The sequence below is a fragment of the Schistocerca serialis genome, chromosome 6, assembly GCF_023864345.2.
Source record: "Schistocerca serialis cubense isolate TAMUIC-IGC-003099 chromosome 6, iqSchSeri2.2, whole genome shotgun sequence".
In the NCBI taxonomy this organism is placed as follows: domain Eukaryota; kingdom Metazoa; phylum Arthropoda; class Insecta; order Orthoptera; family Acrididae; genus Schistocerca; species Schistocerca serialis.
Window position 1 is genome coordinate 637,949,342 of NC_064643.1, and position 72,089 is coordinate 638,021,430.

The following is a 72,089-nucleotide window of genomic DNA, read 5'->3' on the forward strand; positions in this document are numbered from 1 at the left end:
GGACAATGTACTGCGCCGAAACAGGATACTGCCTTCATACAGTATTATACACTGGGAAAAGGAACGAGGGCAATGAGGTGCAAGATTTGGCTGCATCAGTCGTAAGGAATAACATATCTGTGCTCAATAATCCTTTTAGTCACAATTTTTATTTTGACAATTTTTTCGCTAGTTTCTATCTAATGAAAACCTTGAAAGACCGGAACGTAGCAACAACAGGAACATTTCGATTCGACTAGATAAATAACTGTGCTATCAAAACAGATAGTGAACTCAAAAGAAAACCTCGTGAAGCTATGATTACAGATCTGACGTCAAAAGTGAAATATTCTGTGTTGCAAGGAAAGATAGTAAATATGTACGAGTTTTATCAAAACATTAAGGAACATGTGCGCAGAGCAAAGTACTGGTCCAGACTGGAGAAAAAACAAGGAAAAATACTCCAGCCTCCGTAGAATAAAGTCATGGGTGGAGTAGACAAACTTGATTGGTACATAAATAAATAGAGAATAAAAACCCGTGGAAAGATAAGGTATTTTCCAATACTCAGAAACATAACTGATACTATAGTAGTGATGCTTGTGTATTATACTGTCATGCTTCTGGTAATATACCTATTTGGACTTTAGGAGGCAAATACCTAGAGGCAACCTGCAAACAGAGTCTATTTCTAATCCTAACAGTCTCGGAAGAGCATCACTGCAGAAAAAGGCCCAGAGACGTGTGCCAGAGACAGTGACAAAGAGTCCTTTGGGACAGTATTTAGACAGAACGTGCGATGGAAGACAAAGATGTGCAATATGCAAGAGGAATGTAAGAAAACAATGTAGCAAAGGTAACATTGGCTTACATATGGAATGTATGGACCAGTGGCATCAGTAAATTTTTTTACAGACACAAATGTAAAACATGTATTCAAACGAAATGCAGTGTAGTTATTTCCAAATATTTAGAAACAAACGGAACTGCTACAGTATTAACACAAACAAAATATATTCCGATTAAGTTATTCATTTTATTTTCATGTCAGGTCCCAAATCTCTTATGAAGATGAACAGAATATCACAGGAAATTTAAGAAAAGCCGGCCGAAGTGGCCGTGCGGTTAAAGGCGCTGCAGTCTGGAACCGCAAGACCGCTACGGTCGCAGGTTCGAATCCTGCCTCGGGCATGGATGTCTGTGATGTCCTTAGGTTAGTTAGGTTTAACTAGTTCTAAGTTCTAGGGGACTAATGACCTCAGCAGTTGAGTCCCATAGTGCTCAGAGCCATTTGAACCATTTTTTTAAGAAAAAAAAGGCAGTTAATGAGTTAACTGTTAGTAAGAGGTCAGCGTCGTCTCAGTTTACGCTCTTCAGTTCTCTCTCTTCTGTACAGCCTTACTTTCAGCCTGTCTGGGAACTACTTTTCCCTTCTTGGTGACGGCTTGCACCTACTATTAATATGTTTCTGAGGTAGTCGGTGGCGTTATTTCTCAACAATTAGCCGATGCTACTTATAAGGCAGAGTCAAATGAAATACTGATGAAAACTAAGTAAGTAAAGTGTCTATAATTTCAAAAGTAATCACCATAACTGTTAGTACATTTGTCACACTGTGAGACAACACGGTGAATGTGTTCATGTGAAAATGCTTACGGTCGCTTACGGAATCATGATTGTACAGAGGTGTGCATTCCTTCATTCGAAGGAAATCGACGTTGCGAATATCCTCCTTCGGGGCCCCTTCTTCGGGGAGAGACTGGGACAGTATGGAGATGTGTAAGGGCTTCCCCTCGAACCTTCTGCAACACTATCGAAACAACTTTGGCAACATGTTGGCAGGCATTATCATCCAGCAGAATGACGCCGTCCGTCAACAGTCCCTGGCGTTTGGACTTCATGGCGCGCTACAGTGCACATTGACACTTGGCAAAAATTGAAGCGTGCCATAAAGTTCAAACGCCCAGAAAAGCTCTATTACAGCATGACGCCCGCCTACATGTTGCTTCGACAATGGTACAGAAGTTTCGCTCCATACAGCCCGACCGCCCCTAATTCGATTTCCATAGTTTTGGAGTCGTGAAGAAAGAAACTCGTGGTGCCGATTTGCGTCGGACGAAGAAGTGCACGCCTGAGTAGACTCATCGTTTCGTAGGCTAACGCAAACTTTTTTCTATGAAGGCATTAATCGTCTTGTCTCAGTGGGATAAAGGTATCAATAATTATGGCGATTACTTTTGAAATGATGAACAGTTTACTTACTTTTTTCCATCTGTCTCCTCTTCATTTGAATGCCGTTAATAGATTCAACAGAGCAGGGCTATGGCGGAAAATGTAACACAAGTAAATAACTACAAAATACCTACGTCATTTCGGGGCACACCTTCGCTCTATAATGTTTTTATTTATTTATCTGGCAAACCTTATTGCAAACCTCTGGAACTAATAGCAGTAATATCTTCTCATAAACAACCGCACATCCGTGTACAAAAGATTTCATATTTTTTATCTAAAAATCACGTGGATACGCTACAGCCTCCTATTGCAAATAACTATCACGGATAAAACAAAAGTTTCAGGCAAGATTAGAATGCTCTGCTTGTAGGTCTCCGTTGACCGAAAAAGCTCAATGTAACTGTGGCCGAAACGTTTGTTTCATCTGTGTCGGTTATTTACAGTATTTCGCGGCGCCAAACCCAAATATTTTCATGTAATTTTCAGACATCTATACACCCTTTTGCTTGTTTCAATATGTAAAGTTTCTAGTGTGTTTTTGGGATTCAGTGAAAGTGATGTGAACTCTGTTCTCATTCTATGTGCCATCCTTCATATTTTCCACCGGATATTTTTCAAACTAAAATCCTCGATAGTCGATATGCTACGCCCCAGAGATTCTGAGTACAAGCAATGTGATCTTTGGTTGCGAGCAGCCTTGTCGTTGCCAGTAGCATTAAGTGAGACGTAAATGAGTGAGTCGGGTGTTTGTTACGCTGCTGAGCGGTCTGGAAATAACTAGCAGAATAACAGACACGCAAATGGAGAGGATGCTGCATTTCGGAAATGTGGTTTAAAAAGATTACTTTGAAAAGTGTGAAGATTTTCAGGTAATGTTGTCCGTGCACCGCTTGCTCGCGCATAGTTTATCAAACGTTAAAGACGAATACTCTTTATTGTTTCGGGTCGGTTAGTTTCAGTGTCCAGAGGCGATTAAACAAAGTCATCTGGTGACATGGCTTGCACTCAGAGTTATGGTTTCACCACTCCCTTACCATTTCAGTAACGTCTTATACGGCAGATTAATATTTTTTAATAAGAAGTGATTTTTGTAAACATCTGTAATTTCTAAGGAACCAGAGTTTCGCATTATAGTTTTTGAATGATAGCCTCCTTTGCAATCATTTAATAAGTCGAGTTTTGACCACCGTCTCCTGACGAAAGTTTTATTTTCTGATTGTGTGTCGCCGCATTGCTGTACAGCATGATGTACCTAGCATATCTGCTTTTTCTTGCATAATACTGAGTACTGGGCAAAGTTTCTTTTCTTTAACTGGTTTGTTGCTGCCTTGTTTTTTTTCTCTTTATTTTATTTTATTTTATTTTTTTTACCACTTTCGAGCAGTACCGAGTTGGCGTTGCCACATGCTGTGTCATCAAAATTGTTAGGGGCACTTTAATATTAGAGTCTCATCATTTAGAGTTAAGCTTTGCGTTTCAAAATTATTATCAGAGTCAGTTTAGGTAAAGTTTAGTTCAAATTTCATTTCTTTATAAGACATTCTTATTCTTACAGTGCAATGTTACATTCGCGTGTGCATCATTTGACATTTGGAATTTTACTTAGTCAGTTTGCTTGTATTAATTTACAAGGCATTTTAATAGACGCATTTTGCACAGTTAGTCTTTCAAAATTCGTTTAGTAATTTTATTTAGAACTTTTATTCTGTTAGTTTTGTGTGCTGAACTGTGACGTCACTCATTGTAGCACTGTTCACTGCGTTGCGTAATATAGAATTTTACAGCACAGCTCATTTAGGTTACAATTTTAGGTTTCTGATTATTTTGGTAAAAGTTTATTCAGATATATTTATATAGTATCAGATTGATTTGGCGACGGTTATGATGTAGTGATTATGTAAACATCCTACTTGCATTGTTCAAGTTAACATTCAGCACAGACACACACAGAAGTTTTAAGAAAAGGAAACCAGTACCAACCTGCTAGAACAACATAAATAACAGTTACAAATAGCTGCGTTGTAATGTACTTCTTTTTTCATCAACTAAATCCGATATCCTGTACAATATCTAATGATTTCTACTTTGTCTTGTCTTTTTGCCTAGTTGATTTTCCTTGCCTTCACTATTTCATTTCTCGAAGCTACACTTTTGTCTTCTGTTGTACTCCTTTCCTCTGTTTCAGTCACTAGTTGCCTGAATAGCAGCGGAAACGTTGCAACTATCTCAGGCCAGCACGAATGACTCTTTTAGTTGCCTAATCACCATGGGCGAATCCTGGATCTTTTACTATGGCCGGCGCGCAACCACACAAAAGTCTGTGTACTCCTGATATTTCTAGCGGGTAACGAGCATCCTGGGCCGACCTTAAGCAACCCTGTACTTTGCCTATAGGTTTTTATATCACATTGATATTCTGTTTTCCAAAGATGTTTCCAAAACGGTGTGTGACGTTCTTAATAAACTGAAACAAGACCTTGGATTTCGCAGACGGCAGTTTGCTACTGCGACTTCATCTCAATGTCCGTAACGCGCTTCGTAAGCCCGAGAACAGGTACTTATTCTTTAAGAAAGCGGTGGTAGTATATTCCATTTTCTCTCGCAATAAAAAATGAAAAACGTTCGTAATTGTAGGATAGTGCTGGATATTCCACTGTCAAAACTAGATTGAAGGTTCTAAATCATTCGGCCTATGCGCTTTTTGTCTATGACGGGGAGGTGGAATAGCTGTAGCACACAGTATATATTTATGTCGGGATTCTTACGGGCAAGCAGAGGCAAGCAGATACGTCTTTATTCATTTCTTTCTACCTCCCTCCCCCTCTCCCCCCGCCCCCCCCCCTCACGTTTCAGTATAATGTTCTCAAATAAATTATGCTACGCGAACCCTTCTCCTTTTAGCACGCTTGCCAACTTTCTGTGGCTAGAAGGAAATAGTCTCTTGTAAGTTTCGGTGCCAGGCTTTTCCGATTCAGGTAACGTCTTACGTGAAACTTTTTTCTATCTATTCATTCGTCTTTCTGGAGCCTTCATCTTTGTTTATCGTACGTTAAACACATGCCTTCAAGTTCTTCTTCGGAAACATTCAAGAACTGTAGACAGCAGCAAACCCCATGGCACACATGTTACGGACTATTCTGAATTATTTTCCAAAGTGGCTCCTTTGTCGTCGGTGCGGTGGGTAAGTGTTTGTTACGATACAGGAAGCAATTTGAAAGAAAAAAGAGGATCTAAGATACAGCTGTCACTGAAGACCCTATGGTGACAGAAAAATACATTAACGACTAATGTTTCCGGTTTCCAGTATCAAGTGGATAGTAGCACATACCATGTCAGCTACAATTACGTTAATCGTCGTCACAGTATGGTATTATTAACTGAATATTTATTTGTGTTGATGCACAAGTGTTAATGTCTCATGGCTATTGGTGTCCTTCTTTACTCTGAGGTGGGTAATTTGTATTATGTAACTGATAAAACTATGAAGACAGATGGGAATATGTGCCGCGGATTCCATGTTGCAATCCACTTGATAACTGGATGGACTGCCGAAAACGTCTGTGCGGTTAGATAAATATGAATAATTTGCAACTCTGATTTCCTTGGAAATATTTATTTATTCCTTAATTTTTAATTAGCGAGATTAAGACCTTCAGAGGTTCTGTTAAAGCTAACCAGGTACCCTGAGAAAGTAGGAAGTAATATAACAGTTTAAGTTTCCGTCAGTGACGAGGTCATTAGAGATGAAGTACAATCTTGGCTTGGAAAAGGGTAGGGAAGGAGATTGGCCGTTTCATTTTCAAAGGATCCATCCCTTAAGCGGTTAAGGGCAGCCGCAGGAAACCTAAATCTGAATGACAGGGTAAAGAACAGAACCCAGGTTCTTGTGGATGTGAATCGACTGTCCTAGCCTCGTCCAGTAACCTCATCACAATATAGCTCATTATAGTGTGTGGATAGGGAAAGAGTTACAGGTAATTATAACACATATAATATTAGTACTAATGATCTTGGAAAACTTCAGGTTGTTAAACTGATTTAAGAACGTTTGAAGAGTCCACATTATTTACACATTAATCGAATTATTAGATATGGTTATTAAGTCAGAGCAAGTTATGTCATTTTTTATTTGTTCGCTGCCCATTACTTATTTGTTAGAGGGGATTTGAAGAATTAATGCAATATATTTTTTGTGAAAGCAGGTTTGTTTTATTCTGCACTCCAATACACCATATTAATTCCCCACTCTTTTGGCCACAAAACCCTATTTTTCAACATAATGTCTGTTCAGTGTGACGGCGCTATGTCGCCCGCATAGCACCACTCTGTTGGTCGACGTCTAAGCCAACACCTTGCTGTACCAGTAACCTCGCGTCGTCGACCTACTGTCCGTGCGTAGTGCATCGTCCACTGGGCCAAAGATTTGGAAGTCGGAAGGTGCGGGATCCGGGCTGTAGGGAGGATGAGGAAGCAGAGTCGAGTGAGGTTTAGTGAGCTCCTTTCGTGTGTGCGGACTTGTGTGAGGCCTTGCGTTGCCGTGGAGAAGGAACAGTTCGTCTGCATATTTGTGGCGGCGAACCAGCTGAAGTCGTCTCTTCAGTTTCCTGAGGGTAGCGCAATACACTTCAGAGTTTATCGTTGCACCAGGAGGGAGGACATCAAACAGAATAACTCCTTGAGGGTCCCATAAGACCGTCGCCAAGATTTTACCGGTTGATGATGCGGGTGTGGCTTTGAATTTTTTTGTTTCTGAGGAGTGATGTGGCGCCACTTCATGGATTGCCTTTTTGCTTCTGATGCGAATCGGTGAACCCATGTTTCATCGCTTGTGACGATGTTCGACAAAAACTTCTCAGGATCAGCCTGGTAACGCGCAAAAATTTCCCCGTAGGTGGTCCTTCGTTGCTCTTTACAGCCTTCTGTTCGGCTGCATGGAATCTAGCAGCCCACACCTTTGAGTACACCAATTGGTGGACGAATGTGCCACCACCATCAATAGAGACGTCCAGCTAAAGAGTGAGGTGTTTGATTGTGATCCTTCGATCACCTTGAATGAGAGTGTCCACACGTTCCAACATTGCAAGAGTCACAGCTGTGTGCGGCCGGCCTGCACCCCGGAGATCAGACAGGTTTGCGCAACCTCGTTGCGATGATGACAGACGCGTCGCTCAACAGCTCACCGTCCTTTTGTTCACTGCCAGGTCTCCATAGACATCCTGAAAGCGCTTATAAATATCTGCGATGCTCTGGTTTTCCGTTGAAACTACGCTACTGGCCGTTAAAATTGCTGCACCATGAAGATGACGTGCTACAGACGTGAAATTTAACCGACAGGAAGAAGATGCTGTGATATACAAATGATTAGCTTTTCAGAGCATTCACACAAGGTTGGCGCCGGTGGCGACACTTACAACGTGCTGACATGAGGAAAGTTTCCAACCGAATTCTCATACACAAACAGCAGTTGAACGGCGTTGCCTGGTGAAACGTTGTTGTGATGCCTCGTGCAAGGAGGAGATATGCGTACCATCACGTTTCCGACTTTGATAAAGGTCGGATTGTAGCCTATCGCGATTGCGGTTTATCGTATCGCGACATTGCTGCTCGCGTTGGTCGAGATCCAATGACTGTTAGCAGAATATGGAATCGGTGGGTTCAGGAGGGTAATACGGAACGCCGTTCTGGATCCCAACGGACTCGTATCACCAGCAGTCGAGATGACAGGCATCTTACCTGCATGGCTGTAACGGATCGTGCAGCCACGTCTCGATCCCCGAGTCAACAGATGGGGACGTTTGCAAGACAACAACCATCTGCACGAACAGTTCGACGACGTTTGCAGCAGCATTGACTATCAGCTCGGAGACCATGGCTGCGGTTACGCTTGACGCTGCATAAGAGACAGGAGCGACTGCAATGGTGTAGTCAACGACGATCCTGGGTGCACGAATGGCAAAACGCCATTTTTGCGGATGAATGTTTACAGCATCATGATGGTCGCGTCCGCGGTGAACGCACATTAGAAGCGTGTATTCGTCATAGCCATACTGGCCTATCACCCGGCGTGTGCTAAGGTGTGCCATTGGTTACACGTATCGGTCACTTCTTGTTCGCACTGACGGCGCTTTGAACAGTGGACGTTACATTTCTGATGTGTTACGAATAGTGGCTCTACCCTTCATTCCATCCCTGCGAAACCCTACATTTCAGCAGGATAATTCACGACCGCATGTTGCAGGTCCTGTACGGGCCTCTCTCGATACAGAAAATGTTCGACTGCTGCCCAGGCCAGCACATTCTCCAAATCTCTCACCAATTGAAAACGTCTGGTCGAAGGTGGCCGAGCAACTGGCTCGTCACAATACGCCAGTCACTACTCTTGATGAACTGTGGTATCGTGTTGAAGCTGCATGGGCAGCTGTAACTGAACACGCCATCCAAGCTCTGTTTGACACAATGCCCAGGCCTATCAAGGCTGTTATTACGGCCAGAGGTGGTTGTTCTGGGTACTGATTTCTCAGGATCTATGCACCCAAATTGCGTAAAAATGTAATCACATGTCAGTTCTAGTATAATATATTTGTCCAATGAATACCCGTTTATCATCTGCATTTCTTCCTGGTGTAGTAGTGTATATGACAGCTCTGTGCTTAGAACGCACCTCCGTAAGAGACGTCATTTTGAAGGCTACGTATAGCACATCAAGGTTTCGGAACTTATTGAAACTATAGCGGCTGAAGTGGAAATATTCCACTATGTTCCACAACAAATTCCGCATTTTTCTTCCGAAGCTGGCTGAGGAGAAAATTGTGTTGCAATATTTACTGAACGACCCTCGTACTCGTAGCGAGTGCTTCTTCCTTCTCTGCAGCTTCAGCTGTTTCAGAACCTGTTGCACCATCGCTCGGTGCAGTACACTCGGGAAATCAACGCTTCGATAACGTCAGTAACTGACCTCGATCGAGAGGGCGGATGAAATATCTCATTTCTGACGGGAAATGTGTCCCCATTCCGGAATTAAAGTGGCCGACTAGCAAGGGTCGAGTGTCAGGTGAGACGGCGAGCGCAGATTTATACTCTCATTTCCAAGTCGCAGCGCGGGACTTGTTCTCGGCGGCACTCGAATTCCCGCAGGTGTACGGACCGCGAGGCGCCCGCTGTACGTACACGGCCGGCCGGCGCAGAACACGGCAGGCGACACGCCGCCGGCGCCGCGACGACAGGGGAGTAAATCTCACGGCGCAACGGCCGCGAGAGCGGGGCCCGAAAAAGCGTGCAGCGCTGCTCTTTCTGCCCGCACCTGTTTGTTACCAACAAGACGCAATTTCGAGTCTGAGGGGCTTCCTGTCATCGGCAGGACAATTTCATTCACTGACCGTGAAGGTTGTGTGTCGAAATCACTCACAGTTTTGTTTTCTATAACATGCGAACTGGTCTTTATAAAGATTCACACACAGGAGGGCGAATCAAAAAGTCTATGCCCATGAGATACATACAGGTAATTACAAATATACGCTGCTCGAAAGAATCACATCACCAAAAAATATTTAATTTAGAGTAAAGAAGTCACTTGACTGGAATACTCTGGAATTCTAAAGATGGCAGGGGTAAAATACAGGGAGCGAAAGGCTATTTACAATTTGTACAGAAACCAGATGGCAGTTACAAGAGTTGAGGGGCATGAAAGGGAAGCAGCGGTTGGCAAGGGAGTGAGACAGGGTTGTAGCCTATCCCCTATGTTATTCAATCTGTATATTGAGCAAGCAGTAAAGGAAACAAAAGAAAAGTTCGGAGTAGGTATTAAAATCCATGGAGAAGAAATAAAAACTGTGACGTTCGCCGATGACATTGTAATTCTGTCAGAGACAGCAAAGGACTTGGAAGAGCAGTTGAACGGAATGGACAGTGTCTTGAAAGGAGGATATAAGATGAACATCAACAAAAGCAAAACGAGGATAATGGAATGTATTCGAATTAAGTCGGGTGATGCTGAGGGAATTAGATTAGGAAATGAGACACTTAAGGTAGTAAATGAGTTTTGCTATATGGGGAGAAAAATAAATGATGATGTTCGGAGTAGAGAGGATATAAAATGTAGACTGACAATGGCAAGGAAAGCGTTTCTGAAGAAGAGAAATTTGTTAACATCGAGTATAGATTTAAGTGTCAGGAAGTCGTTTCTGAAAGGATTTGTATGGAGTGTAGCCATGTATGGAAGTGAAACATGGACGATAAATAGTTTGGACAAGAAGAGAATAGTAGCTTTTGAAATGTGGTGCTACAGATGAATGCTGAAGATTAGATGGGTAGATCACATAACTAATGAGGAAGTATTGAATAGAATTGGGGAGAAGAGGAGTTTGTGGCATAACTTGACGAGATGAAGGGACCGGTTGGTAGGACATGTTCTGAGGCATGAAGGGATCACAAATTTAGCATTGGAGGGCACCGTGGAGGGTGAAAATCGTAGAGGGAGACCAAGAGATGAATACACTAAGTAGATTCAGAAAGATGTAGGTTGCAGTAAGTACTGGGAGATGAAGAAGCTTGCACAGGATAGAGTAGCATGGAGAGCTGCATCAAACCAGTCTCAGGACTGAAGACAACAACAACAACAAAGAAATCACGGGACACATTTGCCTAGGCACCATATTTAAGTGATTGAATTTGAAGATCACAAATTTGTTGCTAGTGCACTCCAGCAGATGTAATTTCGATGGATTGCTCACGCGGTGCCTGCGATATGTAAGCTGTAAGAGAATCTCAGACCAGAGAGCAGTGTTGTCAGCAGTAGGAACTGTGTAGCAGTTGTAATAGTAGTAGTAGCGAGCAGTCGTGTGTATGGAGTTGGCTGGGCCGATCGTGGGGAGCGATGGCGGTGCCTTGAGTGTCGTAGTATAAGGTAAAAGCAGCCTCGCGCATATGTAGTATCGTTATATCAAGTCCCATGTAAATGCTTTTAGAAAGAAATCTCTTAATAATAATCTTTCTTATAAAAATTAACTTTTGACAATCATTCAACTCAATTTAAAGATTTTAATAATTTCTCCAATCCATGGTCATCCTGATTATTGTAAGGGAAAATCAGTTGTTTCTTTTTATACATGACAAATCTATCGGCCAGCATTGAACTGAGCTGTGCCAGAAAAATTTCTTATAGGAGCAGATATATACGCGTTATTCGGCGACCTTATTGAGGTAAGAATTTTCAATTTATTCAGAGTGATCTTTCAGGGCCGTGACGCAGCGCTGCTGACGTCCAAAATTTAACAGTTTAAATTGACAGTCAGTTATTGAAAGGTTAAAAGTGAGCCACAATTTTATTGAGGGATTAGTCGCATTTTATTATTGGTAGGTTTCGAAATTTATCTGTTGGTAGGTTACAACGTAGCCGCGACATAAGCCATTGCAAATGTGACATGCTGCTACGCTGATAACCAGCGTAACCGCCAGATTGTTGAATGCGAGCAAGCAAACGTGCGTGCACTGTGTCGTACAGGTGCCGTATGTCAGTTTCTAAGATGGAGTCCCATGCCTGTAGCACTTTCTAGGTAAATACGGGTGCGGTTAACGCTGTTGGCAGATGAAGCTGGAGTTTACGAGGATGTCAACTATGTGCTCAGTTGAAGACGTATCTGGTGATCGAGCAGCACAAGACAACATGTCGACACTCTGTTGAGTATGTTGGGTTACAACAGCAGTTTCTGGGCGAGCGTTATCCTGTTGGAAAACACCCTCTTAAATATTGTTCAAAAATGGTTCAAATGGCTCTGAGCACTATAGGACTTAACATCTGAGGTCATCAGTCCCCTAGAACTTAGAACTACTTAAACCTAGCTAACCTAAGGACATCACACACATCCATGCCCGAGGCAGGATTCAAACCTGCGACCGTAGCAGTCGCGCAGTGCCGGACTGAAGCGCCTAGAACCGCTCGGCCACAGCGGCCGGCTTGAATATTGTTCATGAATGACAGCACGCCAGGTCGAATCACAAGACTGACGTACAAATTTGCAGTCAGGTTGCGTGGGATATCCACTAGATTGTTCCTGCTGCCACACGAAGTGGCACCTCAGACCGTAACTCCAGCTGTAGCTCCAGTGTGTCTAGCACGCAGACAGGTCGGTCGCAGGTCCCCACCCAGCCTACTTCTACTCAACACACGCCATCACTGGAGCCGAAGCAGAACCATTTTTCATCAGAAAACACAGCAGATTTCCACCCTGCCCTCCATCTCACTTGCACCACTGAAATCGCAAATGGCGATGGTTCGGTGTCAGTGGAATGCACGCTAAAGGGAGTCTGACTCGGACCAGTAACCGATTTGTAACAGTTCGTTGTGTCGCTGTGGTTCCAAATGTTGCTGCTGCAGATGCAGTACGATGCCCTAGAGCCACACGCCAAACACGATGGTCTTCCCTCTCGGTAGTGCCAGGTGGCCGTCTGGAGCCTGGTTTTCTTAAGACTGTACGTTCTCGTACCACCACTGCCATCTGTCATGTGCAGTTGCTAAATTCCTGACAAGGCTTTCTACAATATCACAGAAGGAACATTCAGCTTCTCTTAGCCATATTACGAGATCTCGTTCAAACTCAATGAGGCGTTGATAATGGTGTCTTTGTCGCCTTTAAGGCATTCTTGACTAATTTTAGCTCACCACATCCAATCTCAAATGTAACTAACGCTCACGACCGTTAGAGCATGTATTTGAAGTGAACCTTATCTGCATCCTCATAATGGCGCTACTAGCCCCCCTTTCATGCGACTGTAGAAAATTTCAAGAGACATCATGTTTCAGATGTAGAAACAGGTCTACCAACATTAATTTATATCGCACAACTCCTTCTTGGTGTACCGATTTTATATACCGTCAGTGAATATTAAGTGTTGAACGTGCCTTACTCTGTTTTTCTTCATGGTCCCCACACTGGTTCAAACATTTGTTCCATCCGGGCACTAAATTTGAGATGGATCTACAGTACAATTCGTCCGACTGACTGTGGAACCATATCATTGTCCTGCTACCAACGTCTTCAGCGGACCGAAAGCGTAGAAATCACCAGAGGCGAGGTCCAGATTGTATGGAGGGTGGTACAGCAGACTCTCCCACTGAAATGACCGGACGTTGTCGGCAGTTACGATTGCCAAAAGTAGCTTCGCATTGTGGTGGTAACCACATCGTCCACGCCGAGAATCCCTTCTTCCTGATGACACCAGGCATATGTGACAGTGTATAACAATAACTGTTGGTAATGATAGTTGGACCTAGTGGCAAGAAATCCAACAGGAGTGGTCCACAGTGACCCCAGAACAGCGTTGACATCATTTTCCCAACAGACGCCACAGACCGGAATCTTTTATGTCTCAGATGAATCCGGATGATTCCGTACCATGTTTTGCTGCTTCGATTCCGCTGCCAGCTGCAGTATCCACGTTTCATTGGCAGTAACAACGCAGTCCAGGATACTGTCACCCTCCTCATCATACTACTACATATGCCTCAGTGAAGAAATCAATTACTTTCCATTCAACATGTCATCCAGCTGCATAGCTACGCACCAACATGAAAGCTTCCAGTACCCTAAGGAACCGTCAATGATGCGATAAACACTCCCACTCCCACACTTTTTGTAGCAAAACACATTGCAATTTGCTTTTTCGTAATTGTTATTTTATAGTTTGTGTCAGAATGTCAACAATATTGTTACAAGGATAGACACTCACCATAAAGGCGACACGTTGAGTTCGAGACAGGCATGACGAAAAGTCTTTTCATTGTGGCTATCTGCAATTCAGGGTGTCATGTTCACAGTGAGGAGCAATCAATTTTTTTAAAAATGTTGATGTCATGTTACGGTTTCTTTTCTTTCCTTTATTTGTAATAATCTATAACCCGTTTTATAAATGTTGTTTTCTTCAGTCTGAAGACTATTATGATTCAGCTCTTCGTGCTAGTCTATCCTTTGCAGTCCTCTTCATTTTTCGATAACCACTGTAACCTAGATGCCCCTGTAGCTTGGCTTAGTCTCCCTCTACAAATTTTATGCCCAATGTTTTCCCCCCTCCAATAGCAAATCAATTACTGGTTGCTTCTTCATGATGTGTCCTATCAACAGATCCTTCCTTTAAGATAAATTCTGGCAAAGAGCTTTTTCCTTCTCCCTCTCATTCAGTTCAGTATCTTTTCATTAGTTGTCCGGTCTGCCACTTATTCTCCTGCAACACCACGTTTTAAAAGCTTCCTCTCTTTTCTTGTCTGTAAAGTTTATCGTCCATGTTTCATTTTTATATATGGCCGTAGTGCAGACAAATACTGTACGATAAGAAACTTTTTAACACGAGTTTCGTTCTAAGAGCTAAATAGATTATATACATGAACAAAATAATGACAGGCCATCTACAATGGGATTATTAATACCACGTTTGGATCTTGAAAGGTGGCAGCCACTCTCTCACTTGGACTACGTTGTTAGTCACATTAATATTCATATTTTAGGTCATGATCTCCGTATTCCCCAGTACTATATTTGGTATGTGTGCCTTGTAACTTTTTTACATGAGGAAATTGTGGACAGAATGTTCACACAGCTGCATGTGTAGTCTGTAGAGAACATATATCTGAGGGGCCATAGTGGAGGCAACAGAGAACAGGGTGGAGGATGGATTGTGGGCCATAAATGTTGTGTCCAGAGACCTGGTTGTGTGAGTGATTCAGAGAAGCAGTGTTTTGTATCCCGCCTGTTAGGCGGCACGTGGGGCTGCTCCTGTAAACTGAAGAGTAGGCCGAATGTAGGAAGCGAATAGGAGCAGCAAAAGGTGAAGTACTACGGTACTGCGTATAAGTCAAAAATCTTTTACTGGTGTATGAACGTGTACAAATAATATTACTTAACTTTGGCTGAGATGAGCACATAGGTGCGAAGCCGCACAGGCATCAACGGTAACAGCTACTAGTAGTTGGACAAACTATCATTGAAGTAAATGAAGGAACAAAGTCTGTAATGGCTAAGGTGCTTGATCGTCGGCTCGGAATCAAATGGGTAGAATCTGGAGCGGCGCTCGTAGAGCTGCACAGCGCCGGCTACAGGGCGCTGCCGTAGTTGTCGGTGTCGTAGTGCCAACCTACGAACTTGCACCTACGCCGTGGCATCGTAGCTATCGATACCACACAGTGTACTGCGAATAATACCTGCTCAGGGACTTCATGCTGTGGCACTCCACTCTTCCCACTTAGGGCTGCAGCGGGAGGGCGCTGGCTCACAAAACATTTTTCCTGGGCCAGACGACAGACTGTCGCGAAGGCGGCCAGTTGGCAGCAGGTGGGTGGAGGAAACCATTTAAGGAAGACTGCCGTAAACTGAGCTTTTGTCCGAACGGCGGGACGGTAATAAAACTACAAGCATTCTCACTTTAGAGTGGCTGGTGCCCGCGTTTAGTGGAGACAAGACTGTCACTCTCCTGACACCAGGAAGTTACCAGGTTCTTTTAGCGGGTGGGCACGACTGCCTGAGAAGCTTAATGGGCATTATTCAGAAGGAGGAAATGGTCAGCCAGGATATATTAAATCGCTTTATAAATGAGGGACTATAGTCCCATCTAGGTAGACGTTTTTTGCCGGAACGTGGAGCACACCGAGACAACGACGCTGCCAACCAGAAAGGAGAGACTGGAGATCGCCAGACCAAGGGATTGACGCCTCTGGGCACTTGCCACAACACTGACAACTGCAATTGTAAGACTGTTTTCAACAAGAGCAACCGTTTGTCATCTTCTACTCCATCTCTGGTCTGTCAGTACTCTGGATGCCTACATGTTGCTGCCATAGACTGGAGACAGGTCCTGGCCCAACACTGCTGCCATCAGTGATAAGTACAGGGTTGACCCCTCACTTAGCACCAGCTCACCCACTACACCTGCCACATCCAACCTGTTACTCACCTCTTGAGTATAGTGCTGTATCTATACCTCCATCTAATGCTAAAATTCATTTTTGACTCCCTAAAAGTCCTTGAGAAGGAAGCAGTAGGAGACTTAAACAATGCTTGTGTTTTTAATTCTTATTTTTTGTGCCTTGCTGTCTTTATTTTATTAGGTTAAAGGTAATCTTTTAAGGGACATCATCATTTTAGATGTGTTAGATCACACACAACAAATACACTGATACTCATACCACGCTTTGAAACTGACTAATGTGTTTATTCTGTCTTTGTCATCTGCGCGAAGTTTCACTATATTACTCTTGTAATTTATATATATATTTTTTGTGTTAACACCATTTACTCTGTTGTACTAAAAGAATTACTTTTGCTGAATGCTTGGATAGAATGTCATGTTACTGTCTCTATGTAAGATTGAATTACAGTGAATGCTTGGGTAGGGGTAACAAAATCTCTGAGAAACAGAATGCTCAATGCTCAATTATATTTTATTATGGTTAGGGAAACCAATTATATCTGACCTCAGATTCGGTGAGGATGGGTAAGTTAAATGTCTGCATGACCTTTTAACTGTTCAGTCATTGTATGTATAGTCAGAGGCGTATGTCAAAGACCTTAAGGTCCACAGGTACTATTCCAACACCCAGCAATGCATGCAGCAGTGAGTGTATGACCCCTGGTTCAATGAGAAAATGACAGGGTAAGGTTCATTTTTTATTTTTTGATTTGCAAAGCTGCCATGGTCCAGCATGTTATTCTGAAAGACCCATTCAGAATGTCGTAATTTCTTCTACTCCATGTCACACTAACCTCATTATTGAATTGTGGTACTCCCCATGCAAAACTTATAACTGGGAGGTAGTGAGAGGTGGCACACCACTCTCTCGCTTCAACTACACTGTCGGTTAGATAAATATTCATATTTCAGATCATGATCTCCGTGTTCCCCGGTACTACATTTGGTATGTGTGGTTTACAACTTTTGCACGAGGAAAGTGTGGACAGAATGTTCATATAACTGCATATGTAGCCTGTAGAGAACTCGTGCCATAGGGGCGATAATGGAAGTGACAGAGAACAGGGAGAATGATTGATTGCAGGATATAAATGTTGTGTCTAGTGACCTGGCTGTGAGAGTGATTCATGAAAGGAGCGCGCTGAGAATTATACCTGCAGAAGGACTTTGGGCCGTGTCACGCTACTATTCACACTTAAGTTGCAGCAGGAGAGCACCGGCTCACAAAACATTCTCCCTGGGTCAGGCAACAGACCATTGCGAAGCGATTTAGGGAAATCACGGAAAACTTAAATCAGGTTGGCCGGACGCGGGATTGAACCGTCGTCCTCCCGAATGCGGGTCCAGTGTGCAAGCCACTGTGCCACCTCGCTCGGTACTAAATTACTTAATTTGATGATTAATTTGAGTTCTGAAAGTGACCGCAGACGTAGGCAATAAAAGTGGCGTGAGTAAATTCACTAATTTCGTATATAAACATTAATGGTGTAGCTCAAGACTTGTTTGTTGAGAAGACAATACTTTTCTTTATGTAAAAACTACAACATTTAGCATCACTTTGACACATATTTGCGATTAAAACAAGCAGTCCCTTGCAATCTTTCTTCTTATTCTTCTCGTCTTTCCAAAACTGAATCCTTTCATAAAGTATCTATCGGCATTCTAGGGTCTGCGCCGTTTTTTTTTTTTTTTTTTTTTTTGGTTTCTGAGCTGTTAGTTTTTGGGTTGTTAACTTCTTTGAGTCGATCTTCAGTCTGCATGTATTTGTTTTAGTTGGCAGTAGCCCACCAAGACATCTCTGGGTATCAGATAGCTATCGTACTTTCGTTTTACGGGTTCCATTTATGATGTTGAGGAGTTTCTTGGTTGATCGAGGATTATCTTATTGCGGCTAGATGTCCATTAAATTTTGGATGTTTTTTTGGTACAATGCAACTAAATCATTCCAGTAGGGAATGCAAATCTTCTGAATCGTAGCAATCACATCATATAATATTTTAGCTTCTGTTCAGTTTGTGACATTGCTTTCACGTATCGCTATTTCACGTTGATTCATTTTTGCCACCATTTCGTGTTTAATTTTATTTAGAATGTACTGGTTACATTTGCTATAAGGAAAGCGTGCCTCCATTTCACTGGGAATGTGTTCTCCTTGCGCAGGCTCTGGGTCCTCTTTGTTGGCAGGAGGCACTCAGTAAATTTAATTAGGGAGGGCGTATGCCGCTTGGGGGGATGCACAGATTTCACTGACGTAAGGCTGTGGCCTGATTCGTGATTTAGTCGGCGCATCAGGTGCGTCTCATAGCCCCGAGCAGAAGGTGCTGTGCTGCCTCGGCCATCCCCCAGAGAATAGGTGAACACAAAATTTTTGTCTTTACTGTTTGGACACCAAAGGAGAATATATTTTCAGGAGCTGGTGCCCCGCAGCTCTTATGTATTTGAGAAAAGTCGTATTACCGGCTAAGCTGCTTCCAAGTCCAGGTGGGTGTCGAATTCGTGAAAATTCAATCCAAGTCCACAGTAGCGCACTCTGGTGGTGTCAATATGTACTAGGCCTCGTGGTGCAAACATTGTATGCCACCATCTTGAATAACGGTATTTGCGTCATCACCTGACGTCACGACAGCTCCCTCTGGTGCCAGCACTATGTACTAAGGCAGTTGGAGTCTGGAGCTCTTGGTGAACACAATGTATGCTGCCATCTTGGATTACATTACAGATGAGAGCGCCCTCTGGTGGTGGCGAGGGTACTAAGTCTGTTGGAGTCCTGAGCCTGTGGTGAACACACCTGCATGGAATTGTTTAAATAAAGACTTATGTCCATGTCCTTTTCCCACAAATCCTTGAGAGAAGGTGGCGGTCGGGTGACTGAGGTTAGTACAAGTGTCTTTTCTTTGGCGCCATATTCTTGGGTTTTTAGCAAAACCCCCAAGTACCCTATGTTTACTGCCAGAATTCAAACTTGGCGCCAGTTCGTAGGAGGAAGTGACGGTTGGGTGACTTAGGTTAGTGGAGGTAGCCCAAGTGACCTTTCTCCCCGCCATTTTTTTCTTAGGTTAGTAGAGGTTGCTTTGTCCTGATGGAATTTTGAACTTCCCGGCACTTTCCCACCGGAGAGGTTAAATAATTGATCAATTTTATTAAGTAGTGAATCAAATTGATAAGAGTGCATGTCAATCAAAAGAAAATGGGGGTGACATGGAAAAGCACTTAACAGAGCAACAGGTTAACTCAAACCTGAAAGTGTACGTGTGGCAGCAAGGGGGGAGGTGGTTGAGGGATGGCTCTGATTCAAATGGCTCTGAGCACTAAGGGACTTAACTTCTGTGGTCATCAGTCCCCTAGAACTTAGAACTACTTAAACCTAACTAACCTAAGGACATCACACACATCCATGACTGAGGCAGGATTCAAACCTGCGACCGTAGTGGTCACGCGGTTCCAGACTGAAGCGCCTAGAACCGCACGACCACACCAGCCAGCAGTTGACGGATGGGGATGGGGTGTGGGGGAACAATAGGTTAAGTGCAACGACATGGAAACACACTTAGTAGAACAATAGGTTAAGTACCTGTCAGTGAAAGGAGAACAATAGGCTGACATGGAAAAGGACTTAACAGGTTTGCCCCTGAGTGCATGCATACATCCCTCTTATGTAGGCAACCTGCACTAACTAAATGCCCCAGAACCGCACTGTCTCAATTCTGTCGTCATCTGAGCATGGTTAATTTCGAGACTCGCTGAAGGTCGTGCGTTCGCGCAACCATCATTAAATTGCCAAGTGGGTTATCGCAACTCGCAACAAGTAAATGAACGAAGTGATTGCTCGTCGAAGTAGCTGCATTCCTCATTCATCTGAGTCTCTGGCACTCAGCGAAATCTTCTGCCAATACTACGCATAAATCGCAGCTGCATGTGGCCTGGCGACAGACTACGCTGGTTATGGAAGTGCGTTTTGTTTCAGAAGCCCAGCTGAAAAGGAAAAGTGACTTTTCGCACTGGTCCTAAGTAAAGAATCCTATCCTGAGAAAAACGAAAAACGGTCGACTGACTAAAGTGGAAGTACTTTTAGAAACCCATCTACAAGGGCTTTTTTCAAGAGGTTCTAAAGGATTTTCTCTACAATGTTAGGTTTTTAGGCTCTAGCGGCTTTTGCCGCTAGTTTCCCCTTCAGGAATATCCCTGCTCGTGGAGGCGTGCTCTACTAAGAAAGGCTTCATTTTAGGGGAAGACGCCATCACGGTAATGATTTGTAGCTAATTATGGCAGTGCTTACCGAGCCGAAAAAAATAGTGGGAAATACCACTACAACTGAAGAACAAGTTATAGTGATCTCATTCTCGACTCGATAGCATTCATAAAATTAATTTCAAAATTTTAGAAGTTAATAAATAATAATGATTTGCTATTAATTTTTAGGTTTGATCACATCTTCTACTTATTTCTTTGTTTAATACAATCTAAGCATGCTATCCCCATGGCCCGAGAGAGTGGCATCACACACGTTCTGTATAAAGTCTAACGTATTCTAACACTAATTGTGGGCGCTTGTTCAGTAAAATTAATTTAATGAATGTCTAGCGCTGTATTGTGTACTGAGTGTGTGCTAGCATGGATTTTGAACACGACAGAATGATTGGTCTCCATCCAATGAGTTTGTCAGACACTGATGTTTCGGCTTGTAGAGGTGATGCACGCAAGGATGGGGTTGTACGCGATGACAAGGGGGACCACAGCACAAGATGACTGCTTGGTTGAAACAGACTGTACAGCTTTATCCACATTATCGATTCTGGCTGCAACGGACTGGACATCGGTTTCCACTGTCCAGAAATCACGCTCGCGTCAGACCGCTATAGACTCGTGTATACCATCCCTGCCGTTCTGAATTGGAAAAATGTACCATTTTTGTTTGAGTTTCACTTCGGTGTGTTCTGTAGTCATGGATGCATGTGTGTTAGACGCCAACATTGTAATCTAAATGCGTAAACTTACATTGTACGAGGTGCATTCAAGTTCTAAGGCCTCCGATTTTTTTTCTCCGTACTGGAAAGAGATAGAAACATGCGCAATGTTTTAAAATGAGGCCGCGTTCATTGTCAATACGTCCCAGAGATGGCAGCACCGTACGGCAGATGGAATTTTACCGCCAGCGGCGAGAATGAGAACTGGTTTAAATACTTAAAATGGCGACGTTTTCCTTACTTGAACAGTGTGCAGTCATTCGTTTTCTGAATTTGCGTGGTGTGAAACCAATTGAAATTCATCGACAGTTGAACGAGACATGTGGTGATGGAGTTACGGATGTGTCGAAAGTGCGTTCGTGGGTGCGACAGTTTAATGAAGGCAGAACATCGTGTGACAACAAACCGAAACAACCTCGGGCTCGCACAAGCCGCTCTGACAACATGATCGGGAAAGTGGAGAGAATTGTTTTGGGGGATTGCCGAATGACTGTTGAACAAATCATCTCCAGAGTTGGCATTTCTGTGGGTTCTGTGGACACAATCCTGCATGACGACCTGAGAATACGAAAAGTGTCATCCAGGTGGGTGACACGAATTCTGACGGACGACCACATGGCTGCCGGTGCGGCATGTTGCCAAGCAATGTTGACGCGCGACGACAGCATGAATGGGACTTTCTTTTCGTCGGTTGTGACAATGGATGAGACGTGGATGCCATTTCTCAATCCAGAAACAAAGCGCCAGTCAGCTCAATAGAAGCACACAGATTCACCGCCACCAAAAAAATTTCGGGTAGCCGCCAGTGCTGAAAAAATGATGGTCTCCATGTTCTGGGACAGCGAGGGCGTAATCCTTACCCATTGCGTTCCAAAGGGCACTACGGTAACAGGTGCATCCTACGAAAATGTTTTGAGGAACAAATTCCTTCCTGCACTGCAACAAAAACGTTCGGGAAGGGCTGCGCGTGTGCTGTTTCACCAAGACAACGCACCCGCACATCGAGCTAACGTTACGCAACAGTTTCTTCGTGATAACAACTTTGAAGTGATTCCTCTTGCTCCCTACTCACCTGACCTGGCTCCTAGTGACTTTTGGCTTTTTCCAACAATGAAAGACACTCTCCGTGGCCGCACGTTCACCAGCCGTGCAGCTAATGCCTCAGCGATTTTCCAGTGGTCAAAACAGACTCCTAAAGAAGCCTTCGCCGCTGCCATGGAATCATGGCGTCAGCGTTGTGAAAAATGTGTACTTCTGCAGGGCGATTACGTCGAGAAGTAACGCCAGTTTCATCGATTTCGGGTGAGTAGTTAATTAGAAAAAAAAAATTGGAGGCCTTAGAACTTGAATGCACCTCGTAGAGCTGCATAGTGAACAAACAGCAGTCAAAGGGTTAAACATTTCATTCATCTGTCAGTGGACACGATGTCTCACATCGTTTGAAAAGAGGCAGAATCACGAGTTGTCGGAGCACACCACACGCCTCCAGTCAGATACCGCCAGTTTTTGTGTTGTTCGGTCCCTTCAGGGTACATAGTTTTATCTGTCGCTGCAAGCCGGCCGTCGTGACCGAGGGGTCCTAGGCGCTTCAGTCCGGAACCGTGTTGCTGCTACGGTCGCAGGTTCTAATCCTGCCTCGGGAATGGATGTGTGTGATTCCTCAGGTTAGTTAGGTTTAAGTGGTTATAGTCTAGGGGACTGATGACCTCAGATGTTAAGTCCCATACTGCTCAGAGCCATTTGAACCATTTTTGAACAAACGGCAAATACGACGTTTTGGGGATGCACCTCGTAATATTGGGGCATACATATTGAGGGCGATCTGTCGAGAAACTGCTGCGCCGCCGAGGTTCTAGAACCAGTTTTACCGTCCCTAACTCAAACAACACCTCGTGGCATTTCTCAGCAGGACAACATCCAGGCAGATGTCGCGAGGAATGTGCAGGACCTCTTCGAAGAATTGGTACTACACCCTCCCTATGTTATGCGTTTACCCCACATATAGCCCATCAAAAATGCCTAGTATGTAGTTGCCCGGCAACTGGTTTGTCACCGTCTTGGAGCAACCACAAGTAATGTTTTGTGGACATTTACCTTGGAGGGAGACGGTCCACTGAGGTGTCCATTTTTCAGTTCTTGAGGACTTCACACCTTGTATCAGAAATCATTAACAGATACCAATTGCCAGTCATTTCAATGTACATTGTCAAGCACGATTCTGGCAAACTAAGAGGAGTTTTAGAAGGTACCTTGAGGACAAAGGAAGGACAGGGACGCGTTTCGAAAAACATCATCCAACGACGCTATAGATCGAATTTAAGAAGCCAAAGCCGTCTGCAGGTATACTTCTTCGGCAGCAATCGTGAGCTATTACAATGACATAACGCAAGCTGATCTCTTCAACACGGCCTGTCACCATTCATTCAGGACGTTAGAGTACGTCCAACATGTTCTTGCCTGTGACAGAAAAACTGCTTCAGCATAGAAACTGACATTATTTTGATATCAAAGGGGTGTCCTAGCAATAGGTTCTAACCATCATAACTGCAACTATCCTCCATGTCATTAGATGATGGTTTTGATCATGCGCTTCTGTTCTCAATATGTTCCTTAAAACATCATCTACATTTCGTCGAAGTCTTTCAGTATCGCTTTGTTACGTATCCTTCCTTCTGTTACAAATTTCACGAATATTAGTGTGTATCCGAATCGTCAGTTCTCGAAGTTAGTGAATGATTGTGGAAAGGGCTAACGATAACCTGCGCAAGTAGCGATTCGACAAGCCTTTCACAACATAAAGGCGAAAAAGTTCGATACTTTACTTTCCAAGTTGTGCTGCACGATTCTGAATGGATAAGTATTTGCTAATGCTCAGTTCTAAAATGTAAACTTTCACGGCCGGAAATATCATGTCCATTATAATTATCCGGGCTGTTACGCCGTGGTCGGTTGATGAATTCTGTGGTGATTCCTGGCTCGCCAGTGTGTGTGTTGGACCTTCCATCAAGCTACGGACCTCCTTGAAGATGTCTCCCGCAGTCGGAGACGAAACGTTGGGAATCACCACAGAATTCATCAACCGACCACGGCATAACAGCCCGGATAATTATAATGGACATAATGCTCAGTTAGCTTGCATAGTGCAGCGAAGGATGTTGCTGGTAACTTCGAGTTAGTGAGGTACACATCGGAACAGGATTACGACTCGTAATAACAGCAGAGGCCGATTTTAAAACCTGGTAATAAGGGTATTAAGAACCGCAATTCGTTTCACTTCTCACTGACGAGCTTCGAACGCGAGTTTGTAGCGAATGGAAGTGCAAGGGCGTTCGTATAAATGGAAGTGAATTGGGCAGCATGTATCATCCTTACTCGTTAGAAATGTCTGGATGCATTTAAAGTCCTCATTATCACTATAGTTGGCCAGGAGTGGCGGAAGCTGTTAGGTGCTAGGCTTTATTTAACTGCTGTTGCAGCGATCACCAGTACCTCGTCACTGCGCTATAGAGGCCACTGAGTCAGATGAAACGACACTGCTTTACGCTGAAAAAAAAAGAAGGAAAAAATCGTCTCATTCCGGAAACAATACGTGTAAGAACACTTTCCACACAATTAACGAGTGAAATGGCTGTTGCCGGCCGAAGTGGCCGTGCGGTTAAAGGCGCTGCAGTCTGGAACCGCAATACCGCTACGGTCGCAGGTTCGAATCCTGCCTCGGGCATGGATGTTTGTGATGTCCTTAGGTTAGTTAGGTTTAACTAGTTCTAAGTTCTAGGGGACTAATGACCTCAGCAGTTGAGTCCCATAGTGCTCAGAGCCATTTGAACCATTTTTGAAATGGCTGTTGGCTCATTTTGTTTACTTCACAACTGAAAGGAAGTTAAGGTTTGTGTGACGCGGCGTACAGTTCTGAAACTGGAAATGCCGTACACTTCATAAATAAAAATAAATAACTAAATAATGAAAAATAAAAAAAACGAAGTTTGCTCCAGGTATGAGTGCATTTAATTTTTATATAGATGAAATATTTACAAGCACAGCCCATTCGATATTGGGATTCCCTATGGCCCACTCCCAACCTGCTGAGAGGAACCGCGATTCTTAATGGGCAAACAGCTCGCTCTACTCCTGGCAACAGAGCATTAATCATAATAATAATAAAAGCAAAGCCTCTTTCCAGTTTTGCATTAAATGCATTTTACTGTTAATTCGAGGGTAACGTAAAAAGTTCTCAGCTCAATATGTAAATGTTAGTGACATAAACAAATTGTTTTATGTTTGTGCATCCTAATAAAGCAATTCAAGCGGAAACTTGATCTGTGCGATTAGTTTGTTTAACTATTTTTAAAAGTGGCAAGTTGTGTGTATTTAGTTGTAACTGATAAATTAAAATGCTTTTTTGACGTAAAATTCTTTGGATTGCACGAGTTTCTGCCTACAGAATTTCAAAGTTAGATATGGTTCCAACGGAAGCTATTTCTTCTTCTTCAGCTGTTAAGGAATGGACGGAAGAATTCCAGTGGGGTCTTACTGGATTTCTTTTAAAATCCACGAAGAGGTTACGAGTTCTGTGAAAGTGTGCGAGGAAGACTTATTTTTGCTACAACATCCACCAAACTGAAGAAAAGGTGTTATCGTTCTCTGCAAAGGGTAAATTGCAGCCTTTCACAGAGGGAAAATATTTGTTAATGGGTACGAACTACTCGCTGATAATATACACAATTTGTTCCTCTAAACTAATAAAAGAGTAATGATGCAAATCGTGGTACATCAAGTTTCGAAACTTGTAGGTTAAGCAGGTTACTCTAATATCATAAGGTACCTCATTACTCGGCAGTTTTGCCTGATGTACGAAACTTAAGAAGGAATACAACTTCCACATCATGTGTGACTGTGTAACGGGACACCCTCTTCTAGCATTACTTTTCCTCAACATTAGTTGTCCATATCAGTATTATTTTTCGAATTTTGGACAGCTCAATATTATCTCAGTTGCTTTTCTGAAAACTTTCATATAATTTTATGCACAGTATGTTATATTTCAAGCTAAAATTTACAAAAGAAAATGACTTTTTAGTTTCGATGCTATACTCGAGAAGTACTAGTTCTGAATGTACAGTTAAAATGATTTTTTTTAGAAACATTTAAAATTACGAATTATTTGGACACCTAAAATTACTTTTATCAGTTACGAAATCCTGTACTGTTTACTATGTTTATTTCAGGATTCATTTATGAAATAACAATCGAAATTAATAATGTAACGAAAACTAGTAGGAACTCATTCGTTAAGGCAAATTGTAAGTCCTTTGGAATATTGTTATTTCCGCAGAGTGTGAGGGTCGTAAGCTCGCCTCTTATGTGATCGAACGTATTTATGTGTAATAGATGCGAACAATGTAATTTCGGCTTTGTTAATGTGAAAATTCAAAATATTGTATGATAAACTGAAATGTGAGAAAACATATTTACGTAAAAACTTCTGCAACAACAATCTTCCAATTTATGCAGTTCAAACCAACCGTGAGGTACTGATGTTAGATTTTCAGCTTCAAGAATCAGACCCCTAGACAAGAAGAACGGGAGCCATCTCAACATCACAAGCTAAGTAAACTTGAAAGTTTATTGTAATCTTCGCTCCTCTCAAATCTTCACGAAAGACTTTGCTTATTAATTACTTGGACTGGGCATTCTTTAATGTGGACAATAGACGGAAGAGGGAAGGAGGTGGGACATTACAACTGGCTAGTAACCTATCTTGATGAACCTTGGACCACACATAGAAAGAGCTGCTACAGTGTAGTAAAGAAGAAATATGCGGTGAGACAAACAATAATGACATTTTTATCCAAATACATTAATTACACTGAATCCACCGCGATTTATGATGGTCCCTTAGACATTACAAAAGGCGGGACATGGTTCTTAATAGGGTGTGTGATCGCCACGGACGGCAGTGGATGGTCTGCAACGTGTGTTCCCACCTCTCGCTACGTGAGCATACGTAATGCATCCAGGAGCGGTGTTGGACGTGAACGTTTTGGTGATCCGATTTATGACGTGGGGAGGTATAGTGTTACATGGGCGTACTGATGTTCAGATCTTCCAACACGATACACACGTCGGTCAGCGTTATCGAGACACTGTACTCCTTCCACACGTGCGTCTTTTCCGGGGTACATTCGGTCATGACTTCATTTTTATGGATGATAATGGGCGGATGAATCAAAGAGCGCAGGTGGAGGCGCTCTGGAAACGAGAGGATATTCAGCGGGTGGACTGCCCCGCCCGTTCCCCGGACTTCAGGCCCGTCGAGCACGTGTGGGGTGCGTTGGGGGGACGTATTGCATCGCGTCCAATGGCACCAGCGACTCTCTAGCAGCTGTCAGTTGCGCTTGTGGCGGAACGGAACGCCCTGCCACAAGAACTTATTACGAACCTTGTGCCCAGCCTGTGACACGTTACAGAGCTTGCGTTTCCGTCCATAGCGATCACACATTTTGTTAGTAACCAAGCCCCGCCTTGTGTAATGTCCAAGGGACCATAATAATTCGCGGCGACTTGAAAGTAATTATGACTTTGATTAAAAGTGTCATTTCTGTTCGTCTCATTGCGTATTTCTGTCAGTTACACCCTGGGCTATACTGTAGAAATTCTTTCCATATATATGGTCCAAGTTTTATCGAGCGATGCTAGTCATCGCTGACACATAGGGAAGTTACTTCCTTCCTTAAGCTTTGCACGGTGAACATTCATCAGAGGGTTTACAGGGTTTTGCTGTGGCGTCCGAACAAGACACAGCCAGGACAAAAGCACCACAGGCGCACAGATGCGAGCTGGTGCCAGTGCCATAGAGACTCGCCACTTGCGCGGGTTCCACCAGCGCCACGGGCGTTGCTGAGGATGAAGATATCGACTTCGCCTCGGCCAATTGTTGGCCGAGTGCAATCTACCAATGACCGGGCGACAACGGACAGAAGCTTATTCGGAAGACAGAAGAGCAGCTGTCGCCCACTTGGTTATAGATTATCGCCCAGGGCTGACTTAGACAGGGAAAGTCGTTTAGTGAACTCTTAGAAGTGAACAGACAGCTGCTGTAAATTGCATTTGCTATATACTGTGAAGTTTGCATTTAGCCATTGAGGGCCTTTTTTGCGTTGCAGACTTTACTATTCAACTAGTCACAAAGGTAAGTAAACCTTTTAACTCATTTGTGTGAAGCAAAACCACTCCGTCTTCAGTCCACAAGTGGTCCATCGGGACCATCCGACCGCCGTGTCATTCTCAGATGAGGATGCGGATAGGAGGGGCGTGTGGTCAGCACACCGCTCTCCCGGTCGTTACGATGGTTTTCTGTGACCGGAGCCGCTACTATTCTGTAGAGTAGCTCCTCAGTTGGCATCACGAGGCTGAGTGCACCCCGAAAAACGTCAACAGCGCATGGCGGCCCGTATGGTCACCCATCCAAGTGCCGGCCACACCCGACAGCGCTTAATTTCGGTGATCTGACGGGAACCGGTGTATCCACTGCGGCAAGGCTGTTGCCCATTTGTGTGACATTGTTACTAATTCGTTGGAGCGTTGTAGAACCTTCGCTCTCCTATTCTGTTAACTGACTCTGGGGCATAGCTGTGTAATAGTGGCAGGGAGAAATTGTCTTAGCGCTGTTTTGTACCAGAAGCCGTTTCTCGAATTCACAAACTCGGCCTACCGTAATAACCGTGGCGACTCGGCCACCCCAGCAGCAGTGACGCGGCCTTTACAAAACTGTCGACAAGGGTTTCCAACGGTTCGGTCATAACTCGATTGGTGGACTGAACAACAGTGCTAAACTAGTAAGTGACAGGACAGCGGCCCGATTGTTCACCAGAAGCTTGGGAGTTGGGTTGCCACCTAACGTAGAGTGTCTGACGGATAATGCTAACAGGAATCCCTAGAACGTTACAAGAGCAGTGGTGACCACAACTTATTACGTGATTTCTTGGCTACGTCCTGTGGAGTCCTCAAGCGAGGTGACGCAGGCGACAAGTCACTGGCATCTAGATGTGTCCCTTAGTAGTACATCTAGAGCAACTCTAGTGCAGTTTGACCTATGGCCGTCAGGTTGCCTATATGCAGGGAAAAGGGGCTGGCCTACAAGCAGGCGCAAACAACGATGTCACAAGCCACACCCCTTATACCTAGCATGAGGCAAGCCACTCCTCCCTTATCCATCACATGACATGCCACTTCACATCCCATTCCATCACCTCTGCTACTCTCCCCTCCCCTCCCCTCCCCTCCCCTCCCCTCCCCTCTCCACCCCTCTCCTCCCCTCCCCTCCCATCCCCCAATAAAAATCCAAGAGGCAGAACTAATCCAAATTTTAAAAATTCAAGAAAATGGAACTAGTTCAGTAATGGTTTTTAACCCTTCTCTTCCCCTCTCCTCATCCTTCGCCTCCATCACTCACCTCCTCCAACCACATTCCAGTTCTTTGCACTCCAGTAAAATTAAACAACCAATCACGTTGTAGCTCTCTAGTCACACATCTTGGCTGTGCTCTAAAAGTATGCAAACGATCCTAATTTTTGAACCATACTCAAAACTATCTGAGCAACCTCAATCATTTGTTAAAATTTACTCCTACAGCATTTCATCTAAAATTCACCAGAAAAACACCCTCACGTCCACCAAGCGCATAAACACATACACACACACACACACACACACACACACACACACACACACACACGCACGCATGGACGCGCACATGCACACGCACGCATAAAAAATTCGCGACCTCCATCTGAATTGCATAAAATTGTGCCAGGCTAAAGAAATATTGTCAGCTATTTTTTTATTCTTCGCTATAAAAAATTGTTATGGATTGTCTCATTAGTCACTTCTGTAAATAGTTCTACAATGTTTCAAGTGATGTTCCATAACCAGTTTATGGGAGAAGATATTGTATTACTATAAAATATAATCAGTGTTATTAACAGACGAATATCGGCTATTATTCACATTGGAAAGAGGGGTAGCGGAAGTTAAGCACAACTGAACTCTCAAGGAGAGCAGCAATACTTACCTATCAGAGCTAAGGTTGCCAGGCCTCTTTAAAACTATTTCCTATCATCAACTACTAAATAACACCAACATCCAAAAATAATGTGTAATGTAAGAAAACTACATACGCCGTACTCAAACACCATTTAAGGTAGATAGGTAGAAGGTGTTTTTATTACGCTGTATCATTCAAACTGCAATTCACAAGGAGAATGTCTATTTTGTCTAGATACATAATGATCAAAGATGGTGATAGAGATCAAACATCACCACATGTTGCAAGAAGGCGGAGTCAACATTTAGAAAATAAAATGATTTATAAAAAATAAAATGATTTATCAGATCACACGCAGGCTGCACGCAAGTATAATTGCAGGTCTCGAAAGTTCGAATTTGGTAACAAAAAAAATTGTATTATTTGTAAGATTTCGAGCACAAAACGTACTTTACAATCGGAATAGTACTTCAAATTAAGTATTTATATATCTAAATTGTCTGTATAAGTTATTAAATTACAATAGCTCACTTGTTGTCACTACGGAAATAAATTATAAGTTAGTGGATGGCCATAGTTTCTAGTTCGAGCTTTGTATCACACATTAAACTTATCTAAATACATAAAAATTGTTGCAAAAACAACACATATTATCACTTCGACTGATCTAATTTCCAATCTGAAGTTCGAGAACTAGCACGGCAACAAGTCTTATTCCCACATCCATACCTCATCCGATATTAAAGACAATAAAACATTTGGGATATCGAGTTCAGTTTGCAACTGGAACATTATCATCTTCTACTGTTACACAATGGAAGCTCATGGGGAAAACTCTGTTCCTTTCATTCATCCTGTTATATAATATTGTCGCCTCATTAATTTAAGAGTTGGAGAGGCAGCGAGCGAGCGAGAGAGAGAGAGAGAGAGAGAGAGAGAGAGACAGAGAGAGAGAGGACTCTCTTTTTATTTATTTATTTATTTTTTTTTTTTGAGTCATCGGTCTTATGACTGGATTGACTGGATTGATGTAGTCCACTACGAATTTCTCTCCTACACTAACCTCTTCACCTCAGATTAGTACCTACAACATACATTCTCAATTATCTGTTGGATTTTTTCCAATCTATGTCTTCTTCTTATCACAACACATATCATTTCAAGCAGCTACCCCTACTGAACATGACATTTCGATATTAGAAATAAGATTACGTCCCAGAAAATTAACGTTCTATCATTCCTGTAACTTGAATTCTGTGTTAAATAATATTTCTGATTGAATTATTTCCTCTTTATTTCGTCAGCATAGTGCAAAACCCTGCATTTCTGTACAAGTGAAGTTCGTTTACTCTAATTTTTTAGCTGTAAATTAGTTGGAAGTAGTCATTTCGGTCAGCGATGATCACGTGCCATAAGGGTGTTATCGTTTTCTCATTTCAACATACCCAAGTCGCATCTGCAGCCGGTGTTCTAAACGAAATTATTGTTATTATGCACGACTATCTCTTTGCATTAATGATTAGCGATAACACAGTTTCTCATCACCAAACTTGCTGCTTTACAGTGACGACTGCTTGGACTGAAGCAAATTCTTGCACGAGAATGAAAAGACTACCAAAGCTAATACTTTCTTGTGAATTTTATGATTACATCTTTTCTTTTCTTATTGGCAATGTAATGTGCCCTTCCTTCGAGAGCATTTTACTTTCATGAACAAATTTAAAATAACAAAACCCATACAGGGGAATAAAGGTGACACATTGCACTCTACAGTTTGTTCTCTCCCCAGTTCCCTTTAGTAGCACAGAAGTAAGTCCTTGATGTCTTAACACAAGTCCTATCATCTTGTCCCTCCTTCTTGTCAGTATTTTCCATTTGTTCCTTTCTTCATCGATTCTTTGAGGAGCTTCCACATCCCTTGTGTTACCAAACCAGCTAATTTTCAAGATTTTTCTGTAGCACCACATCTCAAACGCTTCGATTCTGCTCTCTTATGGCTGTGCCACTGTCCATGATTCGTTGTCATACAAACGTTCATTCTCAGAAATTCGTTCCCCAAATTAAGGGCTATGTTTGATACTAGTAGAATCCTTTTGGCCAGGAATTCCTTCTTTGCAAATGCTAGTCTGCTTTTTGCATAGAGGTATGTATCAGAGAGATGATGTCAACTTCTGGTGGATATCAGACACTGGGGGATGTCAGCTAATGGATCGCAAAACTGCATTGTATCACCCTGTAAATTTTCAGTCAATCTCCAGTGACCATCATTCTTCGTTAACCATCATTCTTCACTGACGATCGCCATTAAATTTCATTTCACATGTGTGCACACAACATCAAAAATTATGTACAGCCGGCCGCGGTGGTCTCGCGGTTCTAGGCGCTCAGTCCGGAGCCGGGTGACTGCTACGGTCGCAGGTTCGAATCCTGCCTCGGGCATGGATGTGTGTGATGTCCTTAGGTTAGTTAGGTTTAAGTAGTTTTAAGTTCTAGGGGACTGATGACCACAGATGTTAAGTCCCATAGTGCTCAAAGCCATTTGAACCAATTATGTACATTGCCATTTTCCACTGACCATAATTCTCAACCCAACAATATGAAGGGTAACTGGTGATCAGATATTTCCAGTAGTAGTGGGACAACTGACAGATTCTAACAGTCACTCGATCATTCGACTGTTTTTTCGATTAGCTGGTTCTTGCAGCCGAACGAAACAACTAGTCTCTGTGGCATATCAGGTACATGTATTTTTTTCACTCACCATCCACGTTAGAGTAGTGTCACACGTACTGCACTTGTTGACAACAACAGTCAGTACCAAACTTTGGAAGCAGAATGGACCTTCAAATGAAATATTTCCACGTATAAACTGTCTATACATCTTATAAAAATGCGTGTAGCTCACTTATTGGCACTACTGAAATAAATTACAGGTTAGACGACCATAGTTCGATCTCAGTACCACATATTTATATCTTCTAAACACATAAAAATTGGTCGCAAAACACATATAAACGCTACTGCTGATCTACCTTCCAGTGCACCTTTCGACAAGAATTAACAAACTTAACAATATTATTCCCAGATCATAAACTCGTCTGACATCAAAGTCAGTCAGACATTATAGTGACCCCATGGTAGGATATTTACTTCATATTGATGTACAAATCGTTGTCATCTTCTTCTGTTACACAGTGGACACTTAAAGTGAAAACTGTATTCCGTTCATGCCATCTGTAATATATCATAATTTTGCTGCTTCATTAAAATAAGTATTGCAAAGAGAGAGAGAAAATTTACGGAGGTGTATAAATCAAAGAGACTTGGCAGTTACTGGAGGAAAACTTATTTATTTTATTCTTCTGTAATATACTTATACTGTTGTTGCCTGGACGTTTACTGTCATGTATAAATCAGATATATGATGTCACCTAGAGAATAGCTTTCATTTCAGTCCCTCTATAATGCGTTATACTGCTGTTCGCTGAAAGTTTTGTGTGGTATACAAAGCAGAGGGATGATGTCAGCTACTGGGGAAAACTTCATTTCTTTCATTCCCTTCGTGATATTGAAACATCCCCTTAGAAAAATTTATGAATTACTATGCTGATGAACCCCTTACGTTATTTAATTTTCAAACCGCTGAGCAGAACTGAACGTACTCAGACATTTCGCTCTTTACTTATTCTGATCGACACTAAACTAACACACAATATTTTTAGCGCAACGCAATCTGACTTTCGATCATCCCTACAAAAGAATGGCCCTGACTAACAATAACCTATACCTTTCATGAATCACTTACCTCACAAAAATCTTCGTTACTCGAACTACTGCAATACAGCGAGCGCCACTACTGCCAGCTAAATAAAAGATTCTAACTACTGAAGGCACTAACTACTGATAGGCATAGTTAGCAAATGAAAGATTTTGATAGAGAACAAACAATGTATTTACCTTAATAGTGTTCAAAAGTCATTATATATATATATATATATATATATATATATATATATATATATATATGTGTGTGTGTGTGTGTGTGTGTGTGTGTGTGTGTGTGTGTGTGTGTGTGTTCATGATATCCAGTACTACAAACTTACTCTTTCTGGCGGACACACGTCCAGATCGTCCGCTCCTAAAATTCTGCCATCTCTCTCCCCACGTCCACCAGTGCTGGCGGCTCACCTCCAACTGCGCAACGCTACGCGCTGTTCACATCCAACTGCCCAACACTACAATAGCGAATATTTCAACAATGCCAACCAGCAACAGCTTGCACACAGCACAGTCAGTGATTTTCATACAGAGCGCTACGTGACGTTGTTGTTGTTGTGGTCTTCAGTCCTGAGACTGGTTTGATGCAGCTCTCCATGCTACCCTAACCTGTGCAAGCTTCTTCATGTCCCAGTACTTAACTGCAATCTACATCCTTCTGAATCTCCTTAGTGTATCCATCTCTTGGCCTCCCTCTACGATTTTCACCGTCCACGCTGCCATCCAATAGTAAACTGGCGATCCCTTGGTGCCTCAGAACATGTCGTACCAACCGGTCTCTTCTTCTTGTCAAGTTGTGCTACAAACTCCTCTTCTCCCCAATTCTATTCAATACCTCCTCATTAGTTATGTGATCTACCCATCTAATCTTCAGCATTCAGCCTGTAGCAACACATTTCGAAAGCTCCTGTTCTCTTCTTGTCCAAACTATTTATCGTCCATGTTTCACTTCCACACATGGCTACACTGCATACAAATACTCTCAGAAACGACTTCCTGACACTTAAATCTATACTTGATGTTAACAAATTTCTCTTCTTCAGAAACGCTTTCGTTGCCGTTGCCAGTCTACATTTTATATCCTCTCTACTTATTTTGCTCCCTAAATAGCAAAACTCCTTTACTACTTTTAGTGTCTCATTTCCTAATCTAAGTCCCTCATCGTCACCCGACTTAATTCGACTACATTCCATTATCGTCGTTTTGCTTTTGTTGATATTCATCTTATATCCTCCTTTCAAGACACTGTCCATTGCGTTCAACTGCTCTTCCAAGTCTTTTGCTGTCTCTGACAGAATTACAATGTCATCGGAGAACCTCAAAGTTTTTATTTCTTCTCCATAGATTTAAATTCCTACTCCGAATTTTTCTTTTCTTTCCTTTACTGCTTGCTCAATATATAGGTTGAATAACATGGGGGAGAGGCTACAACCCTGTCTCACTCCCTTGCCAACCACTGCTTCCCTTTCATGCCCCTCGACTCTTATAACTGCCATCTGGTTTCTATACAATTTGTAAATAGCCTTTCGCTCCCTATATTTTACCCCTGCCACCTCCAGAATTTGAAAGAGGGTATTATAATCAGCATTGTCAAAAGCTTTCTCTAAGTCTACAAATGCCAGAAACGTAGGTTTGCCTGTCCTTAATCTTTCTTCTAAGATAAGTCGTAAGGTCAATATTGCCTTATGTGTTCCAATATTTCTACGGAATCCAAACTGATCTTCCACGAGGTCGGCTTCTACCAGTTTTTCCATTCGTCTGTAAAGAATTCGTGTTAGTATTTTGCAGCAGTGGCTTATTAAACTGATAGTTCGGTAATTTTCACATCTGTCAACACCTGCTTTCTTTGGGATTGGAATTATTACATTCGTCTTGAAGTCTGAGAGTATTTCGCCTGTCTCATACATCTTGCTCACCAGATGGTACAGTTTCGTCAGGACTGGCTCTCTGAAGGCCGTCAGTAGTTCTAGCCTTGTTTCGACTCACGTCTTTCAGTGCTCTGTCAAACTCTTCACGCAGTATCGTATTTCCCATTTCATCTTCATCTACATTCTCTTCCATTTCCATAATATTGTCCTCAAGTACATCGCCCTTGTACAGACCCTCTATGTACTCCTTCCACCTTTCTGCTTTCCCTTCTTTGCTTAGAACTGGGTGTCCAACTGAGCTCTTCATATTCATACAAGTGGCTCTCCTTTCTCCAAAGGTCTCTTTTCCTGTAGGCAGTACCTATCTTACCCTCAGTGAGATAAGCCTCTACATCCTTACATTTGTCCTCTAGCCATCCCTGCTTAGCCATTTTGCACTTCCTGTCGATCTCATTTTTGAGACGTGTGTATTCCTTTTTGCCTGCTTCATTTATTGCACATTTATATTTTCTCCTTTCATCAATTAAATTCAATATTTCTTCTGTTACCCAAGAATTTCTACTAGCCCTCGTCTTTTTACCTACTTGATCCTCTGCTGCCTTCACTACTTCATCCCTCAGAGCTACCCATTCTTCTTCTACTATATTTCTTTCCCCCATTCCTGTCAATTGTTCCCTTATGTTCTTCCCGAAACTCTGTACAACCTCTGGTTCTTTCAGTTTATCCAGGTCCCATCTCCTTAAATTACCACCTTTTTGCAGTTTCTTCAGTTTTAATCTACAGTTCATAACCAATAGATTATGGTCAGAGTCCACATCTGCCCCTGGAAATGTCTTACAATTTAAAACCTGGTTCCTAAACCTCTCTTACCATTATATAATCTATCTGATATCTTCTAGTATCTCCAGAGATTCTTCCATGTATACAACATTCTTTTATGATTCTTGAACCAAGTGTTAGCTATGATTAAGTTATTCTCTGTGCAAAATTCTACCAGACGGCTTCCTCTTTCATTTCTTACCCCCAATCCATATTCACCTACTATGTTTCCTTCTCTCCCTCTTCCTACTCTCGAATTCCAGTCACCTATGACTATTAAATTTTCGTCTCCCTTCACTACCTGAATAATTTCTTTTATCTCATCATACATTTCATCAATTTCTTCATCATCTTCGGAGCTAGTTGGCATATAATCTTGTACTACTGTAGTAGGCGTAGGCTTCGTGTTTATCTTGGCCACAATAATGCGTTCACTATGTTGTTTGTAGCATCTTACCCGCACTAATATTTTTTTATTCATTATCAAACCTACTCCTGCACTACTCCTATTTGATTTTGTATTTATAACCCTATATTCACCTGACCAAAAGTCTTGTTCCTCCTGCCACCGAACTTCACTAATTCCCACTATATCTAACTTCAACCTAGCCATTTCCCTTTTTAAATTTTCTTATCTACCTGCCCAATTAAGGGATCTGACATTCCACGCTCCGATCCGTAGAACGCCAGTTTTCTTTCTCCTGATAACGACGTCCTCTTGAGTAGTCCCCGCCCTGAGATCCGAATGGGGGACTATTTTACCTCCGGAATATTTTACCCAAGAGGACGCCATCATCATTTAACCATACAGTAAAGCTGCATGCCCTCGGGAAAAATTACGGCTGTAGTTTCCCCTTGCTTTCAACCGTTCGCAGCACCAGCAGAGCAAGGCTGTTTTGGTTAGTGTTACAAGGCCAGATCAGTCAATCATCCAGACTGTTGCCCATGCAACTACTGAAAAGGCTGCTGCCCCTCTTCAGGAACCACACGTTTGTCTGGCCTCTCAATAGATACCCCTCCGTTGTGGTTGCACCTACGGTACGGCCATCTGTATCGCTGAGGCACGCAAGCCTCCCCACCAACGGCAAGGCCCATGGTTCATGGGGTGACGTACGTGATGTTACCAACATAAAAACCTAAACAGCCTACTTACAATATGTTATAATGTTGCTGCCTGAAAATTTACAGATGTTTATAGATCAGCGAGATAGTCTCAGGTACTGGGGAAACTTGTATACCTTTTTGTTCCCTCTGTGATATAATATAACGCTGATGCCTCACTGTAGTAATCATGAGAGAGAGAGAGAGAGAGAGAGAGAGAGTGAGAGAGAAGGGGGGGGGGTCATTCATCATCATCGTCACGGTTGTTACATTTTCAGGCATGCACAATAACATCGACCATCGAAATGGTCAAATGTTTAGCGTCACTGCCTTCAATGCAGTAGGACCCGAATTAGATTCCTGGTACCTCCTGAAATTTTTCTATGGAAAGGAGATCTGGAACAGAATTTCCATTCAGTCTCGTGAAGCCAAATAAGAACAATGTACGCCGAGGTATTTGCCTTATTTGTTGTCTAGTGCTGCCAAAGGTAGTTGGTGTTGGCTAGTAGTAGAAACAACGTTCTGTTTCGAATGAATTATATGCTGCACAGATTTCTGAACTTACGAATATAATACGCATTGCCTCCAATCATTAATGTTTCATCTGTTAACGGACATTTGATTTATACCCATTTCGCTGTGCAATATGTGCCTGTACTCTGTATCGAGGGCATACATTTTTCTTCAGAGACTGACAATTTCTATAATAGGTTCACCAGTTGTTTCGTCTTTCATTAATACAACTTCCTTTTACTCACCATCGGAATATAGTGTCCGTTACAGGGAACCTGAATTACCGAACCACTAGTGGACATCACTCTGATGTTCTCGTAAATGTTTAAATTTTTGATGTGATGAATTAAGCTATCGGTTTCTGCCTAACATAGTTTTACATGACTTTCTGAAACTTGTACAGTATATATATCCATCGTGAAAGTCTACAAAAAAATGTCAACAACCGATGGTTGTCAGCTACATATGCTATCAGCTACCGGGCATTGCTTTCATTCCCTCTGTACTATATTATAATGGTATTGCCTCACTAAAGTAAGCATTACGGAGAACGACGAAATTTACTAACGATGATAATGAGGCCTCACATATGTGAGAAGAAATTTTATGATGAGGCAGTACAGTGGATGAGACAGATGTGGAAATATCTGACTACCATTAGCATTACATTTGATACCGCTGGGTGGAGGAGACAGTGGTAAAATTAATTACGGGGTTGGGATGATATTCAGTGTACAAGGCGGAGAATGATGTTTATTGGGGGATGATCCTCACTAGAGAATGATGTTGAGTAGAGAATGGTGGTTAGCAGAGAATAACAGTCGACGTACACAATTATTTGATGTTGTGTACATACATGTGAGATGAAATTTAGTGATGAGGCAGTACAGTAGATGAGGCAGATGTGAAAATTAATGACGGGAACAATCGAATGACAACAGTCAATTCTATCACTTATTGGAAAACAGATTATTCATTCAGTTACAGTATTATGTATCGGTTGAATTACCCATTCATTCCTTTGAATGTAAGCAGTTTATGGTAGCAACAGAATGAAAACAGTCTCGTCAGTCAGTTGTATATTTATACACTCATGCTCAAAAATTAAGGATAATTGCAGAATGTGGTGCCACACGATGTGGCACTACACGAAACTGGCGCTAATAGCATAAGCACATAAGGAACCCTCACGACACAGATCTGTAAGTCCACGGTATTGGTGATAAGTTGAGAAAACCGTCCCGAAACACATGTTATACAAAACGCCACTGATTCCTGCGCATGTACCCCGACATCAGTGTGGGAAATGATCACCATGCACACGTACACAGGCAGCATAACGTGTTGGCATACTCTGGATCAGGTGGTCGAGCAGCTGCTGGGGTATAGCCTCCATTCTTCCACCAGTGCCTGTCGGGTTTGGAGACGTGCAGCGATACGTCGACTGAGAGCACCCCAGACGTGCTCGATGGGATTTGTGTCACTCCATTGGCCTGATATCTTCTGTTTCAAGGTACTCCTCCATGATGGCAGCTCAGTGGGGCTGTGCGTTATCATCCATCAGGAGGAAGGTGGGACACACTGCACCCCTGTAAAGTCGGACGTACTGGTGCAAAATGACGTCCCGATACACCTGACCTGTTACAGTTCCTATGTCAAAGACATGCAGGGGTGTACGTGCACCAATCATATTCCCACCCCACACCATCAAACCACGACCTCTATACAGGTCCCTTTCAAGGACATTAAGGGGTTGGTATCTGGTTCACGTCAGATGAAAACCCGGCGAGAATCACTGTTGAGACTATACCTGGACTCGTCCGTGAACATAACCTGGGACAACTGTTCCAATGACCATGTTCTGTGTTCTTGACACCAGGCTTTACGGGCTCTCCTGTGACCAGGGGCAGTGGAGTGCACCTTACAGGTCTGCGGGCGAATAAACCATGTCTGTTGAGTCGTCTGCAGACTATGTGTCTGGAGACAACTGTTCCAGTGGCTGCGGTAAGGCCCCGAGCAAGGCTACCTGCAGTACTCCGTTGCCGTCTGCGGGCACTGATGGTGAGATATTGGTATTCTTGTGGTGTTGTACAACTATGGGCGTCCTGTACTGTAGCGCCTGGACACGTTTCCTGTCTGCTGGAAACGTTGCCATAATCTTGAGATCACACTTTGTGGCACGCGGAGGACCCGTGCTACGACCTGCTGTGTTTGACCAGCCTCCAGTCGCCCTAGTCTTCTAGCCCTCATAACGTCATCAATATGTGTTCTTTGAGCCATTTTCAACACACAGTCACCATTAGCACGTCTGAAAATGTCTGCACACTTACTCGCTCCACCATAATCTGACATGCACCAACACAACCCTGCGTATGTGGACTGCTGCCAGCGCCACCGTGCGACGACCGCAGGTCAAATGCACCGCATGGTCATACCCCGAGGTGATTTAAACCCGCAAACAGCCCACCATGTATCAGCATTATCCTTAATTTTATGAGTATGAGTGTATATCGGTTGGATTATGATTCATTCATTTCTTTCTAGTGCAACAAGTCTGTGAGAGCAGCCATATGGAAAGAGTCAGCACAGTCTGACGTAGTTTTGCATATTGAATGAATTATTCATTCTTTCTTTTCAAGTGAAACCATGCTGTAGTTTTCCTGTGGGTTGAACTTTGCATTAGTTGTTTCAGCTGAAGCCACTCTTTAGTGTTTCAGTTGACTCAGCTATAAATTCATGCTTCCTAGTGAAACCAGTCTGTAGTGGTTTCGTTAGTTGAACTGAACCAGAGGTATACAGCTAGGGTACACAAACCGCCAGAGGCTAGCCCTACCACCAAGGATACGTAAAGATATCTCAGGAGGTACATCAAAATTAAAATAAACATTATACATGTTCATTTAAATATTTGCTTCTTTTCTTCATTAAAAACTGATTGAATTAAGTGGATTAAGTGGTTTCAGATGCAGTTACTCGTAACTAATTATGGTGATGTCCTGTTGAGGGTACAAGGCTCAGAATAAAAGTTCCCTTAATGGTGTGAGAAGAGGAAAGGACACTGAAAAATTTAAGTGACGTTACTGTTTGCATTCCAGTTTACTGAAAAAATGGTACGGCATCCACTACTTTAAAACCGAATCCAGCGCTCTCAGACAGCCTGTGCACCCCGTGCAATCCGCGCCAGCCTCCTGGTGCTGCCAGGAGCGCAGAGCTAGGAGCGATGAGGTGGACCGGCCGCCTCTTCACACTGGTGGAGTACGGACCCACAGCAGCGGCAGGCTGCCAGCGGTTGTGCCGCGTACCTGGGAAGCAAAAGCCTCAAAAATACAGGGTGTTACAAAAAGCTACGGCCAAACTTTCAGGAAACATTCCTCACACACAAAGAAAGAAAATATGTTATGTGGACATGTGTCCGGAAACGCTTACATTCCATGTTAGAGCTCATTTTATTACTTTTCTTCAAATCACATTAATCATGGAACGGAAACTCACAGCAACAGAACATACCAGCGTGACTTCAAACACTTTGTTACAGGAAATGTTCAAAATGTCCTCCGTTAGCGAGGATACATTCATCCACCCTCCGTCGCATGGAATCCCTGATGCGCTGATGCAGCCCTGGAGAATGGCGTATTGTATCAAAGCCGTCCACAAAACGAGCACGAAGAGTCTCTACATTTGGTACCGGGGTTGCGTAGACAAGAGCTATCAAATGCCCCCCATAAATGAAAGCCAAGAGGGTTGAGGTCAGGAGAGCGTGGGGGCCATGGATTGGTCCGCCTCTACCAATCCATCGGTCACCGAATCTGTTGTTGAGAAGCGTACGAACACTTCGACTGAAATGTGCAGGAGCTCCATCATGCATCAACCACATGTTGTGTCGTACTTGTAAAGGCACATGTTCTAGCAGCACAGGTATTAAATCAGCACAGGTATTAAATCATGATAACGTGCTCCATTGAGCGTAGGTGGAAGAACATGGGGCCCAATCAAGACATCACCAACAATGCCTGCCCAAATGTTCACAGAAAATCTGTGTTGATAACGTGATTGCACAGTTGCATGCGGATTCTCGTCAGCCCACACATGTTGATTGTGAAAATTTAAAATTTGATCACGTTGGAATGAAGCCTCGTCCGTAAAGAGAGCATTTGCACTGAAATGAGGATTGACACATTGTTGGATGTACCATTCGCAGAAGTGTACCGGTGGAGGCCAATCAGCTGCTGATAGTGCCTGCACACGCTGTACATAGTACGGAAACAACTGGTTCTCCCGTAGCACTCTCCATACAGTGACGTGGTCAACGTTACCTTGTACAGCAGCAACTTCTCTGACGCTGACATTAGGGTTATCGTCAACTGCACGAAGAATCGGCTCGTCCATTGCAGGTGTCGTCGTCGTTGTAGGTCTTCCCCTGTCGCGAGTCATAGGCTGGAATGTTCCTTGCTCCCTAAGACGGCGATCAATTGCTTCGAACGTCTTCCTGTTGGGACACCTTCGTTCTGGAAATCTGTCTCGATACAAACGCACCACGCCACGGCTATTGCCCCGTGCTAATCCATACATCAAATGGGCATCTGCAAACTCCGCATTTGTAAACATTGCACTGACTGCAAAACCACGTTCGTGATGAACACTAACCTGTTGATGCTTCGTACTGATGTGCTTGATGCTAGTACTGTAGAGCAATGAGTCGCATGTCAACAGAAGCACCGAAGTCAACATTACCTTCCTTCAATTGGGCCAACTGGCGGTGAATCGTGGAAGTACAGTACATACTGACGAAACTAAAATGAGCTCTAACATGGAAATTAAGCGTTTCCGGACACATGTCCACATAACATCTTTTCTTTCTTTGTGTGTCAGGAATGTTTCCTGAAAGTTTGGCCGTACCTTTTTGTAACCCCCTGTATACATGTTATATGTAAGTGAAATCACTCAAACTCAGAAAGTGAGTGAAAACATTCATATAACACAAATTACCTTCAGAGATTTGCGTGCATATTTTTGAGAGTTTAGCGGGAGTGCCACTATGCAAGATGTGTGTATTTTAATAAGCAAGACAATTTAGATATTGAAGTATTTAATCTCAAAGGCAACTCTGCCTGCAAAGTGTGATTTGTACCCAAAATCTCAGAAATATTACAATTTAATTTTGATCCAAAGTTCGAATTTTAGAGATTTGCAATTACACATGACTGCAATCTACATATGTTCGATAAATAATTATATTTTCGAGACGTCGACTCTGTCTTATTGCACCATCGTCACTGGATGATGATTCAACACTGTTGTTGTCTTTTGTTGTTTTGTGTGTATGCAGATGTTCTCCTTGGGTATTGAAGATTAAGTCATAAAACATTTAATGGTGTATAGTTACGTTATTTGTGGTATTTCTGCACTGCATATTTTATTAGATGTTGGTGTCATGTAGTAGCCGACTATAGGAATAGAGTTTCAGAGGGGCGCGGCATAACAGTTCCCAATGGTAAGTAAGTATTGCTACTTACCTTGAAAGTTAGTTTTGTGTGTAATCTCTACTATACCTCGCACAAACGCAAATAAAAAGCAACAGTAATCTGTTAATAACGTAGATTTTGTTTAATAGTATTACATTATGTTTACCTCCCCTAAACTGGTGGCGAAACATTGCTGGAAAACTTGTATAAGGTTGGGTGAGGGCAGTACATTCTATGCCTCAGAATCAGATTGAAATTTCAACATCCTCCACATATTTAGACGTTATTATAGAGCAAATTAACGTGGAAATATATAATTTGAGGATACATTGTATTTCTCACCAAGAGTAGACCTACATAATAACATTCTTGTAGCACACATTTTGTGCCTGCTTAGGTTAGTATCTTGCCTAACGTGTATTTTTTGCCTGGTCAGGCAAGTAGCGATCTTTTAGGCCAAACTTGTCTTCTGCAAATATTTAGGCATGAAAAAAGTATAAGGTTTAGTTCACAGCCATGTTTGTCATCGATTTGGTGTGTGTGGGTATCTGGACATGCATACATGCTCCTCTGTGTGTAAAATAACATTGTGATACTTGATGTGAACATCACCATTTTTTTGCTGCTGCCATGTCTTTCTGCACATGTTTTAACACTTTGACTCTTACAAGCATCATACAACAATTTATAAGTGTGAAATAATTTGTTTGAGGGTCCTCTGAGCCTAACACCAAGTGGAATATGCAATCGAGTGTTATAATCAGGGAGAAACATAACAAACAGTCGTGTATCAGGCTGAATGTGACTGCCAGTCTAACTAGATTTCAGCTGTGGTATAGACACCATCAGCGCTTGGCATGACTTTTAATGAAATGCATGCCTTATTAAAATTCATGCGCTGCATAGTGACCGCAAGCCTGAACCTATAATTCTTATATGACCATAAATTTGTTATATTTACGAGATTTAAAAATCCTTACTTGTTGGGCTTGTGATATATCTTAAAAAATAAAGATTTTAGGGTCAGACTTGGAGTCATAATCCAGCATATCATTTTTAATGGGGCACACATTTCAAAAAATCTCACGCTAAATACTGATGATGGCCATGCTGTAGATGAAATGTAGCTAGATCTGCAATAGAATAAAGATTGATATTCGGCTGTTTGTACTGTTCATTCCTCATTATAATTATTTCGCAGTCATTGAGCACAGCGATAATAGAATCCAACCTGAATAAATTCGGAGTATGAACGCTGCCTTCTGTTTGTGACAGGCAACGGGTGTGTAAAGCAGCAGATGATTTTTTCTTCCATTTTGAATTTTTGTGGGATGGTATCTGAAGCAACATCTTCATACACTCCTGGAAATTGAAATAAGAACACCGTGAATTCATTGTCCCAGGAAGGGGAAACTTTATTGACACATTCCTGGGGTCAGATACATCACATGATCCCTCTGACAGAACCACAGGCACATAGACATAGGCAACAGAGCATGCACAATGTCGGCACTAGTACAGTGTATATCCACCTTTCGCAGCAATGCAGGCTGCTATTCTCCCATGGAGATGATCGTAGAGATGCTGGATGTAGTCCTGTGGAGCGGCTTGCCATGCCATTTCCACCTGGCGCCTCAGTTGGACCAGCGTTCGTGATGGACGTGCAGACCGCGTGAGACGACGCTTCATCCAGTCCCAAACATGCTCAATGGGGGACAGATCCGGAGATCTTGCTGGCCAGGGTAGTTGACTTACACCTTATAGAGCACGTTGGGTGGCACGGGATACATGCGGACGTGCATTGTCCTGTTGGAACAGCAAGTTCCCTTGCCGGTCTAGGAATGGTAGAACGATGGGTTCGATGACGGTTTGGATGTACCGTGCACTATTCAGTGTCCCCTCGACGATCACCAGTGGTGTACGGCCAGTGTAGGAGATCGCTCCCCACACCATGATGCCGGGTGTTGGCCCTGTGTGCCTCGGTCGTATGCAGTCCTGATTGTGGCGCTCACCTGCACGGCGCCAAACACGCATACGACCATCATTGGCACCAAGGCAGAAGCGACTCTCATCGCTGAAGACGACACGTCTCCATTCGTCCCTCCATTCACGCCTGTCGCGACACCACTGGAGGCGGGCTGCACGATGTTGGGGCGTGAGCGGAAGACGGCCTAACGGTGTGCGGGACCGTAGCCCAGCTTCATGGAGACGGTTGCGAATGGTCCTCGCTGATACCCCAGGAGCAACAGTGTCCCTAATTTGCTGGGAAGTGGCGGTGCGGTCCCCTACGGCATTGCGTAGGATCCTACGGTCTTGGCGTGCATCCGTGCGTCGCTGCGGTCCGGTCCCAGGTCGACGGGCACGTGCACCTTCCGCCGACCACTGGCGACAACATCGATGTACTGTGGAAATCTCACGCCCCACGTGTTGAGCAATTCGGCGGTACGTCCACCCGGCCTCCCGCATGCCCACTATACGCCCTCGCTCAAAGTCCGTCAACTGCACATACGGTTCACGTCCACGCTGTCGCGGCATGCTACCAGTGTTAAAGACTGCGACGGAGCTCCGTATGCCACGGCAAACTGGCTGACACTGACGGCGGCGGTGCACAAATGCTGCGCAGCTAGCGCCATTCGACGGCCAACACCGCGGTTCCTGGTGTGTCCGCTGTGCCGTGCGTGTGATCATTGCTTGTACAGCCCTCTCGCAGCGTCCGGAGAAAGTATGGTCGGTCTGACACACCGGTGTCAATGTGTTCTTTTTTCCATTTCCAGGAGTGTATTTATAATTAGTTAATTACCACAATGACTGTGTTACAGATTCTGATGAAATTAACAGATGTGACTGGTGATTTTTCGTAATGTGGAATGAAAACATAGCGAGCAATATTTCCTTCAATCTGGCCCTAGTTTTGATAGTTGACTCAGATCATTCAGATATTTTTGAGCATGGTGAAAAAATTCTGAATGTTTGTATAGTTTTGAGCACGTTCTAGATTGCTGTCCTTTGGGGCTCCACTGTAATTGGTTGTTTCATTTTAGTGAATCTTAAAGTACAGGGATGCGATCGGAACAGTTGGTAGGCAACGGGAGTCGGGACTACAAACCACAACTAGTCTACGCTCTGCCATCTTGTGTTTTGATTGGCTGAAGAGATGAGGATGGGGAGAGGAGGGACGTGGTGTCTCGTATGACAAATGAGGGAGGCATAGCTTGTCACGTGACAGATAAGAGAGACATGGCTTCTGATGGCATGGGTTTGCTCCTGCATGTGGGCCAGCCCCTGCGTGTACGCAGACCAACTAGCAAAGGTCAAACTTCAGCAGAATCGCTCTAGATATACTGCTTCCCTTAATCAACTGAGGCGAATTGAAATCTTGCGTAACAGCACATCAGGAAAATCTGATGCTGTCAGACTACAAGGAAATTTTTTGGAAATTTGTGGTAAGATCTTATGGGACCAAACTGCTCAGGTCATCAGTCCCTATGTCAGACTACAGTTAACTGATGCGTAGAACTACTTAATCCTGTCGAAATAGCAAATTTTGTCTACCGAGGTTGCGTAATAGCTAATGCATTGAAATCATAGTCGGCAGAACGTTGTTTCAAGGAAGTGTGATAAATGGACCACTGTGAGGCTGTTTGTAGGTGTTTCGGTTCTATCCAACGTGGTAACTTAGAAAATTGTCACGAAATACCGGACAGCTTGAAGAGGACTGTACTTGGTGAAAACTTTAGCAGCTGAGGAGAAACGTGCACAAATGGCGTTTGGAATTGGCAAAACGACCTGCTGCAGTGAGAGCATGATCGGGTATCACCCACTGAATTCAGCCATAATAGTCAACAACATTCGAGTATCTGTGAATATGCGTGTGGATAGATTTGAGGCGATCACACAAACCTAGCCACGAAGATGGAAAGTGCTGCACAGAATTATCGGGATAATCCAACGGACGTGGAATTCGTCACAAATTCTAGACAACGACGATGATGCTGCTGGTGGTTGTTCGGTGCTCAATATCAGGGTCTTCATCGCCCTTACGAAAATCTTCGAGACGGGTGTAGTTAAAAGAGTTCCACAAAAGTTTCAGCATGAGTTAAACCGAACCCGTTGCTTAAAACTCAAGATCACAGTCTCACATATACAGATACACGAAAGTCAATTCAGTAATCAATTCTAAAACAGTCAATTGAAAGAGGAAATATACAATGAAACCTGCATAATAATACAACATAAATCGTGACTAAACCGGGCTAAAAAGGATGAGCCAGCAAGTCTGTAATAAACTAAAATGTTTTCAAATGTGTGTGAAATCTTATGGGACGTAACTGCTAAGGTCATCAGTCCCTAAGCTTACACACTACTGAACCTAAAGCATCCTAAGGACAATCACACACACCCATGCACGAGGGAGGAGTCGAACCTCCGCCGGGACCAGCCGAATAAACTAAAACACTCGCGTACTTGGAGACTCTGTAATAATTGATGTGAATAAAAGAAAAATCCAGAACAGAACCATACTGAATGAGAATTACGGCGTGTGCACATAAAACTGAAAAAGCAGAAACAAACACAAGTAAATGTGATAGCAACAATTCAGACTATAACTGAGCCAGAACTCATGCAACCAATACGAAAAAAATTCGCTGTGGCCTAACGGTTGCTAGAGACTGCTATTCCAGTTTTTTACTTCGCCCACGAACTATCGCCTCACACACAGCGCCGAGGGTAAACGCCTGCGTATATCTCTGTTTTGCGTCGTGTGCTCGCTCTTGCGATTAACTTGGCAGTTAACTGACCGTTCCGGCACACTGTGTCAAAGACCAACTACCATTGGCTGAAGTGTTGCGTCTGTGTCTCTCCGCCTCCTCGTGACGTTTGACGTATCCCTCAAGAGAAGCTAACTTTGTGTCTTACATTCTCGGATGAATGGCGGAAGTGTTTGCAGGCCAGTAATACTCTGGTTAGCCCTAACTAAAAGTTTCTGCTGGCAGGATGATCTGGAGGTCTACCCACGCTGTGATGGGTACGGTGTGAAAAGAGGAACCGTTTCCTTATATCTACATTCAATTCATGACATAAGTGAAAGTGCACTGAAGAAAGCATGATGCGGTAAATTACCACCCTCTCTAAAATTCTGCTAGCTTTCAACCATTCTTTTGTCTTCCATTTGGCGTCGTTTTCCGAGATAGAATTGTTGCTTCGAGTCAATCAAGAGATGTCCTCTCGTTCTGGTAAGATTTCAGATTCATTTCCTTAGCGTGCTATAAAGATGCTGTTATATGGGTTCAGCGAGCACACTTTGTCTTACAGTCGTCGTCGCTTATCATTCCTTACTTAACTTTCTCAGTAGAATTGCTTGTCTTTTATTTAATACAAAATTCGAAGTAAGCAGTGGCTTTTGCCAGGCTATAGCTGATAGTTTTACCACTTAGAACTTGGTGACCACCTGTTTTGAAAATCACTAATCTTACTGACCTGCACAGTTTCCTTATCTAAGCTGATAATATTCAATTAACTGAACCCGCTCAGAAAATAAATTATTATTGTAGTTTTAGGGACTTGTTCTGTCTTGGGGGTCGAACTCAGGTTTGTTCACTGCCGCAAATATGTTCAGTAGTACTTCCATGCCGTTCTTAAACAGTGCTGAGTTCTATATTCTTTCCCTCTCTTTTATAACTATCCGCGTCCAGTTGGGTTACGTCGGGGTTTAGCTCTGAACTAAGGGCTGGACTTAAACCTACGCGAAATACTGGGATGGGGGCCCTCAACCCCGATGCGGCGCGTCCCAGTGCCTGATGGGGAGTGCTTCTGCGGACATACAGGATACGTGCAGCTAAGGCTTGGCCAAATAAGCAGCTGCGTATCAATTGCTGAAGAAAAGGCATCACTGAACGTCCTCGACGGCGGAAGAGGAACATTGCTAACGGGAAAGAGGGAGGAAGAAATGGCTTTACGGCTTGCAACTGTAGTTCTAACAACGCAGGGAGGCGCTTGTCTTCCCAAATGTACTGCGAAGTAAGAGTAAACGTTATGGAAACACTTTTACAAAGAACTAACCGACCATCCCTTTAGGCGACGTACACAGGCCTTCGGATTCTGGGCAGCTGTACCAGCATGCAAGATGGAATGGGAACCGTCTGGGACCCATTTAAGCAACAAAAATGAAATTAATACATTAGTCAATGTAACCAGGTCTAATTTACGAGCAAAAAAGAGTCACTTTTCAACAGTCAACACACAAACTCTATTTCAATCTGGGAAATTGAAACGACCTCTAGGCGAGATGGAAGAACAGAACATTCTGTTACTTGCGTTACGGAAGACACGATTCAGAGATTCTAACACCTTTACTTAGACGCACTTGGCTCTATATGGGCAAATGATCGGAACAAATCTACAGCTTTCGGCACACTGTTCTGTGTTCACAAACAAATAATTGAGTCCATAACAGACTTCAGTTCCCATCGTGGCAGTTTCTCTTCTCTAATATTCAAACATGCAAACAAAAGGTAGAACTTATGCAATGCCCATGCACCCATAAATGAAGGCAGCAGAAGAAACCCCGAAAAGGTAAACGCGTTTTGGGACTAGATGGAGAGCGAAATAAAAAGTACCCCAACTGGCGATGTCAAAGTTCTAATATGCGATTTCAGTGAGCAAGTTGGGATGGAACGGCGACTTTAGAATATTGCTGGCAACAACGCCGCCCACAGTAGAACAAATAAAAATGACAGAAAACTTACTGACGCGTGAGACACCTCTGACCTTCAATTTATGTCTACTCTTTAAAAGACATCTCAGGAAAAAGGAAAAACTTCCTCTAGAAGATCTTTCTGAACACACGTTAAAGTTGAACTTCTTCCATGAAATAAGAAAAAAAATCTGCCTCAGAATAAAGTTATAATGATCAACCATGAGCTAAAGCAAAACAAAGCTAATTTTCAAGAGGTGTTTCAAAGAAAAACTCAAACCTTGCAGGATATCCGAAAAGAATATGACACATACTGGAATCTTAGAAAGGAGGCGTAAACATTCACGGTGGATTGAAGACGTGTTAAGGCTGTCGACCAAAGAGTAACGGCCTATAAAACAAGGTACTGTGACAAAGTAACATCTTATAGTACTAAGAAGTGCGAAAACAGACTCCAAAAAGCCTTCGTGAAGCCAAAAATTCCAAAGTCATGAAAGAAATCGAACGTATTCAGTCCGAATTCAAAAGTAAATAGCAGGTACTTTTACAGGACCTTCACACATCATGTAAATGGCTATCAACTGCCTAGTTTGAACTTCAACAGAAACGATGGAAATATGGCAGTGGACAATAAAGAAAACTGTGAGATCCTAGACAAGTAGTTCGCGACACTCCTTCAGTCTGCAGAGCCCTGCAAAAATGACCAAGAATCATTCCAGAATAAAGAAACAACTATTCGGCTCCTTCTACTTCTGACGAACTTGGAAATATTATCGCGGAACTGAAGAACAGAAAAGCCTCTGGTGAATTCTGGATCACAAAGGAAATGTTTAAAAGAGGAGAACGAATCACCATTAATACCCTAAGTCAAGAGAAGGAACAGATGTGAGAAACTGGGATAATACCTGGTGAATAAAAAGCAGAGTGGAGTCAACTCTCATACAAAAGGGATGACAGAACTGACGTCAACAATCATCGCGGCGTTTCTATCGTATTTCACACGCAGAAAGTACTCTCCAAAACACTACAGGACTGGTCGATCACATAGATGAACAACTTATCCAACATCAAGATGGACAAAGAAAAAAGTGTCATGTGGATTTGCAACCTGAAAGGGGCATTGCAAAATTACGTCTCTAACAATCTGGCAATGGTCTCCGTAGACCTATGAGTCGATCGATCGGAAAGTGTTGTTTGACATCCTAATAGATGTTGGAGTGGATATAAAAGAATGGAAATCATCAAACAAACTCTAATATAAACACATTCGAAAGTAAATTAAGGGGAGAGTCCTCAATGAGTTTTTAATTAAAACCGGAGTCCGACTGGATATTGGACTGTCCCCTGTATTCTTCAATTGCGTGTCAGAGAACGTCATCCGAGAATAGAAAAGGAATTAAACATAAAAGAGCTAAGGAACAAAGTTCACATTGTAGGATCAGAGTACGGTGTTAGAGTCAATAGCGTTGCCTTCATCTGTGTCCTGGTGATCCTGTTAAGAAACGCGAAAACAACTGTGGAAGAGGTAAACATGGTGAGCGAATAGGCATAAAAAGATGGCCTACAAATTTCTTTCGAGAAAACGAAGCGGAATGGTAAAACAGAAAAAGTGCACTTTTGGTGAGATAGTGCAGACGAAAACCAGCGAGTAAGGAGTCAGCGATAGTAGGCGCGAGAAGATGGCTGGTGATTTCCGTAGGACTCGTGCCTTGTATAAGAGAAAAGCAATCTCGGGGAAAACTAAACTCAGGCACTGTAACAAGTGATCAAAAGGGAGCATCTGTATGCAAGTGAATGCCTCAGAATGACAGGAAAGACTGGACTGAGAGAATCCGAGAAGTTTGAGTGCAAGATCCATCGCAAGGCAAGGTAAGGCAAGGTAAGGGTCCTAGGATAATAGACGGACGGTATAGATTTCGAGGAAGGGAGGAGTTATACGGGGTTAATGAACGGATGATGGCATCAATAAGTTCTACAGACATTTACACAGGGTATAAGCAACCTGACCAACGGAGCAGAATTTTTAATATATTGGAGCAGATTTTTTAATGTGTATGATAAATGGTTCAAAGAAGTAAGGAAGGACCTCAAGAGCACGGAAGTGAATGGCGACATCTGTAACCTCTGATCAATACTTTTAAGGGCTTTCACGGTGAACAAAAGCAGAATAGCGACTGGATAGAAAAAAGACACAAGTTGGTGGGAGAATGCAATGCTCTTGGCCTGCGGGAAAGCACATATTATTTTGAATTGTGGGCAATCTCAGCCAAATGTCCACATTTTTATATGAAGGCAACAAATACCGCTCTTGCTGTAGAAAGTTTTCTTCATTAAAACCAAGACCGATTTTGACGCCAATTTAGGTATTCCTCAGGTGATGCAAATTTTGTCTACAACATTATTTTACGCTGTCCTGAGCCTCTGCCCGTCCTTTACGTCATTGATAAATTTAAATCCGCTAGGAAAAACGCTTCTAGCGGGGTTCTGAATTTCAACAAGAGACAGCTCTGCTTTACTTTAGTAATTGTTTCTCGGTTTCTTGCTAAGCGCCAATTAACATAGAAAATTATATTTCTTGGCAAATAATTAAGACTATCTCAATAATGAAATCATTTTCATTATGCACGTTTATCTATTTACTATCTTTTATTTACAAATAAAGTAGCACAGTGGTCCTTTTTGTTCTGTGAAACGAAAATACCTTTCAGATGTTTCGTCTCTCTTGTAGGCGAGCACAAGGAAGACAAGTGCCAACAATTGTGGAACCGTTTCATTGTGCCACAAAAATAAAGCAAAGAACACAGTAAAGATTAAGGAAGCACGAAAGCACAAAATCCGTTTCTATAATGGGAGTGAGCTAGAACTGAATAGGTTGACTTCCGATGTTAGCAGCCGCTGCTACAGTTCACCTGTATATGCGCATGCGCAGTGACCAGCTTACTCGAAAATTTAGAGTTCCCAAGTCGGCACAATCTGTAAATCATTGACGTCACAGGCATACTCGCGTCGTGGTTGGTAGTTGGTTTACAGGCAGGCACGAAAGGCGCAAGCTCGTCGAGTAGACGATTTTGACCAGGAAGTCGCTCAGATGGCTCAGATGGCTCTGAGCACTGTGGGACTTACCTTCTGGGGTCATCAGTCCCCTAGACTTTGAACTACTTAAACCTAACTAACCTAAGGACATTACACACATCCATGCTCGAGTTAGGATTCGAACCTGCGACCGTAGCGCCTAGAACCGTTCGGCCATACCGACCGGCGAAGTCGCTCCCGTAAGAAGGCGTTAGAGACAGTCATCTCCTGCAAACACTTTGCAAATGAAATCGGAATGAGGTAACAGATAGTTTCACCATAAGCACTGTTCCTCATACACCGCGAAGTTGCTTGAGGAGATTTCTATATTTTATCCTTACTTGAAATGTCCGAAGAATTTACATTTATTTAGCACCCAAATGTAAATGTATTTCACTAGCGAATCTGGTAATGCTCCATAATTGCTAAATATGTATGGAAATTGGATATACATCCAAGTCTCCTTCTTTCCCCTCTCTTCTCTCCATCTCCATCTCCTCCTCTGCCGTGTCTATAACAATTGCTACTCCCCCCCCCCCCCCTCCCCCGCCCACTCTTTTCCCATCTGCTCTTCCTTCCTCCTTCCGCCTCGTTTATTGTTACTTTGTTACTGAAAATTCATATTCCGCATTGCTGTTTTAATCATAAGCCGTTGAGACATAAACCACAACTTGGTGTGCATATCCGTATTTTCGCGGCGCAATGACTGTTCCATAAAATCTCGGGCGGGCAGGAGCATAAGAAGTGAAATTTATGCGGATGCACGCCAGAAATTTTATGGATCAAAATACAACTTTTTTTGTTTTCTGTCAGAAGAAAACAAAATTAGACATCGATGTGGATACAATTAAAAAAATTTAATGAGAAAGAATACACGCTAACAAAAAAATCGCAATACTAAGAAAGATTTGTGCAACATAAACGAAAGTTGGTAGGCGTGTCTCTACATCTGAAAGATAGTGCCTCTTGAAATTTCGCACCAGTCGCATCAGAGTGGCACCACTGTAAGGATGCAAGCCGGGTTTGTTTAAATACACGCTATAACGGTCGTGACCGTTAGTTACCTTTGAAACTGGACGTGGTGAGTTGATGATAGTCGTGAATGCTTTTAAGACGACAAAGACATCATTATTAACATTTCACTGAGTTTGAGAAACGTCGTGTAATGGGGATACGTGAAGCTCGATGTTGCTTTTGGATATTTCAGAAAGATTTGTCAGGAATGTAGCCACTGCGCATGAATACTGGCAGCAATGGTCACGAGAATGTACGATCGCAGGAAGACCGGGCTCCGGACGTCCACGCGGCACCACCGAGGGGGAAGATTTCGGGTTTGACGTGTGTCTCTCGCACGTCATACTCCATCCGCAACAGCACTTTGGGCAGCAGTTGGCACCACAGTGACGCAACGAACTGTTACATCGCTTAGTTCAAGGACAGCCCCAAGCCAGACGCCCTGTAGCGTGCATTCCACTGATATCGACATACACTTGAAAGGGTACAGTACCGCCCGACATTGAAAATAGGTACAACATACTTCATTATTCTTGTCAGAACAACATAGTTTTTGTAAAAATAACTCAATTTCAATTAATACAGCGAAGCCGGATACCAGTGTGGGAAAGAATGACAATTTATTTATTTAATTGATCACATGTGCACTCCCACAAAATAAATCCCTACATCCAGTTTGGTGAGATCTGTGAAATGAATGAATGTATGGTCGTCTGCTAAGCGCAGATAGTGAATGTGAATATATGATCATCTTTGAGACGATCTTTTGGCCACCTTTGGTGGAACCAAAGAGATGAAATTTACCGCAGCTTTGAGCGCCTGAAATGTGGCTGACCAATGGGTAGCATGGTCTTCCCCCACCTCGACAGAGGTGCAAGATGACCTGAAGAACGGCCATGTTTCAGCACTCTGCCGCTGGATCTAGTGTTGGTAAGACCTGTCTTAGGTGTGCTCCATAAAGACAAAAGAGTAGAGATATGGTATGCATGTGAAATACTTAAGAGTAGTTCAGAATAATAATTTCTCTATTTCAGGAACTTTTGTGGGGAGAATTAAATGTCAGGCAGGTAATATGAAGGGGATCGTAGAAATCTTCGGAAGTGACCAACGGTCACAATGAAACCACATGTAGCAATAAGTTGATATACTTCCGAGTGCTTAAGTTAAGCTGAATTACTAGCGTGTGTACTATAAGTTGGAAATATTTAAGAAATGGCGTGTGCAGGACTTGAAATTAGAGACGGGTACTTCCACGTGGTGAGTACTGTGTGAGTCTCAATCTGTGTATGAGACAACGGATAAAGAGAAGTACTCGTCCATGGTATCAGTTGAGGACTCGCGTGTGTGATGAATATGTTCTTAATATTACTTTGCGTGTTATGTTTCCGAGTGACGCATGATTCAAACTATAATACTCTGAGAGAGAAGCAAGGTGAGTCAGCCGTCTATCCAGCAACGCCACTTGGCTTGCATTTCACAGGAAGACGTGCATATAACCTCCAGAGTCCATAGTAGGAAAGAAAATTACGAAGTGGGGCAGTGTCGTGTGAAACTGGGATAAATACTAATTGAAGTAGGAGAGCTGAAAGTGATGTGATTATAACGTTGTGACTATTCTTTGTATTGTATGTTGCCAGTGTGATGTATTTCATGAAATTTAAGTATGTGTGGTTGGCATGGGAGAGTAACAAGATAGTTTCAGAGGCAGTGGGTTATGCATGTTCCTTTTTGTACCGCTCGGTCTGGAGGAAATTTTCGTAATGATGGGTGTGAGAGTCGAAGTGTGAGATATACAAAAAGATCCACCATCCTATCCAGAAAGTGCACTGTAGCGTTAAATAATTACGAGACCATAAGATAGAGAATCACCTATGTAAAGCCATGCCCACTGGGCGGAATTTCTCATGTGTTATTGTTGTAGGTTATAGAATTTGTGTGTTTAGGTTATAGAATTTATCGGTATAAATAAGATAGTGAAAAGAAAAAGATTGGTGGCCTTTTCCTTCGAATAGTAAGTTGTCATGGTACCCAGAATTTATAATGTGTGCGCCATTCATATTCAGTGTGATGGCCACGTGTTGATCAAAGCCGTTAAATGAGAAAGAAAATGTGGTATTGCCAGTGCGTAGTGAACAGTCAGAGTTGTGTAAATTACTAACAGTCAGATGTGCGTTATCCGTTGCGTAATATTCAAACAGGAGAATAATTTGTAACTTACTTGTGAGTACTAGAGCTCATGCTACTTGATAAATAAGAATGAATCCACTCGCTTGGGAGACCACTTATCTTGCAGGCCTGACTGCTTGATGCCATAGTATGAGCAAGGCATGTGGGTGCCTCTCATAATTCGACCCTGCCAGGATTTTGCTGTTAAGATTTTTTTTTTGATATTGTGATAACGCTAAGAAGTAAAAATTTTTTGTTTGCAATTTCTTTCTGGATTGGTGAGGATCTTTTATTTTTTTACATAATTAATTGCTATATCGTCCAAGGATGGAAGTACGTTGTATAATATTTTTTTTGCGTAATGTCCGTAGTACCTAGGTCGCAGTCGAAAAGTGTAGTCACCATGGAAGAGAGTGATTCTGGGGTGAACGTAGCAGTGGAACAGGAAGTAGGTGTCTACCTTGGGTTAATGAGCGAGAACAGCAAACACTCGGAAGGGGCTGAATTGGTCAGCGGACCGCGACTAGGTGATCCTTTAGGCAGCGAGGTTTGTCCACAATCGGGGGCTTTTCCCGACGACACGGGCGAGCCGGGAATAGGTCATGTTTGCATTGAAAGTGTAACTACCCTTAGCAAAGCTACGGTTTCTCAGGCGAATGAGGTGAGCGCACCGAAAGTAGCAAATGACAATGTGCTACTGCAGTTTTTACAGAGGATGGATAAAGATAATAACGAGAGAGATAGGGAAACTAAGGAAAGATTGGAAGCGATGGATAAAGATAGTAAGGAAAAATTGGAGGCAATGGATAAGGGAAATAAAGAGGCAATGGGGAAGCTACACACAGTTATCGATGAGCATCTGTCCGCAGTTAATAATCGGTTAGCTGAGGTGGAGAAGAATCTGGGTGCGTTGAAGCAAGTATGTGACGCCGTGAAAGAAAAAGCCAATAATTTGGAGGTACGAATAATTGGAATAGAGAGTGATATTACAGAACGTAGGGACATGGTGCCAGATGAGCGAATCAAAGAGGTAGTGTAGGACTTACTTGCAGATAAACAAGGGGCATTAGACAGCGTGGAAGCTCAAGTCACCCGGCAAGAAGTGGCGCTAAATAAACACAGGGATGAAGTTGCGGAGGTAGTGGTCAGAAAGAATAAGATTAGTGCAGATGTAGAAAAGATCAGTATAAGAGGCGAGACAGGTTCTGACAGTACGCAGCGAGAGGTTTATGCCGACCAGGAGGAGATACAATCACTATTACAGTTTAAAGAGGCACAATTAGAAATAAATAGGAAACATAGGGAAGAACTAGCACAGTTGCAAATAATGTGCAGTGGCGAAGGTGACACACCACCAAGTAGATTGCAGACGAAGAGTGAGATAAATTCAAAGAAGGAAAATAGGCAGAAAGAGGAAGACGAATTCAGAGAGTCATAAGAACTGTTGTGTCGGATAAAACAGGTGGCAAACCCAACTGGGTATAGTCCAAGGCTGTCTCAATTTCAAGATTCATTACCTTCATCGTGGGGACCGTTCCTCAAAATGAAGTTTGTGCGTAATAATTTGAGGGACGAGGCTAGAGCGAAAATGCAGGAAGTTATTAAAGACTGTATAAGAGATCCAGTGGCGTGCTATCAGGAAATGCTGCGATGAAATAGGTATTTTGATGTGTCATACGAACCTGGGGAGCTCATTAGGACATGTAAAACGAAGTTGCCAGTGAAATTGCGCAGAGACATAGCGATAGCAGGCAGAGGCTTAGACGATTCTGCGTCATTTCAGCACTTGTTACAAGAATTGGGTAATGAGAGCAATATCGTGAACGGAGACACGACTCATAGGTCACACAGTGTCGAGGATAGGAACGGCAGAAAGTATCAGAATGACAGGAGAGCATGGAATCCTGGCATTTCTTTCTTGTCGTAATAGATTGATAGATAGGAGCGACTAATCCAACATATCAGCCCTTAGCATCTTGCCTTAAAACACATGCCGCTGGCACTGAAAATTGTCTATGTAGCAGACATACTCTACTGATATGTAGAAATGCAAATACCATACTTCTAATCAGAGAATAAAACACCAGTAATGACATCTGTTAGGCTGGTCTCTCAGAGCAAAATTTGCGAATTTTTATTTCGAACACTAAAGTAAAAGGACTGTTTCCTCAAAACAAACCAGTTGCTAAAAATATTATGTAATAATACCTATGAGTCCAGTTTAATTAGTGCGATTTGACTATTGCAGGTACTTAACACGTAATGTAAAAAGTCAACATTGTGATCTGTATGGCATGGGGTACATTTATACTGCTGTTACAGGTAACACCAGTAATGTGATCGAATTTTTTAAATTAGATGCCATCTGATCTGTAGTATGTCATTGTCGTGGTCACAGTTATAACGAAGTGCTGTGTATGGTTGTTCGGAATCTGGTGTTAGGGAAAGAGGCCAATAGCACCAAAGTTTCTAACACTTGTGCTGTACCTTTCCCCTAGCTTGTATATTCTCTGCACACATTTAATTTTCATGTAAGCACAGATTCCTAATTAGCAAATTCTTTACTGTGTACAGTGGACCATTCAGAGTGAGGCGGGTTGTCCATGAAAATGCTGTACTGATTGAGACGATCAACGGAAAACAATCTCGTGGGCTTCATCACATTTCTAACATCAAATTATGGAAAAGTTAAGGATGGATCGAAAGTAAGCAATTTATGGTAGATAGTCAGTGTATTTATTTGTGGTGTGTAACGTTGTGCAGGGTCAAATCGAACATAAGAATTTTCAGGCGGGATGTCAGGAAGTATGACGGAATAGACTGGTCGAATGAGTCATGAACAGGAGTCGACAGAGTGGTGTACGTACGTATTTTTTGTCATATGAATAAGGATCAAGCAGAAACGACGTGATGATTAATGAGTGGATAAAGATGGTAGATAGAGAGAGAAGCGACGTGATAAATAGTAGTGGATAAAGGTGATATTTAAGGAGAGAAGTGACGTGAAGCAGTGTGATTAATAAAGAGAGATTCGACGTGATGAAACAGTGGTAAATGAATGTGAGTACAATTAATAATGTGGAGATGTCTTAGATGTATGTTACAGAGAGGCCTGGGTACGCTGCAATCGAGATTGATGCGAATGGCGAAGGAAGACCAGGAAATGATGGAGTAATGGACGGACGTAGAGCCGAAATCCGAATGAAGAGATGAGGACAACTGCACAACGTGAAGGGACTTAGCCGGCCGTTGTGGTCGAGCGGTTCTAGGCGCTTCAGTCTGGAACCGGGCGGCCGCTACGGTCGCAGGTTCGAATCCTGCCTTGGGCATGGATGTGTGTGATGTCCTTAGGTTAGTTAGGTTTAAGTAGTTCTAAGTTCTAGGGGACTGATGACCACCGATGTTAAGTCCCATAGTGCTCAGAACCATATGAACCATTTTGAAGGGACATAAAGGGAGTATGAGATCCAGATGGTGAACGTTGTGGAATACTGACATAAGATGTAATATAAGTGTAAATCTAGTTCTTACCATAACATTTGCAATATGAAAAAAAAAATAATTTTTGTTGTTGTTGTTGAAGCCTGGTACCAGTATAAATAATCAAAACGGTACCAAGTATGTGTACAGTTATTTTGCAGGATGAATAATTTGTGTATATTTTGTTCTTGGATGAAATGTCGCAATTCTAAGTCGATATTTAGCAGGATGAATGCAGAGGTAAGCCGATGGAGAGAGGTGCCAGAGTGAAAGGACGAATTCGGAGACTGGAACGCTATCTCCGAAACAACTTCATGTGTTATGTGGTTGAGTATAAGGGAGCAAAGGTATGGTAAGTTGTCATGAGTGTGGTGGTGTTATGAGTGTAAGGGAGCAAAGGTGTGGTATGTTGTCGTGAGTGTGGTGATGTTAAGGTTAGCTGACTTCTAGACCTATTCTGTTAGTGTATTAATGGATTGAATGAGAAGGAAAATGTGATGTCTGGTGAGTGAGAGTCGTAGAGTAGTGTGATCAATGCGCACACTCCTGTAAAGGGGATGCTACCGATCCACAACTAAAACATTATTGTGCTTTATTGTTTGATTTGGATGAACCTCGCTGGCAGGTCAGGATCTGACATCATGTGGATGGTACATACATGTCCTAGAAATGTTGTTATATATAATAAAAGGTAAAATATATAAAGAGATACTAATTTCAGTCTGTCACAAGCACAAAGGTGCATTGTATGTTGTAGATTTAGAGTCATCAGTTTCTAAAATGTTTATTGTGTTAGGATGTTAAAGTAGTTTACTATTTAACATCATGTGGTAGGTAATTGTGAGCTGTGTAGGTTATTTCTTTTTTTTTTTTTTTTTTTTTTGTTAGAACACTTTCAAGGGGTATTAATTTCAGTCTGTCACAAGTACAAAGGTTCATTGTATATTGTAGTTTTAGAATCAACAGCTTCTAATATTTTCACTGTGATAGGATGTTAGAGTAGTCTACTATTTGATATTGTAATTATGAGCTGTATAGATTGTTTCTTATTCCTTTTTTTTTTGACACTTTCATGTTTTGTATGAGGGATGACAGGTACAATCAATAGCACAAGTGTGGGCTGTATATAGAAAAGAGATAAGTGTTGATGTTGTATGTGTAGAAAACTAGGGTGTATGATTTCATGTTTTTTAGAACAAATATTCTTTTATTACCAATGTATCTAATAGATCATACGTGGATCAATGGGTATTTAAATACTATAAGAATATCCTTTTGTCTGTAATGTTGCGAGATGCACGGAAGGGTCTGACTGATTGGGTGTCGTAGTGCTGAGGTGCTATGCAGAACGCACCCATACCGCTAGCGGGAGGCCTAGCTGATGTCGCCATGGGAGAGGCGACAGAGCCGCGGCACTCCCCACTCCACTGCCGGTCGGGGTACACTCCACTCGCCCGCTACAACAGGTCAACGGCCTGGGGCGACACGCAACTACCACCGGCCATTCATAAGTTCCGCCACCCCTACGACTGGGGGCAGTATCCCACGGAGGCAACAGCGGGTGGTTTTTTTCTGCTCGTCTCGCGCGGCGGCGAAGCGACGGCAGAATGAACAACGCGCGGCGGAGTCCGGCAGGCATTTTTTAACAGCAACTATTAACTAGTGCTGGACTGTGGAGCCGTGAAACAAGATGACTGCTCGTATGTCTCTATAAGGTGGAAAGTGAAGGACTGGTGTTTCAACGTTGTGAGTGGTGGATAAGATTTTGTCTTTAGCAGACAGGACGATTGTTTTGTTTTGTCTTGACCACTCAATGGTGGGATCCATAAACTTTTGGCAGTGACTTGTTAAGTGTGCTTTGTAAATTGCATGTGGGACGCTTGTTATACTTAAAGAGGACAGTTGTCGTATGGTGACTAATTATTATCTGAACGCAAGAAACTAAAATGGGACATTGAAATTTGCATTTTTAGTAGGAGACATTTCTTTAATTTATTGTGGGAATAAGTGCTGTTTGTTGGAACTTACGACTTTTAATTACACCATGAACTGAAAGGGCAGAACCGTGGGTAATAGTAGTTGTAGGGCCATATCTGGACGACCAGATTCGTGTGGATGGCACTCTGAGAGTGACTATGACATTTGTGTTTAATGTGTTCAAAATGGCGATTTGAGTGACTTAAAGACTTTTGTCCGGGTAACCATGGGAGAACTTTGACACCGAGACAGTGTTTCTAGGAAAACTATCAGCAACTTTTTGACCCCAAGAAAATCACAGAATGAAATGATTCCGTGTGACTCGCAACATAGGGAATAACGTATTTGTACTTGTAATTGTGTAAATTTTTTTATATGTTTCATTCCTGAAGGGACAGCATGTGTAATTGTATTTCATTAACGTTTGTGTTTAGAATAGTTAGTGTTTTTTTTTTTTGTTTGTTCTGGGTTATCAAGTTGACGTAGCTTGTTTATTAGAATATTTGGTACAATGATGCTTTAATTATTAGCCAGTGGCGTAATACTAACGTAGCGGCTCTTGTTGCATTGGTCAGTAAGGTTGTCACAGGGGACAAGAGTTTGCATTGCACAAGAAATATCGGAATTAACTGATGCATTTTGATGTCGTGGATAGTAATGATCTTGTTGGTGTGTTGACTGAAACCACTTATTTGCATTATCACAGTGGTGATATTTCACATTAAAGTGTAACGAAGGCTAGTCGAAATGCAAGTTCTTGTCATCTAAATGTGTAACAACAGAGAAATGAGCAGTAGCGTAAGATACGAGAGCTACTGGTGGATTCAAGCACTTATTGCTAACTATTTACTGCGTGTGTTGACCAAAGCTGATGGACTGACTAGCTCAACAGCAGGTATTTGTACTGGTGGACAAGGATAAGGTTAAACTCACAGTCGAGTAGTGGTGGCAATTGCTTAAGTGATGATAGTTAATGAGGTACGACATGATGTCTTAGATGAACCATATTACATAACCAGTATGTAACTTGTGGTATATTTCATTGTTTTTCTTCTCAGTTTCATTTCTCTGTAGGTTTGATGTATATTTTAGAGTAATGGTATGGAGCCTGACATTCTACATGTAACTAGTGTACGCAATGTTTTTCTATTGTTGATTTTGTTTTGTATTTAGACTTTGCTGTGTAAAGGTTTTTACCCCGCTGTTTATGAATGTCAGATTACTTGCTCTGTGTTTGGATGCTGAGCTATTTAAAATTTCATGAGTACAGTTAGTATTTATCTTATTTGTTATAGAATTAGTGAAGTTTGGATTACTCATAAAAATAACGGAGATCCCAGTAACTAAGCAAATTTTTATCTCACCATTATTTTTTATTTTTGTATGATGTAATGTTTTATTTGTCATTTGGATCGTTGTAAATTTGTATGTGTACGTTACTCCGGATTGTGAAGAATACAATAATACAACTGTGTCAATAATTTGGTAAAGTAACAGCATTTGGTCGTCTATTTGAGGTCACCAGGGGCTAAGGTCTCCTCCTGGTTATTATGATGACGTGCTACGTTTGTTCTAATACAGCTTCCTTAAAAAAAATGTTCGGAACTACCCTCGCATTGCAAGGATAGTACCGTGCCATTTTTTTCTGCATGGGTAGCCGGTGGTGAAAGGGTACAGTACCGCCGGACATTGAAAATAGGTACAACATACTTCATTATTCTTGTCAGAACAACATATTTTTTGTAAAAATAACTCAATTTCAATTAATACAGCGAAGCGGGATACCAGTGTGGGAAAGAATGACAATTTATTTATTTAATTGATCACATGTGCACTCCCACAAGATAAATCCCTACATCCAGTTTGGTGAGATCTGTGAAATGAATGAATGTATGGTCGTCTGCTAAGCACAGACAGTGAATGTGAATATATGATCATCTTTGAGACGATCTTTTGGCCACCTTTGGTGGAACCAAAGAGATGAAATTTACCGGAGCTTTGAGCGCCTGAAATGTGGCTGACCAATGGGTAGCATGGTCTTCCCCCACCTCGACAGAGGTGCGAGATGACCTGAAGAACGGCCATGTTTCAGCACTCTGCCACTGGATCTAGTGTTGGTAAGACTTGTCTTAGGTGTGCTCCATAAAGACAAAAGAGTGGAGACATGGTATGCATGTGAAATACTTAAGAGTAGTTCAGAATAATAATTTCTCTATTTCAGGAACTTTTGTGGGGAGAATTAAATGTCAGGCAGGTAATATGATGGGGATCGTAGAAATCTTCGGAAGTGACCAACGGTCACAATGAAACCACGTGTAGCAATAAGTTGAAATACTTCCGAGTGCTTAAGTTAAGCTGAATTACTAGCGTGTGCACTATAAGTTGGAAATATTTAAGAAATGGCGTGTGCAGGACTTGAAATTAGAGACGGGTACTTCCACGTGGTGAGTACTGTGTGAGTCTCAATTTGTGTATGAGACAAAGGATAAAGAGAAGTACTCGTCCATGGTATCAGTTGAGGACTCGCGTGTGTGATGAATATGTTCTTAATATTACTATGCCTGTTATGTTTCCGTGTGACGCTTGATTCAAACTATAATACTCTGAGAGAGAAAGAAGGTGAGTCAGCCGTCTATCCAGCAACGCCACTTGGCTTGCATTTCACAGGAAGACGTGCATATAACCTCCAGAGTCCATAGTAGGAAAGAAAATTACGAAGTGGGGCAGTGTCGTGTGAAACTGGGATAAATACTAATTGAAGTGGGAAAGCTGAAAGTGATGTGATTATAACGTTGTGACTATTCTTTGTATTGTATGTTGTCAGTGTGATGTATTTCATGAAATTTAAGTATGTGTGGAGGGCATGGGAGAGCAGCAAGATAGTTTCAGAGGCAGTGGGTTATGCATGTTCCTTTTTGTACCACTCGGACTGGAGGAAATTTTCGTAATGATGGGTGTGAGAGTCAAAGTGTGAGATATAGAAAAAGATCCACCATCCTATCCAGAAAGTGCACTGTAGCGTTAAATAATTACGAGACCATAAGATAGAGAATCACCTATGTAAAGCCATGCCCACTGGGCGGAATTTCTCATGTGTTATTGTTGTAGGTTATAGAATTTGTGTGTTTAGGTTATAGAATTTATCGGTATAAATAAGATAGTGAAAAGAAAAAGATTGGTGGCCTTTTCCTTCGAATAGTATGTTGTCATGATACCCAGAATTTATAATGTGTGCGCCATTCATATTCAGTGTGATGGCCACGTGTTGATCAAAGCCGTTAAATGAGAAAGAAAATGTGGTATTGCCAGTGCGTAGTGAACAGTCAGAGTTGTTTAAATTACTAACAGTCAGATTTGCGTTATCCGTTGCGTAATACTCAAACAGGAGAATAATTTGTAACTTAATTGTGAGTATTTGAGCTCATGCTCCTTGATAAATAAGAATGAATCCACTCGCTTGGCAGACCATTCATCTTGCAGGCCTGACTGCTTGATGCCATAGTATGAGCAAGACATGTGGGTGCCTCTCACACTATGTGATCAAAAGTATGCGGACACCAGGCTGAAAATGATTTACAAGTTCGTATCGCCCTCAATCGGTAATGCTGGAATTTAATATGGTGATAGCCATGATGACAGCTTCCAGTCTCGCATACATTCAATCAGGTGCTGGGAGGTTTCTTGGGGAATGACAGCCCATTCTTCACGGAGTGCTGCACTGAGGAGAGGCATCGATGTCGGTCGGTGATGCCTGACACGAAGTCGGTCTTCTATAGGATTCAGGTCAGGACTATGTGCAAGCCAGTCCAATACAGGGATATTATTGTCATGCACCACTCCGCTACAGGTCATGCATTATGAACAGGTGCTCTATCGTGTTGAAATGTGCAGTCGTCATCCCCGAATTGCTCTTCAATAGGGGGAAGCAAGAAGGTGCTTAAAACATCAATGTAGGCCTCTGCTGTGATAGTGCCACGCAAAACAACAAGGGGTGCAAGCCACCTCCATGAAAAACACGACCACACCTAACACCAATTTCGCTCGATATTTACTGTTTGCACCACACACGCTGGCACATGAGTTCACCGGGCATTCGCCATTCCCACACCCTGCCATCGGATCGCCACATTGTGTACCGCGATTCATCACTCCGCACAACGTTTTTCCACTGTTCAATCGTTCAATGTTTACGCTCCTTATACCAAGCCAGGCGTCGTTTGGCATTTACCAGCGTGATGTGTGGCTTGCGAGCAGCCGCTCGACCATGAAATCCAGTTTTCTGACCTTTCGCCTAACTGTCATAGTACTTGCAGTGGATCATGATGCAGTTTGGAATTCCTGTGCGATGGTCTGGATAGATGTCTGCCTATTACACATTACGACCCTCTTCAACTATCGGCAGTCTATGTCAGTCAACAAACTAGGTCGGCCTGTACATTTTTGTGCTGTACGTGACCCTTCACGTTTCCACATCACTATCACATCGCAAAAAGTGGTGCTAGGGATGTTTAGGAGTCTGGAAACTTCGTGTGCAGACGTATGACACAAGTGAAACCCAGTCATTTGATCATGTTCGAAGTCCGTGAGTTCCGCGGAGCTCCCCATTCTGGTCTCTCATGCTGTCTAATGACTACTGAGGTCGCTGATATGTAGTACCTGGCAATAGGTGGCAGCACAATGCACCTAATATGAAAAACGTATGTTTTTGGGGATGTCCGGCTACTTTTGATCACATAGTCTAGATACCACGCAAGCCACGGTATGGTGCGTGGCAGTGTGTACCCTGCACCACTATTAGTCATTGCCTTTCCTGTTACACTCTCCAATAGAGTGAGTGAAAAACGATTGTCTAAGTGCCTCTGATGAGCCTTAATTTCACGTACCTTATCTACGTGGATCTTACGCGCAGTGTATGTTTGCGGCAGTAGAAACGTTTGGCAGTCAGCTTCGAATGACGGTTCTTTAGATTTACTCAATAGTGTTTCTTCAGGTATTCCCATTGGAGTTCCCGAAGTTTCTCCGTAACACTTGTTTGTTGTTCGAACCTGCCAGTAACAAATCTAGCAGCCTGCTTCAGAACTGGCTCGACGTCTTCCTTTAATCCGACCTGGTGCTGATCCCGAACTGTCAGATGCCCTTGTCTCTAATGAACAATCGCCATCGAGAACAGCATGCTGGGTTCTATTAATTAAGAAGTCTGCTGGGCACTCAAATGTCTGTGAGCCTATTCCATACGCTCGTTCCTTTTGTTAACGGCATGCAATGGGAAACAGTGTCAAATGCTTTTCGGAAACGTATAAATATGGAATCTGCCCGTTGCTCTTCATCCATACTTCATAGTATATCATTTGAGAAAAGGAAAAGCTGAATTTCACACGAGCGATGCTTTCTAAAACCATACTTATTCTAAGACATAAGCTTCTTGGTCTCAAGGAAATTTATTATATTCGAACTGAGAATGTGTTAAATGATTCTGCAGCAAACACAAGTTAGGGATATTTGTCTGTCATTTTGTGGGTCCGTTCTTTTACCCTTTTAATATACAGGAGCCACCTACCGTTTTGCCCAGTCGCTTGGGACTTCGTGATGAACGGGAAATTCGCGATAAATGCTAGCTAGGTAGGGGCCAGTGACGTAGATTACTCTTTATAAACCGACTTGGAATTCCATCCGGACATGGTGATTTACTTGCTTTCAAATCTTTCAATTGTTTCTCTGCGCCACGAATGCTTATTACTATGTAGTCCATACGGGAGTCTGTCCGAAGTTCAAATGACTGTATGTTTGTAAGATCCTCCTACGTGAAAGATTTCTTAGAACCACAGCTGTTGGTGACTTCGTCGGTGTCAGGCGATACCTCATTGGAGGGCAGGGTGGAGCTCTGTCGTGTATTACGATGGGAACGGGTTCTGTCTCGGTGCCAGTGATGGTCATGCGTTGATTACGAGGAGGCGAGTTGAGAGACTGCAAACAACCTGTCTGCGTACTAGACATAGTGGATCCACACCTGAAGTTATGGTCTGGGGTGCGATTTTGTACGACGATAGGAGTACTCTTGTGGTTATCGCACTGACATTTAATAGAAAATTGTACTTCAGTCTGGTAATCCGACCTGTTGTGCAGCCATTCATGAACGGCATTGTAGAGGGTGTATTCCAAGAGGATAACGCTTGCCCACGTATCACTGTTGTAACCCGACATGCTCTGCAGAGTGTCGACGTGTTTCTTGGCCTGCTCGATCACCAGATCTGTCTCCGATCGAACACTTGTGGGACACCATCGGACGACAACTCCAGCGTCACTAACAAGCAGGATTAACCGCCCCTGTACTGACCGAACAAGTGAAAAAAAAAACCTCTATCCCAGAAACTGATATCTGGCACCTGTACAACACAATGCATGCACATCTCCATGCTTGCATTAGCATTTGGGCTGTTAGACCGGTTATTAATGTACCAGCGTTTCACATTTGTAATGCCATATCTCCCCTCACATTAATCTTTGGTTTCCAATGTTAATCACTTAAATATGTTATCTAGGCAAATGTACTCCTGAAATTTCATTACTCTGTATTAATTATTCCTTGGTGCTGCGATTTTTTTGCCGTCACTGTATGTAGCAGAAACAGTTCGTCTGACTGTGAGAAAGAAAACAAAACCGCACATTGTCACAGCAGGGCACAGCACAGGATTTTCTTTTTTCGGCCTCGGTAGTACGGAATACCTGCAGCCTACATTGTTGTTTACAATGTATATAGCCCATGTCCAACCGAATGTCTGTTACATTTCGTGTAAAAGTTTAAAGTACATCTGACAAGAACTTTTAGAGAATTTTGGCAACAACATTTCCCCTCCATGTATTACATGTATATTAATATATATTTAGTGTATGCCCATTCGAATGTTGGTTAGAGTATCGTGTAAAAATCTGAAGTAAACCGGTCAAGAATTTCTCGTCATTTTTAGTAACAAAATTTCACCTTTATATATTACATAGACGTTTATATATTACAAACATACAGTCTACGTCCGTCCGAATGTTCGTTGTAGTATAGCGTAATAATTTGAAGTAAGTCGGTCAAGAACTTTTCGACATTTTTGGTAACAAGGTTTCCTTTTATGTATTACATATATATATATATATATATCGTATAAATTTAAAAAAATATAGCTATCTCCATCTGAATCTTCATTAAAGTATTCTGTAAAAATCTGTAGTAAATTGGTCCAGAAATTTTCGAAATTTTTGGTAACAATTTTTCCCGTATGTATGTTACACATATATTTATACATATTAAGGAAATATACGTCCTCTATTCGTCTAATTGTTCATTGGGATATTATGTAAAAGTAACAAGGTTTCCTTTTATGTATTACATATATATTTATATATCGTATAAATTTAAAAAAATATAGCTATCTCCATATGAATCTTCATTAAAGTATTCTGTAAAAATCTGTAGTAAATTGGTCCAGAAATTTTCGAAATTTTTGGTAACAATCTTTCCCATATGTATGTTACACATATATTTATACATATTAAGGAAATATACGTCCTCTATCCGTCTAATTGTTCATTGGGATATTATGTAAAAGTAACAAGGTTTCCTTTTATGTATTACATATATATTTATATATCGTATAAATTTAAAAAATATAGCTATCTCCATCTGATTTCGAGATTTTTTGGAACTTTTCCGCTTTATATATTTCATGGATCCTTACATATCAAAAATATATAGCCCATGTCCGTCTGAAAACTCAATACACTTTCATGTAAAAATTTGAGAGAAATGAATCACGAATTTTTAGAGGTTTTTGGTAAAAACGTTAAACTACGACTTGTCATTATATAGTATTACAGACTGCGTCCATCGTTAAACAATTTATGAAACCCAATCCAAGTTTCTTGATTCCCAATATCTGAGATCTGAGATAGAAGGTAATGCAGAGTTAATCATCTCGTAGATGTCCAAGTCACAACGGATAGTGTGCGATCTCGGAGCGGAGAAAACAGAAAACGAGGATTAAACGTTTCCGTATTTCCACTGGGCACAGCATCATTACGACCGTGTTGAAGCAAAGGAGCGCCAGGGGAACGATATGTGGCCTCCCGTTACAGCAGGGCATCAAACTTTTATCACCGCATTTCCGAGACTGTTCCGGTATTAGAAAGTTAACTGAATTACCGCTCAAGAGCGTTACAGGCATTAAATGCTGACATTCTCCTCTGTTACTGAGAGTAATTCTCCGTCATGCTGACGCGATTTACATAATTATTCTGAAGAAGTAAGAGGATTTTGTGATGCACTAGAATCAAAGGAAGAGATTTAGTAACCGACGCTGTACTTTTACGTACACGTAAATAAATCGCAATTCAAAGTGAATATAGCGTTACAGGCTCCTGTAACTACGTAGTGCATATCGACAGATCGATAAGAAATATAGATAACGTTAAAGAAAGTTCAAAGTTTCTATCGTTGTGCAAGACAGCTGATTGGAAGCCGACGCATGCACGTTGATACATAGGTGGAAATATTAGCAGTAAAGCAACCTTCCGCCTAAGTGGCAAGGTTAACAGACTCAGCATTCCAATATGAGGTGCAAAAAAGTCTTCGTGAATAGCTGAACATCTGCGTCTTTCGCCGGAAGTTAATGCGTTCTGTGCGATTGTACCTTCCATTTTTCATCACTGGGCTAAATGTTTCAACCAACATTTACCATGACATTCGTGAGCAAAGACTGTCATCACAGCTTGATACGCATTCCATAGAATACATCTTGTAGCGGTTAAAGGCGCTGCAGTCTGGAACCGCAAGACCGCTACGGTCGCAGGTTCGAATCCTGCCTCGGGCATGGATGTTTGTGATGTCCTTAGGTTAGTTAGGTTTAACTAGTTCTAAGTTCTAGGGGACTAATGACCTCAGCAGTTGAGTCCCATAGTGCTCAGAGCCATTTGAACCATCTTGTAGCAAGACGAAGCTCCCCCACGATGCGATAAGGAAGTTCGCACGTTTTTAAATCAACATCTTCTACTACCTTAAATCGGTCGTGCTGCACATAACGACGTTGATTTATGCTATTGCCCCCCTAGATCTCCGGCCTTTACACACGTCGTTTTTTCCATCGTGCGGTTATATGAAAGATATTGCGTATGTGCCTCTTCAGCTGAAAACAACTCCAGGAATCAGAAACCTATTTCTAATGCTCTCTTGTGGATATCTTTTTATCTGCTTGTGGCCGAGCGGTTCTAGGCGCTTCAGTTTGGAACCGCGCGACCGCTACGGTCGCAGGTTCGACTCCTGCCTCGGGCATAGATGTGTGTGCTGTCCTTAGGTTAGTTAGGTTTAAATAGTTCTAAATTCTAGGGGACTGATGATCTCGTATGTTAAGTCCCATAGTGCTCAGAGCCATTTGAACCATTTCTTTATCTGCTTGAGAACCTCTGACGTGAATTAATTGTTACTGTCAAATGTTGCCCGTGTGACCAAAGACAGTCGTGTAGAATACGGAGAGTGTTGTATCTCGGAACACTTATCAGACCTTCGCTTGTAGTCAGGCCTTTAATAGATGTTTAAAATATTTTCTTCTTCTATTTTTAAATGGCAGTATTCGCTTTTCGGATATTTCCGAACGAACAGACACCACGTGTGTATAATCCAGTACGGGTGCACACAGCGCTCGAACTCTTACGGGAATCGGCGAGATGCCACGAGTAATGAGGGTAATGGGCCAGGGGCACAACATCAGTAGTGTGTAGATAAGTTGAGAATTTTGACCTAATGGGGGCCGTGCTAGGAAAATCCGCGCAGTTGCACTGGACACTGCGTCTGGATGGCGTAGTGGCCAGTACATCTATCAAGTAAGCAGAAGACCCTGGTTCGAATCCCAGTCTGGCACACATTCTCAATTCTCCTACTGGCACTTAATATCATTAATTCTTTTCTGTCTCAAGCTCTTTTTGTTCTTACTT